The sequence below is a fragment of the Saccopteryx bilineata genome, chromosome 6, assembly GCF_036850765.1.
Source record: "Saccopteryx bilineata isolate mSacBil1 chromosome 6, mSacBil1_pri_phased_curated, whole genome shotgun sequence".
Lineage (NCBI taxonomy): Eukaryota > Metazoa > Chordata > Mammalia > Chiroptera > Emballonuridae > Saccopteryx > Saccopteryx bilineata.
Window position 1 is genome coordinate 190,260,220 of NC_089495.1, and position 72,089 is coordinate 190,332,308.

Here is a 72,089-nt window from a genome sequence, read left to right on the forward strand (position 1 = left end):
TGTCATGTTCCCGATGATAGTTCTAACCTCTCTATTTTAAGTAACACTTTAAACCACTGGACTGTGAAGCCTTCTCTTGCTGCTCTACTTTTTTCCATAGCCTTCTGACATTTTATAATATACTTGATTGTTATATCTATTCTTCATTGCCTGAACACCTGCCCTTCAATTAGGACATAAGTTTCATCAGGAGGTATCCCAAACACCTAGCACACACTGGTACATAATAGAGGCTCAACAAAACATTTATCAGTGAATCAATGAGTAGTGATTAAGAGTTTGGGTTGTATGTTCAATTCCCAGCTCTGCCACTTATTAGCTGTGCGACCTGGAAATCAAGTTGCTTTTTGTACTTCAGTCTCCTCATCTGTAAAAGGAGGGAACTATAATTATCTATATCAGGTGTCCCCAAACTACGGCCAGTGGGCCACATGCAGCCCCGAGGCCATTTATCCCGCCCCCACCGCACTTCCAGAAGGGGCACCTCTATTATTGGTGGTCAGTGAGAGGAGCACTGTGTGTGGCAGCCCTCCAATGGTCTGAGGGACAGTGAACTGGTCCCCTGTGTAAAAAGTTTGGGGACCCCTGAATAGGACCATTGTGAGGATTACCTTAGTCAACACATGCAAAGAGCTGGTGAGGTTTCTGGCAAAAAGTAAATGTTAAGCAAATGCTAACTGCAATTATTGTTTTATAGCATCATTACTTGATTTTTTAAAGCATTTATTTATTTATTATTATTATTATTATTATTATTATTATTATTTTTAGAGAGACAGAGAGTCAGAGAGAGGGATAGATAGGAACAGACAAACAGGAACAGAGATGAGAAGCATCAATCATCAGTTTTTCGTTGCGACACCTTAGTTGTTCATTGATTGCTTTCTCATATGTGCCTTGACCGTGGGCCTTCAGCAGACCGAGTAACCCCTTGCTCAAGCCACCAACCTTGGGTCCAAGCTGGTGAGCTTTGCTCAAACCAGATGAGCCCGCGCTCAAGCTGGCAACCTCGGGGTCTCGAACCTGGGTCCTCCGCATCCCAGTCCAATGCTCTATCCACTGTGCCACCACCTGGTCAGGCCATTACTTGATTTTAACAATAGCTGGATATTTAGTTGCTTTCCATTTTTCATAGTTTTATAGAAAAGTACAGCCCTGGCCGGTTGGCTCAGCGGTAGAGCGTCAGCCTAGCGCGCGGAGGACCCGGGTTCGATTCCCAGCCAGGGCACACAGGAGAAGCGCCCATTTGCTTCTCCACCCCTCCGCCGCGCTTTCCTCTCTGTCTCTCTCTTCCCCTCCCGCAGCCAAGGCTCCATTGGAGCAAAGATGGCCCGGGCGCTGGGGATGGCTCTGTGGCCTCTGCCTCAGGCGCTAGAGTGGCTCTGGTCGCAACATGGCGACGCCCAGGATGGGCAGAGCATCGCCCCCTGGTGGGCAGAGCGTCGCCCCTGGTGGGCGTGCCAGGTGGATCCCGGTCGGGCGCATGCGGGAGTCTGTCTGACTGTCTCTCCCTGTTTCCAGCTTCAGAAAAATGGAAAAAAAAAAAAAAGAAAAGTACAATGAGCTTCCCTATAGCAAGACCTTTGCATATACCCTTGATTACTCCTTTAAGGAAAACAGTATTTGTGGTGGCTTTTTATTCACTTCTCAACCATAAACTTCTCTCCCCAATCAAGCTACTTCTCTTGTTGCATAAACTTTGTTTTTGCTTTTTCTAACACCAGCGTGGCTAATGTTACATAAGTTAAACAAATAGCCCTCAAGCAATAGTTTTTGAATAAACAAATATATAAATGAATGGAAAGGGTACTTTATTTTCCTAGTATAAGCTGAGGTATTAATAAACTGTGACATTAGTATTTCATAAATGGCACATGTTGGGCACCTGTGGCAGAGACTGCTCTTGTCCCCATGTAACCATTCTCCTGTTCTTCTCTAAAAATTAAAACGCTGATTGATGGCAGGACACATTGCTGTCTGGAATAAGCCACATTTCCTAGCCTCCCTTGCAGCTAGATGTTATGTGACTGTGCTCTGGCCAATGAAACATAAACAAAAGTGTGACGTGTAGCTTCCGAGTAATGGACTTGGGGAAGGCACGGGGTCTTTGCTATGAGGTAGATACTGACATGGCAGCCGGAGCCCCTCTGGTGGGAATTACAATTTGGTGATAAGAGAATGGCTAGATAGAATGAGCTCAGTTCTAACAATCGTGGAGCGTTCCTTGGTGGTCTAGTGGTTAGGATTCGGCACTCTCTAATAATCGTGGAATTACAGTGTTGGCACTCCACTGTGTACTTGAGAGAAATAAACTCATCTCCTTGTTTAAACCACTGTTAATTTGAGTTCTCTATGCTGCACAGCCAGAACTAACCCTAACTTCATTCAGGACTCAAGAAATACTTCTTGAATGAATGAGCAAACAGTATGTACACACAGTTTCCTAGGTTTAAGTCATAAACTAAGTTCTGAACCTTATACCTTCCCAAACCTGTTTCCAGTCTCTGGCATCTCTATAAGGTGATATATATGTAGCATGCATTTGTATACAAAGGTCCCTCCATTCGGGCTAAACAAAGACATTTAATAGTCTTAGAAAGCAAAAAAATCTTGTGTCTCTAATTTGACTTAACAATTCAGTGAGGTCATCCAGAACAAAAGCTCTTCATATCCTCCATTTTCTCTTTTTTAGCATTTTACTGGTGTCTCACCTCATGGTCCCAAGATGGTTGCCATCACACCAATATCATATTCTCATACAGCAAAGGGAGGTGGAATAAGGAGCAAAGGTGCTTTTTTTCTACTGTGGTTCCCTCTTTTTGTCAGGAAGGAAAGTCCTTTCAGAGGCCTCTAGCTGATATCTATCTCATTGGCCAGAACTGGGCCTCATGACCTCCTCAAGGATAATCATTGACTAAAGGTGACAGAATTGCTCTGACTGATACAGACCAGCTAGTCCTTAGAGAATAGTCCATGGAATCCTGGGGTCTCTAAGACCCCCTGAGTCAAGGGGTTGCAAGGTCAAAACAATTTTCATCATAATGCTAAAAAGTTATTGGCCTATTTTGACTGTGTGGACATTTGCATTAATGGTACCAAAGCAAGGGGGGAAGGTAAAATCTCTGGTGCCCCACTCCAGTGACAGCAGGTCAGCAAATTGCTATTGGTCATCTTACTCTTTACTACCAGGCACTCTGTTTAAAAATGTTTTTACTGATAAAACAGTAAGTTTACTTTTTTTTTTCAGTGAGAGGAGGAGAGGCAGAGACAGACTCCTGCATGTGCCCCAGCTGGGATCCACCCAGGAAGGCCACTAGGGGGTGATGCTCTGCCCATCTGGGGCATTGCTCTGTTACTCAGCAACTGAGCTCTTCCTAGCGCCTGAGGCAGAGGCCATGGAGCCATCCTCAGCAAGCACCTGGGGCCAACTCACTCCAATTGAAATATGGCTGCAGGAGAGGAAGAGAGAGAGAGAGAAGTGAGAGGAGGAGGGGTGGAGAAGCAGATGGGTGCCTCTCCTGTGTGCCCTGATCCGGAATCAAACCCAGGACATCCACATGCTGGGCCAACACTCTACTACTGAGCCAACCAGCCAGGGCCTAAAATTTATTATTCCAATAAGCATCACCGTTGAGTGCACATCATTTTCAATCTTGGATGTGATGAAACAGGAAGTGCCCGCTGAGAAAGCACGGCAGCTGCTGCAGTGCAGTGATTGATGGAGGGAGGTGCTCGTGTGAGTTGTGAACTGAACTAGTGCCTTTTTCATGGAACACCGTTTTTATATCCAAGTACAACTGACAAACTATGGCTTTGGAAACTTGGGTATTTGGCAGACTTTTTGCTGGAAAATGATTGGAGTAAACATATCATTTCAAGGACAACAATACACAGTATTTGTTGCCAATGGTAACATTTGAGCTTTCAAGCAAAAATAAGAATTTTGAAAAATTATATTTACCACCATGACCTTGACAGTGTCACAGTACTCAATACTTTTCTAATGAAATCATTGGTGATATCAACAACTGTAACTTTTGTTTTTAGATCTTTTTCTTTTTTCCTCCCCCCCCCCGAAGTAAGAAGGGGGGAGGGAGACAGACTCCCGCATGTGCTCAACTGGGATCCACCCAGCATGCCCACGAGGGGATGATACTCTGCTCATCTGGGGCATTGCTCCGTTGCAACCAGAGCCATCCCAGCACCTGAGGTGGAGGCCATGGAGCAATCCTCAGCGCCCGGGCCAACTTTTGCTCCAGTGGAGCCTTGGCTGCAGGAGGGGAAGAGAGAGATAGAGAGAAAGGAGAAGGGGAAGATTGGAGAAGCAGATAGGTGCTTCCCTTGCGTGCCCTGGCTGGGAATTGAACCTGGGACTTCCACACACCAGGCCGATGCTCTACCACTGAGCCAACCAGCCAGGGCCTGTTTTGGGAATTTTTTTTTTTATGAAATGTGCCAATATCAGAAAGATCTGTATAACTCAATAAGCTAGTATTTTTCATTTGCCCAATGCATGTTATTTTAAAAAGTAATAATAAAAGTCATGCATGGGTAAAAGATCTATTCAGAGTCCAAGACAGAGCAATAGATTCTGATGTAACAGACAATGTATAAAGTCCAGAGATAGGAGGTCAGGAGCTATATACAACTAACCTTTTTTAAAAAAACTGCCACTTGTCAAGTTTGGGTGAAGTTTCAAGTTAGAATCTCCACAACTATTTGAAAAGGCTATTAAAATACTTCTGTCTTGCCCTGGCCAGGTAGCTTAGTGGATTAGAGCATCATCCTGATATGCCAGGGTTGTGGGTTTGATCCCCAATCAGGGTACATACAAGAATTGACCAATGAATGCATAAATGAATGAAACAATAAATCAACATTTCTTTCCTCCTCTTTCTCTCTCTCACATCAGTAAATTTTTAAAAATTGAAAATACTCCTTTATTTTCCAAACATATATCTATGAGAGCCAATTTTTTCTTCATACTTCAACCAAAGCAACACATCACAAGATACTGAATGCAGATGCAGACATGAGAATGTTGCTGTCTTTTACTAAAGCCTGACAATGATGAGATTTACAAAAATTGTAAAAGACTTGAATATTCTTCTTCTCATGAAAAGTGTTTCTGTTTTAATTTTGGAAAATATTGTTCCACACATAATTCATAAAATTGTTTTTTGGTTTTTAAATATGGAGTGAGATTATTGTTGTTACTCGAAATGAATTAACCAGATATTTTACAATATTCTCAGTTTTCCTTTCTAAGTGGGCATTTTGAGATCATCTGTTTGAGAACTGCTAGTTGAGGTGAATCCAGAAGGTTGGCACCACCTGGTCTGCACAACATCAGGGCCTCGTTAGAAGGAATGAGAGGAAATAGCTGTTTGGGAGGTGAGAACGTCGCCACACCTTCTAAGAATTCAGGTTGTACACATGGCCTGAGTATAGTCACGTACCTGTGTCTATTTTGTTGTTGTTATTTGAGTATATGATATGATATTAAACTTAGAGTTTCTTCGTGGCATTGAGCTTCACGTTAAGTCACTTCTGGCGTGAGTTGTACATCCTTCTGCAGTGTCTTCACCTGTAACTACACAGGAGCCTCACTATCCTAATCTGTAAAATGGGATAATGGGCCACTCTTTTCATTTTGCAGATTCCGTCTCTGGTGGGTCAGCAATGAGGCATGTGAGCGCCCACCACCGTGCCTTGTGCTGTTGACTCTCTCTCTCTCTCTCTTTCTCTCTCTCTCTTACACCAGTGGTCCCCAACTTTTTGGGGGCCATGGACCGGTTTAATGTTAGAAAATATTTTCACAGACCAGCCTTTAGGGGTGGGACGGATAAAAGTAGATGTGACCGAGACAAGCGTCAAGAGTGAGTCTTAGATGGATGTAACAGAGGGAATCTGGTCATTTTTTTAAAAATAAAACATCGTTCAGACTTAAATATAAATAAAATGGAAATAATGTAAGTTATTTATTCTTTCTCTGTGGACCAATACCAAATGGCTCACGGACCGGTACCGGTTCGCGGCCCAGGGGTTGGGGACCACTGTCTTACACAAATATAGCTAGCAAAATATATATGACTGTGTGTTTCTATGAGTATATTTCACTCCTGACCTGATATCCTATCATGAAGGAAATAGATCCCGTAAAGAAACAGATTTAGACAGCCGGTTTCCCACTACCTTTTATGGGTTTATTGTATTGTCCCAACCAGGATTAAAACTGATTATTTTCAAAGAGGCCTGAGGGCATGGAATTTCCTTTTCAGTTAATAAAAACAAAAAACAAAAACATTCTGGAACTAAATAGTGTGGAAGGTTGCACAACATATATGTGCTATCCTGCTTCCAAAAATTAGAGGATATTTCAAAATGAATATGAAGTGATATAAAAAAGAAGCATTTGTTTTTTTTTTATTAAACAAGAACATCAGAAAAGCAGACAACAAGTCAAAGAAAGTTGTTCAATTATGCAAATGAGACACAAAACCAACTTTTATTTCATTGGTGAAAATGCACTCTACAAAAGGCTGAAAGTACTGGAGTATCTGCACGTTCCCTGATCCCCTAATTTTTGTGAGCAGTGTATATATGCCCCTGGATTCTATACTTAAAAATAGTTAAAATAGTAAATTTTACGTTGTATGTATTATACCACAGCAAGAGCTATAAAGAGGCCCAAGGGACCTGCCAGTCCCTCTCAGGGACACTTGGGGGAGGGCAGGAGAATTCCCGACTCTCTCAGATCTCTCGGGAGAGTGAGTCCTCTATCTGCTGGCCCCGGGGCCCCACGCCGGGATTTGCTTCCTCTAGGGCTGACCTGTGTGTGCATCTGCCTGTCCCAGCTCTTCCTTTCCTCCTGATCTTACAAATAAACCAAAAAAAAAAAGAGAGTCTTATCCAAAGAGATCTATCTGCCTGTGACTTTTACCAGAATGAAACTCCTTCCCTGGAACACATCGTGACCACCACCTTCTGAAGCCACACCAAGAAGTGTGTTCACAGATCGCACGTCTTCATTCGTCCTAATTTCAAGAGAGGAGGGTGCCTTGTTGGAACGCTTTCGACATCCAGATGCACCCGAGATCTGTTCTTCAAAGACCTGCCTGTCGTTCACTTACTGTACTTGTGTTATCAGAGACCCCATAAACTAAAGTGATTTCCTCTGCTGTTGTTGTCCACGCCCCTGGAGAGAATGACACTTAATCACCTCGAATTCCCTTCTGTCTGTGATCCCCTCTGAGAAAGCCATAAATACGTTCAGTTCTGTTGACATTCACACCAGAACGAGCACAGTTCCGAGTCACGCGGTTCCCTTTCTTATTTTATTACTAAACAGAAAGAAAAACAGCAGCTAGGCTCTCCTGCCAAAGCAGGGCAGCCTGGTGTGTTTCTCCTCTCTCCCCCAGGGGAAGGGAAGGGTCCCTTTACACCATGGCCAAAGCCAAAGGCTTCCAGAAGCACTGATACTTCCAAGAGCATCACCAACGCCATGCAGTAAAAACACTTAGAGCCCAGTCTGCCCACCAGGGAAGGGGCGTTCTGAGAGGCGTTAATGAACAGAGCCGCTGCCCCCCCCCCCTTACTCCTCGGAAAATATCAACAACATTCCTGTCCACTGTAATCAAATACTTACGCAAAAGGCTGTGGAATGCGCAATAATTTGTCAGGCGGCCTTTTAGTGGAGTCCGCAGGAGCCAACTCGGGCAGGGCCCCCTTGACCCTGAGAGAGTGTGCCCTTTAACCTTACTGAGGGCTTCACTCTGACCAGATGGCCGAACTATCAAAGGGTTTTATGAGTAAAAACTGTTTTCTCAACTTGCAAGTTGTATATTTCTTCCCATGTTAATGTGAACTATCTTACCCGGAGGCTTTAAATCGAAAGCACAAGAAGTGTCCCGGAGCTGGGCCCTCAGCCTCCCAGCCTTGTGTGTGAGCCCCTGGGCTCTGGCTGTTTGTAGAGAAAACAGCTGACACCCAGATGAGGACAATTTCAGCTAAATATTTAAAAGAGCCATCAAGAAAAGAATGATTGATTGATTTTTTTTTTTTTTTTTTTTTGGTTCCCGCCATGATCTTTTATCAAGCCGCAGGCAAACTTGCCTTCTTTGTAAATTCAAACTATACCTTCCTCTCCCTCCCTCCATCCTTCCCGGTGTTTCTACCTTTCTGGGAAGGCTTGCGTGATGAATGAAGATCCATCAGATCCCACTGCTCCAGGAATCCCAAGTAGAAATGAATGGATGTTGTCTCTCCTGGTAGAATTTCAAGGTAGATTTGTAGTTCATTTTGTCAATTCTTGGGAAGTTCCTAAGACATGGTTAGGATGAGTTTGACTCTGCGGGTACTGATTGAGTATAAACCGGGAAGCACATACTATTCCAGCGCCATGCGGACGGCTTGGCCAAGAGAGCGGGGACTCCTGCCAGGAAGGTGCTTGTGTGTGTTTTAGTGCCGATAAAAACAACCAAGAAACAGCACCCAAAATGGCAGGTGGTGATGACGAGACCAGACGAGGTAATGGGATGGGGGCTGAGTACTTCGTGAACGGGTGACGCTCAGGTTCATAGTCAGAAAAGGCCTCGTGGAGACGATGATAAAGCAAAGATCAGAGCGAGAAGAAGGACCCAGCCTTAGGAAGAGATAGGCAACACTGTCCATTCAAAATATAATGCAAGCCGCTTATGTTGCGTTGAATTTTCTAGTAAAAGGTAAAAAGAACCAGGTGGAAATAATTTAAAGATACTTTATATTTTATGCTAATGATATATTTTATATGATTTGTACCATAATTTTAATTTAGTTTTAGTTTTTAAAACTTTTCATTTTATATTTATTTTTATTAATCGGTTATATTTTAAATTTATATAATAATGTATATTTTGTTGTTTTTAACCTCCTATGTTCAGTTTTCTAGTAGCCAGATTATAAAAGGTTTAAAAAAATGAGACAAGTTTTTTTTTTTGCTATAAATTTTTTTATTGATTTTAGTTTATTATGTTTACATAGATTCTAGTGTTGCCCCGAATGCATCCCCCCTCCCCCGTATTCCCCTCAACATCTCCCTTGCCCCCCTGAGACAAGTTTTAATGGTGTATTTTTTTTAAAAGGTTTTATTTATTAATTTGAGAGAGGAGAGAGAGAGAGAGAAGGGAGAGGAGCAGGAAGCATCAACTCCCATACATGCCTTGATAGGGTAAGCCCAGGGTTTTGAACCTGCAACCTCAGCTTTCCAGATCGACGACACTTTATCCACTGCGCCACCACAGGTCAGGCTTAATGGTGTATTTTATTTTTATTTAGCTCAGTGTAACATTATCATTTCAAAATAATTTTTGAAAAATGTAACATATTTTTACTTTTTTTTCATACTGAGTCTTTGCAACTTAGTGTATATTTTATACCAATAGCGTATCTCAATTTGGACACTAATTTTTCACAAAGATTTGATCTGTCTTTCACAATTGAAAAGGTAGATTCATATTGTCAAATTGTACCAAATATACTTAAAAGTGTTGTAATAGGCCTGACCTGTGGTGGCGCAGTGGATAAAGCGTCGACCTGGAAATGCTGAGGTCGCCGGTTTGAAACCCTGGGCTTGCCTCGTCAAGGCACATATGGGAGTTGATGCTTCCAGCTCCTCCCCCCGTCTCTCTCTCCTTTCTCTCTCTTTCTCTCTCTCTCCCCCCCCCCTTTCTCTCCTCTCTAAAAATGAATAAATAAAAATTTAAAAAAAGTGTTGTAATAACTGAATGAAGTATTGGCTTTGCAGTTTTAATTTAAATCACAGTGAAGTAGCATTAGAAATTCAGTTCCTCAGACTCAGGGCCACATTTCAAGTGCCAGGTGGCCACTTGGGCACATGGTGCTCAGGTCTGAGAAGAACATAGAGCCACATAAGGATCAGCTCGAGCCAGGACCAGTTAGCACAAGGTCTGGGGGGCTGGAATGGGTGTATCCTATGAGCAGAAAGCCACTGAGGCAGGGAAAAGAGGCAGGGACAGGCTTCTGCCAGGTCACGCTGGGTCTCAAGGCTGGGTAAAGGAGCTCGAATATATTATATGCGACTTGTCTGTGCTCAAATGGAAAGCGGGGCCCAGAGTAGGAATGGGATAGAGCAGTGGTCCCCAACCTTTTTTGGGCCACGGACCAGTTTAATGTCAGAAAATATTTTCACGGACCAGCCTTTAGGGTGGGACGGATAAATGCACAAAATAAAGTTATGTGACCGGCGTAAAAACTGTGGTATTTTTAAATATAATTGTCGAACTTACGAGACAAGCATCAAGAGTGAGTCTTAGACAGATGTAACAGAGGGAATCTGGGTCATTTAAAAAAAAAAAATGCCTGACCAGGCGGTGGCGCAGTGGATAGAGCGTCGGACTGAGATGCAGAGGACCCGGGTTCGAGGCCCCGAGGTCGCCAGCTTGAGTGCGGGCTCATCTGGTTTGAGGAAATGCCCACCAGCTTGAACCCAAGGTCGCTGGCTCCAGCAAGGAGTTACTTGGTCTGCTGAAGGCCCGCGGTCAAGGCACATATGAGAGGGCAATCAATGAACAACTAAGGTGTTGCAATGCTCAATGAAAAACTAATGATTGATGCTTCTCATCTCTCTCCATTCCTGTCTGTCTGTCCCTGTCTATCCCTCTCTCTGACTCACTCTCTCTCTGTAAAAAATAAATAAATAAAATTAAAAAATAAAAAATAAAACATTGTTCAGATTTAAATATAAATAAAACAGAAATAATGTAAGTTATTTATTCTTTCTCTGCAGACCAGTACCAAATGACCCACGGACTGGTACCAGTCCCTGGCCCGGGGGTTGGGGACCACTGGGATAGAGTACTATATCGACTTCTGGCACCACTGCACATGTCCACACCACAGAGTGTAGGAACACATACTCACGATTGTGATAAGGTCATAAGGAGGCTCACAGCATTGCTGGAATAGCAAAATACTGCCAGCAGCCTTGGTATGCACCGGTCAGAGGAAGGATAAATAGAACGTGATACGTTCTTCAGAGGGAATACAATCCCATGGTTGAAAAGAATCATATGTATCCACACATCTCAAAAACAAAGTAAGTGGAACAAAAAACTATTTATGTAAAAGAAAATAACTTACAACACTTAAAGATACAGATGCATAGATACCCATACAGCATACATACAGGATATTTAAGTTTTGTAATGCAGGCCGGAAGGAAACTGTAACAATAGTTTTAGGGAAAGTTTTAAGGAAAGATACAGTGGGCTCAGCCTTGTCAATAATATTTTATTTTTTTACTTAAAAAAAAAACATGTGAGAGATGGCAACACTGACTATATTTGTGACCTTGGCAGTGGGTATGTAAATGTTTGTTATACTAAATTTCGTATTTTTCAGTCGATTTGAATATTCTTCAATTTAAAAAAAAATCTGTTCTTAGAGAAAACCTCGCCACCCCCCAGTCCTCATATACTGTTGTTGGTCCCTGCTTCCAGTGCTGACCATGTCTTGCAATTACGGAGTACAGAGCTATTATTACATACTGTGTTTACTTATAACCTTTTCGGGAGGAGGGGGGAGTTGCTTGCCTGGTTCAGCAATGACTGAGGCTGACAATCAAGAGGATGTTTAACTCTTTCATCACTGGCATCAAGCCACCTTTTTTTTCTTTTTTTTTTTTTTCTCATGGCTTCAGGAATTTGAAGCCTCGCATGTACCTGTCATCAAATATTTGGAGCACGGAAGGTCAAGCATGTTCCATGTTGAGCAGAAACATAAGTAAACATTCAGAAGTTGGCAGAACTGTTCTCCTTTGTTGCAAAGAAATAAATTCCTCTTTTCTGATTTCTGCAGCTAGGACCATCGCTATGGGCTGCCTGTCTGTGTCCCCACTCCCTCAATCATATGCTGAAACCCTACTCCCCGCTGTGATGGTGTTTGGAAGTGGGGCCTTTAGGAGGTCATCAGGTCATGAGGGAGGAGCCCCGTGATGGAATTAGTGCCCTGATGGGAAGAGATGCCAGGGAGTTTGCTGCCTCTCTCTCTGCTCTCCACCAGGTGGGGTCGCAATGAGCAGGTGGCCACGTGCAAACCAGGAAGAGACTCACCAGACACCAGGTCTGCTGGCACCCTGGTTTTGCATGGTCCAGCCTCCAGAACAGTGAGAAAGAAGTGTCTGTAAGCCACCCAGCCTGGTATCTTGCCATAGCAGCTTAAGCTGACCAGGTAACTACTTATATAGCCTTTCTATAAGCCCATCACTAGCTATGTGGACCATAGTACCCAATTTCCCCAAACCTTACCTTCTTCATCTGTCTCAGGGGGATAATAATAATCTTCCTCACAAAACCAGTGTGGCCCTGGCCAGATGGCTCAGTTGGTAGGAGCATCATCCCGAAGTGCAGAGGTTGCCGGTTCAATCCCCGGTCAGGGCACATACAGGAACAGCTCAATGTTCCTGTCTCTCTCCCCCTTCCTCTCTTGCTAAAATCAATAAAGAAAATTTTTAAAGTAAATAAATAAATAATGCAATATTTCAGATCTTAGGAAAAGGAAAAAATAGAATGGGGGAAAAGTTAGAAAGTAAACATTCAGATAATTATTTTTATTTTTTATTTATTTATTTTTAAAAATTTTTTTGTATTTTTCTGAAGCTGGATACAGGGAGAGACAGTCAGACAGACTCCTGCATGCGCCCTACCGAGATCCACCCGGCACTCCCACCAGGCGGCAACGCTCTGCCCACCAGGGGGCGATGCTCTGCCCCTCCGGGGCGTCGCTCTGTCAGGACCAGAGCCACTCTAGCGCCTGGGGCAGAGGCCAAGGAGCCATCCCCAGCGCCCGGGCCATCTTTGCTCCAATGGAGCCTCGCTGCGGGAGGGGAAGAGAGACAGAGAGGAAGGAGAGGGGGGCGGGGGTGGAGAAGCAAATGGGCGCTTCTCCTGTGTGCCCTGGCCCGGAATCGAACCCGGGACTTCTGCACGCCAGGCCGACACTCTACCACTGAGCCAACCGGCCAGGGTAGGCTCTATTTTTTATATACCACTTCCATTTTTTCTTTTAGAGAGGGAGAAAAACAGAAACATTAATCTGTTCTTGTATGTGCCCTGACCAGGGATCAAACCGGCAACCTTTAAATATAGGGAAATTCTTGCATATTTAAAAGTAGAGTTTGGGCCTGACCTGTGGTGGCGCAGTGGATAAAGCGTCGACCTGGAAATGCTGAGGTTGCTGGTTCGAAACCCTGGGCTTGCCTGGTCAAGGCACATATGGGAGTTGATGCTTCCAGCTCCTCCCCACCTTCTCTCTCTGTCTCTCTCTCTCCCTTTCTCTCTCCTCTCTAAAATGAATTTTAAAAATAATAATAAAATTAAAAATTAAAAAAAGGTAGAGTTTGGGCCTTGGCCAGTTGGCTCAGTGGTAGAGCATCGGCCTGTTATGTGGATGTCCTGGGTTTGATTCCTGGTCAGAGTACACAGGAGAAGCACTCATCTGCTTCTCCACCAGTCCCGCTCTCACTTCTCTCTCTCTCTCTCTCTCTCTCTCTCTCTCTACCTCTCCTGCATCAATTGGAGTGAGTTGGCCCCAGGTGCTGAGGATGGCTCTATGGCCTCCACCTCAAGCACTAAGAAGAGTTCAATTTTTGAGCAGGCTAGCAACGCCCCAGATGGCAGAGCTGGCTGGATCCTGGTCAGGACACATGTGGGAGTCTGTCTCTCTGCCTCCCCTCCTCTCACTGAATAATAAACAAACAAACAAACAATAGAGTTTGGCTTCCAAGTGGAAGCCTGTCATTACAGCTGTTAATCCATCAGCCTTGCTGATCTATCCATGTTTGTCCAGCAAATGTTGCTGGCTTCCCTGAGATCTGACTCTAAACATAAGGAATCTGAGAACCAGTGCACAGTGGCTTCTTAGTAACAGCTGTCACTTATCCAGAGTTCCATCCTGGCCTTTGATTCTGGGGCCAGCTCTGGATCTAATGTCCCCAGACTGCACGACGAGCAGCTTTAGGGGTCAAACAAAATTCCAAGGTGCTGGAACCCGTTAGAAGGGTGAAGAAAACACACGTGTGAAGGGACAGGGAAGAGGCCTTTATAAAAGTCATCCTCCAAGACCCAAACACCAGCCCCCTGCCCAGGTCACCCTGAGAGAGGACAGGGCCAACATCAGGGGTGTACAGCTGCCCCCACCCAGCTCACACCCCACTGCTGCCAGATTAGGCGCTTTTGTGTGTTACTGTCCTCCTAGGAGATAGCAGCTATTGTCATTTGAGGGGCGTTGTCTTTTGGACTCTGAAGGTAATTAAGCTTGGAGCCAGGGTATCTTAGCCTTGTGACTCAGAACTAGAAGACAGCTGCATAAGAATATCACGTGTATAGCTTTCATGTGGAATTTCATTATGACAGAGGCCATTGACAACTTTAAAAAATTAAACAAATGTACATCGAGAGTCTCCTAGGGACAGTTGTATGTTATCTTGACTAATTCCCCTATTTGAGCCCTAGCAGCCGACATAGAGCCCCCCACAGACCACCCCATTAAGGTGTCTTTTTGTTTTTGGTATGAGAAAAACATTCTCACACCATCCTTCTCAACTCCCTCAAAACTCAACTCCAGCCCAGAGAGCCTATTCGTTCATTCAACTATTATTTTACTTCCTCAACTTCCCCACCCCCTCCTACCTCTACCAGCACGCTCTACCCCCTTCCATAAACTCCAATAGCTTGAAACACAAGAGACACCAACTCCAGTGACCTCAGGGCCCAGGTACAGATCAGAAATTTATACAGCAGACCAGGGGACAGTCTGGTGGCCAGGAAAGCCTATGTATGTCCAGGGGCCACGTGTCTCCAGCCCCTCCAGCTATGTGTCCCTTGCTTTTTCCAGTGTGCCCCAGCTGAAATCCAAAGTTACCAAGTCTTTAGTTTCAAGAAAGCCAGAAGCTCAAATTTGATGTGACTTTTGCCAACCTTTCTAACTCCATCATATAGATTAGACAGACTCCAGCTGCGAGCCAGAAGTTACCTGCAGACCAGTTGCAATCCTTTTTCGTGCCTCTGTTTCTTCATCATTAAAATGGGGACAGGGAAGCTCTGGCCAGATTGCTCGATTGGTTAGAGCATTTTCCAGAAGTACAGAGGTTGCTGGTTCAATCCCAGGTCAGGGCACATAGAGGAACAGATTGAGGTTCCTCTCTCTCTCTCTCTCTCTCTCTCTCTCTCTCTCTCTTTCTCTCTCTCTCCTCCCTCTCCCTTCATCTCTCATTAAAATCAATTTTTAAAAAAAACCAAAATGGGGACAAGGAGAGTTACGGTACTGTGAGATGTGACTGAGTTACTATTTGTAAGGTACTTTTGAGCCCTGTTTGCATTGTTGTTGATTTTAAAATAGCAATAAGCTAATTAGATAGAGAACCCTAAGCAAGCTGAGTCATTGACTGCATGCCCCTCCCTCCACAAACCCTGCAGTGTTGACGGACTGAATCTTTCAACTTTCAACTGTTTGTAGGCATGTTGACACAGCCTCGGTGCCGGCCTGTGAGCTCAATGGGGCCTCGCTCCAGAACCGTGCAGAGCCATCCAAGTCCGCAGTTCACATAAAAAGATGCAAAGAGCAAAATCTTTTCTAGCCCAGGGACATTCCTAAGTGTGCACGGAGGGTCGCATTAAAAAAAGAAGAAGCAAAAAGAAGTGCTCTGGCCCTGGCCGGTTGGCTCAGCGGTAGAGCGTCGGCCTAGCGTGCGGAGGACCCGGGTTTGATTCCCGGCCAGGGCACATAGGAGAAGCGCCCATTTGCTTCTCCACCCCTCCGCCGCGCCTTCCTCTCTGTCTCTCTCTTCCCCTCCCGCAGCCAAGGCTCCATTGGAGCAAAGATGGCCCGGGCGCTGGGGATGGCTCTGTGGCCTCTGCCTCAGGCGCTAGAGTGGCTCTGGTTGCAACATGGCGACGCCCAGGATGGGCAGAGCATCGCCCCCTGGTGGGCAGAGCATCGCCCCATGGTGGGCATGCCGGGTGGATCCCAGTCGGGCGCATGCGGGAGTCTGTCTGACTGTGTCTCCCTATTTCCAGCTTCAGAAAAATGCAAAAAAAAAAAAAAAAAAAAAAAAAGAAGTGCTCTGCCCGATAGAGTCCGCGTGCTGATCCACACTATGCATTCAGTCCCTTGTTTCAGTGTTTCATTTAACGACCCAAAACCAGAGTACTGACCGTTGGCTCCATCACAGGGTCTGCTGGCTGTTTTCTGTTGCTGGCGCTAGAAATCAGAAGTGAATGAAGTCAGGTTCAGAAAGGCCTGGGAACCTCACTTTCAGTTCACTGGAAAAGGGGAGCAGATATCCCCAAGACGTCGTTATTGTCGGATGACAACCTGCACATCACCTTGATATAGTGCAGTGGTAGTCACCCTGGTCCCTCCCGCCCACTAGTGGGCGTTCCAGCTTTCATGGTGGGCTGTAGTGGAGCAACCCAAGTATAGATGAAAAGATAGATTTAACTATAGTAAGTTGTTTTATAAAGATTTATTCTGTCAAACTTAGCGAAAATCCGACATAAAGTACTTGATAAGTAATTATTATTATATGCTTTAACTGGTTGTAACTCTGCTTTATAAATTTTATAAAGTAAAGTTACTTCCCTACTTTATCAATCACCATTACTGTGGAACTGGTGGGCGGTTAGAAAATTTTACTACTAACAGAGATACAGAAGTGGGCGGTAGGTATAAAAAGGTTGACTACCCCTGACATAGTGTCTTGGGTTGAACTATGGGGAAGCAGATGATTTGAAAGTTCACATCGGGCCCGGTGGTGCCCCGGGGGAAATAAATAAACCTGAACCTGGCAACTGAGCCATCGCTTAGCTGGGCACTGGCTGCCCATCTCCGGGCACAAGGGGAGGCTGGGGGCTTCATTCGCTGACTAAGCCACCTCCCCACGCTGAAATCTGGAGGCTTCTCACTCAGGGTCCAGGCAGTTGTCACACTGAAGGTGTGACCCAGCTGGACCATGCAGATCCGAGGAGAGAAATCAAGCACATGGCCAAGGCTACCCCCGTCTCCTTTTTTGCCTGAAAACCATATAATGTGACATTCCCAAGTCTATGTTTTCTTTAAATTTCTGAAATTAGCCACACAAGTGGTTCAGTTGTTTCGTGCACCTTCCTCGGAGCCCACTTATCTAATTCAATAAGATCTGGAATTCTTAAAATATACAAATAGCAATTGTATACTTATTCAAACCAAACGGCCAAATTCTGTCCCCTCCCCCCTTACCTAATGGTAGTCCTTGAGAAATGTGTCCAACAGATATTGTGTGTGTGTGTGTGTGTGTGGAGTTTTTGTTAAAAAAAATTTTTTTTAAGGCACAGAGGATAAATTAGCAATAGAAATTTAATGAACTTCCTGAACTATGCACACTTTTAGGCCTTATTATTTAATATTCTTTCTTTGTGTGTGTTTGCAACTAACTGATAAAAAAAATCAGTCACAGGCATGTCAGTCAGATGGGGTAGGGTGGGACCTTAATACATATTTATCCTCATCGGCTAACACACCCTGAGAAAACAAACAGCAAAGGATACAGCTTTTCATGAGTTATCAGCCTTCCCAAGCATCTGCCCCCCACCCCAAATAAAGCACTCCAAGTCAATGAGGCCTTCTGGTGATTCATATAATTCTCTCTAAACAACAGCAAAAGCACCCATTAAGGACCATAATAGATTAAACTTGGTGTATAATCAACTAACAATTTAACTTTTGTGTCATTAGCCATTTATTGAGCTTTTGGTTAAGAAAGTTGTTTTCCAAAAGAATTTAGCAAGGGGTCTGTACTTAGCATTCAGTAGCATTATCGTTATGAAAAGCATTCTCTAAACCTAAGGGGGGAAAAATTGACCAGCCTAAGATACCTTTAAAATAATGTATCAATGAAAAGTTCAGCTTATTTAACTGATAAAAATGAGTAGAAAATTTATATAACTTCCACTTTAAAAAAACAACAACAGGGTAGTATAGTCTCATTACAGCCTGACCAAGCGGTAGCACAGTGGATAGAGCATTGGACTAGGATGCAGAGGACCCAGGTTCGAAACCCTGAGGTCACCAGCTTGAGTACAGGCTCTTCTGGTTTGAGCACAGCTCACCAGCTTGAACCCAAGGTCGTGGGCTTGAGCCCAAGGTCGCTGGCTTGAGCAAGGGACCACTCGGTCTGCTGGAGCCCCCTGGTCAAGGCACATAAGAGAAAGCAATCAATGAACAACTAAGGAGCCGCAAGGAGGAATTGATGCTTCTCATCTCTCTCCCTTCCTGCCCGTCCCTATCTGTCCCTCTCTCTGACTCTCTCTCTGTCTCTGTCAAAAAAAAGAAAAAAAAGGCACATTACAGACGTCACCTGTGAAGGCACAGTGGATAAAGCATCAACTTGGAACACTGAAGCCTCCAGTTTAAAACCCTGAGGCACATATGGGAGTTGATGCTTCCTGCTCCTGTCCCCCTTCTTTCTCTCCTCTCTAAAATGAATAAATATAATCTTTAAAAAATGAATAAAAAAATTAAAATGCACATTGCAACATCTGGATAGGGATTGGCCTGGCGAGGTGGGGATGGGGGACAGGGACCCTGCAAACATAAGAAGACTGACCTCTTCTCCAAGTCACAGCCACCAGCTGTCTGGTTGTAAGTCCGGATGAGAGGCCAGTGAGAGCTGCAATTGCTTGCCTTGCTTGGCTGCTCTTGAAGTCTAGCCAAAGCACATGTCCCTCACCAGTCACTAGACAAGGCACATGTTTCTGTGGTTATCCCCATATTGAAGAATCGAGGATGGGTTAGGAGTCTCCTAGAGCCACTGTAGGCCCTGAGTGTCCTCGGGGTGACTGGGTCTGTCACCACAGTTAAGCAGGGAGGTCATCCCTTTACCTCCCTGCTAGCAGCCAGAAAGGTATTCAGGAAAAAGTCCTCCCTGCGTCCCCAGCTTCCCAGGTGCCCTTCCCAGAGGTCACCAGGGGAACCCCTACTATGCAGGGGCTTTATTTAAAGGGCATGCAATCCTACACAAAATACCCTATTTAAATGCTCCCAATAGGCTCTAATTACATATAATTTGGGTTTTCCCTTCGGGGTTTCTTCTAATACTTGAAATGTTACTTTTAGCAGGACCTGCACCACATAAAGTAGCATATCCTTTGGCCAACAAAAGCTGACCGTTGAATTCTGAATAATGTGATGCCTTACAAGTGCTCCTTGCCCTGCCTCCAAAGTTTCCGTGTGCACAAAGTGTTCACACCCACTCCAGGCTGCTCTGATGCTCTGCAGACCCCATGGGAGGAGGTCTTACAGGAGGTAAGGCTAATTGATTCTCTCTGAGACCCAGAGTCAACAGCTCCTGGGCCAGATGCCTCTCCCCCTGGGGGAGTCCATCGGAACACTACACAGTCTATATTGTGACATGACTTTTGTTTCTTGGATTTCTTCCCTCCCACGGCTTCCCAGAGAACTGAGAATAAGTCCCTGTGATGTGGAATGGCCACGATTACAGGCCCCCACTCAGCTCCCGCCTCCCTCCCTCCTTGAACACCCCAGGCAGGTGCCCAGAGCCGGGGCTGTGTCCGCTTGATCCCCCTGCCAGAACGCCACTCCCCCACGTTCTTGCATAATCTCATCATTCAGGTGTCAGTGTCCAGCTCGCCTCTTTGGAGGGCCTCCTGGGCCACCATTGCTGATCTCCCCCTTAGTCATTCACCCACTCAGTTACTTTTCTCCCAAGTACTTACTGCTTTTACTTCATCACAGACGCTGTGATTGGTCCCAGTCTGTCTATTTCAGGGGTCCCCAAACTATGGCCCGGCCCGTGGGCCACATGCGGCCCCCTGAGGCCAGTTATCCGGCCCCTGCCGCACTTCCGGAAGGGGCACCTCTTTCATTGGTGGTCAGTGAGAGGAGCATAGTTTCCATTGAAATACTGGTCAGTTTGTTGATTTAAATTTACTTGTTCTTTATTTTAAATATTGTATTTGTTCCCGTTTTGTTTTTTACTTTAAAATAAGATATGTGCAGTGTGCATAGGGATTTGTTCATAGTTTTTTTTTTATAGTCCAGCCCTCCAACGGTCTGAGGGAAAGTAAACTGGCCCCCTGTATAAAAAGTTTGGGGACCCCTGGTCTATTTCTTGATCTGTTCGTTCTCAGGTGTATCATCCACATTTCCGACTAGTCAGTGAACTCGACCTGTGTCCATCAAGTCCACACTACCATCCCCAGCAACTAACCGCACAGCAGTTACCAACACACACTGTCCAAGAATGGAACATACTGACCCTTTGTCTTTGACAAACATATAAAATTATCCTTACTTGGTGATTTGGAATAGCTTTATATGGTAGGGGATGGGGGAGAGGACAAAGCCTCCAATAATACTTATGCAATATTCCATATAAAGTGACAGGAAAAGTCACCAGCTCTTGGATTCCATCTTCACTTCTGCCTCTTGTCAGAGGGAGAAACTTGGACACTCCCCCAGAGCCTTGATTTCTTCCTATGTAGAAAGCAGGCATCAGAACATCATTGCAGGATTGGAGGACAAATTAAAAACTAAAATCAGGTTTTAAAAATGCACCATCTGACCCTGGCAGGTTGGCTCAGTGGTAGAGCATTGGTCTGGCGTGTGGAAGTCCTGGGTTCAATTCCCACTAAGGGTACACAGGAGAAGCACCCATCTGCTTCTCCTCCCTTCCCCCTCCCCCTTTCCTCTGTCTCTCTCTTCCCCTCATGCAGCCAAGGCTCCATTGGAGCAAGGTTGGCCCCGGCACTGAAGATGGCTCCATGGCCTCCACCTCAGGCGCTAGAATGGCTCTGGTTGCAGCAGAGCAACACCCCAGATGGGCTGAGCATCGCCCCCTGGTGGACATGGCAGGTGGATCCCGGTTGGGCGCATGTGGGAGTCTATCTGTCTGCCTCCCCTCTTCTCACTTCAGAAAAATACAAAAAAATGCACTGTCTGATAGTAGACAGGTGACCACGTGACGTGTGTTTCTAGAGATGAATGGTGATCACACTGTATTTATAGCATGACTCATCATTTGAAAGGATTTGATTTATTCTTCCATTTTCTTTCCTTTTTTTTTTTTTAAGAGTTCAAAAAATCCTGATTTATTTATTTATTTATTGGTATTTTTTTGTATTTTTCTGAAGTTGGAAACAGGGAGGCAGTCAGACAGACTCCCACATGCGCCCGACCGGGATCCACTCGGCATGCCCACCAGGGGGCGATGTTCTGCCAATCTAGGGCGTCGCTCTGCTGCAACCAGAGCCACTCTAGCGCCTGAGGCAGAGGCCATAGAGCCATCCTCAGTGCCCGGACAAACTTTGCTCCAATGGAGCCTTGGCTGCGGGAGGGGAAGAGAGAGACAGAGAGGAAGGAGAGGGGGAGGGGTGGAGAAGCAGATGGGCACTTCTCCTGTGTGCCCTGGCCGGGTATCGAACCCAGGACTCCTATACGCCAGGCCAATGCTCTACCACTGAGCAAACCAGACAGAGCCAAAAAAATCCTGATTTAAAAAAATTTTTTTTTTTCTCTTTTCCAAGTGAGAAGAGGGGAGATAGACCGACTCCTGCATGTGCCCAGACCAGAATCCACCCAGCAACCCCTTTCTGGGGCCCATGCTCACAATGGAGCTATTTTTAGCTCCTGAAGCAGAAGCTCCAGAGAGCCATCCTCAGCACCCGGGGCTGTTGTGCTGGAACCAATCCAGCTATGGCTCAGGGAACAGGAGAGAGAAAGAGAGAAGAAGGAGGGGGAGAGTTGGGGAAGCAGATGGGCGCTTCTCCGGTGTGCCCTTAGTGGGAACTGAACCCAGGACATCCACATGCTGGGCCAATGCTCTACCACTGAGCCAACCAGCCAGGGCCATCTTCTGTTTCCTTATTAATTAATCTGTACTTGCCCCTGAAACGTAAGCTTCCACTTCCTTAGCATTTCTGTAGTAGCCCTACCTGATAGGCTTGTCTTGAAAAGAATGTCATGCTACGTGTCAAGTTCTTGGAGTGGTGTGCGGAACTATGGAGCCCTTCACGAGTGAGTGGTAATGATTCTTGTTTCTATCATTTTGTGAATTTGTACTTTTGATGCTATAATTTCTATCAGGAGGGAATGACAAGCATCTGTATTTGACTGTTTGGGGCCGCAAATTGTGTTTTAATTGCAGGGATAGGATATATGGCATCAAGAGTGAACGAGTGGCCACCATTGCTTAAAACCAGCGGAATCTATGTATAGTCATGGGGGAGGCAATCAGCTTGGAGAAACTTCAAAGAATGCAAAATCAAATGTTCAAAGAGACCCTGTTTGTTTTTTATTAGAAAGCATAATATTTTGACTGAGAACCCTTATTCCGGGTCTATCTTCTGTTCAATGTGTTGAATAAACAGGAGAGGGAAGGGCAGGAGAATAATGCAAAACATTATCAATGGGAGAGGGCAGAAGTAAAAAGTGAATGGGACTGCCTGCTTTAGAGAAATTCCTTTTCATCCCACTTTGGTAGACAAGTTTTAGAAATCTAAGTTTGAAGCTGGAGGGTCATTTTCAACATTGTCCCGTAAGATGTGGATCCTCGGTATCATATTGGAATTAGGTCAAGCAAAGGAAACAACTGAGTCTCTTGGGCAGGTCTACCAAGGAGATTTGTGCTGTTGGCTAGGCTTTATATACAAAGTATCCATGTCAGTATGTTAATGTGTTGCAGTGGTAGCTCCTGGAATGACATCTGTCCTCTCTGTCAAGTGATAGATATTAAGCATCCAGATGCTGACTCCAGAAAGGGTTTAAAAACTAAGTCTAGGCCCTGGCCCGTTGGCTCAGTGGTAGAGCGTCGGCCTGGCGTGCAAGGGGTCCCGGGTTCGATTCCCGGCCAGGGCACACAGGAGAAGTGCCCATCTGCTTCTCCACCCCTCCCCCTCTCCTTCCTCTCTGTCTCTCTCTTCCCCTCCCGCAGCCAAGGCTCCATTGGAGCAAAGATGGCCCGGGCGCTGGGGATGGCTTCCTTGGCTTCTGCCCCAGGCACTAGAGTGGCTCTGGTCGCAACAGAGCGACGCCCCGGAGGGGCAGAGCATCGCCCCCTGGTGGGCAGAGCGTCGCCCCCTGGTGGGCGTGCCGGGTGGATCCCGGTCGGGCACATGCAGGAGTCTGTCTGACTGTCTCTCCCCATTTCCAGCTTCGGAAAAATACAAAAAACAAAAAACAAAACTAAGTCTAGAGCCTATAGACAGATGTCCACGCACCGAAACAGAGGCCGGTGATCGTACGTAACAAACCAACAGCGATAGTGCGTCTCAGAAAGACAGGGACTGCGTTAAGTCAGGAGCTTTGAACTCTGTCTCTGAAGTATGAATGTTCTTCCAGTACAAATTGAAATGCATGATTTTAAAATAGGACAATCTTGCTAAAAATGTAAAAAAGGAATAAAAGCAGTAGTAGTTTCTAAAAAAAAAAAAGTTCAGCCAAGCCCCCTGGTTTAATGCTAATGCGACTACGTTTATGTTTATTGTACAACAACATAATAACAGCAACCTCCGCGTCTTTCTCTTTTTTCGTTGAATTTAGAATTGAAATTTGAACATGCGGCAATTTTTTAACTCTCATGTGCATTTGAAACCTTATTCATAACATCATTCCTCCTGAACCACCCTTCCCCCTCCAAAAAAAATAAACCAAAAGAAGTCCCTGGGTTTTTTGACAAGGCCCAACAGGCATCATTAGAGTCAAAATGAACAGGCAAAGCTGCTTAGCCCTGTAACTGCTACCAACCCCTGACTCAGGGCACTTCCAGTTTGTCGCTGGATTTCCCTAAAAAGTCTTATCAGATCAACAATGATTTCTGTCAAAACCCAGAAAAATCCCCTGCCTCCTTTCCCGAATGAGGGTGTCAGTCCCTGTGCGTCGAGATCCTAAAGCTCCGGCCGTGACTGGCAGGGGGAGTCATGGTGCGTCTGAAGGGATAAGGGAAGATAAAGTGTATCAAAGGGACCCTTGACACACGGGATGCTATGCAGGCCTGTCTCCCCGAGAGCATCTCTGGCTTGACTGACAGGGGATTAATCCATGGGAGGCCGATAAACAATGGTCCAAGTGGGCTTGAGGCCGAACACCTGGACCTGAGGTTGGACGCCGTGGTGGGGGCTGCTCCATACTGCGAGGGAGCACAGCCCTCCGCGCGCGCGCGCGCACACACACCCACCACACACACACACACACACACACACACCCCCACACCATCCCTCACACTCCTCGCAGGGCCTCTGGCCTGCCACCCTTTTTTCTTGGATACACATGTTTGAAAAATAGGTTGTGATTTTGGTTAGTTTGTTTTTCTTTCATGTTGGGGGGAGGGGGGGCAGAGGAGCAGAAGAGATTAGAAATTCACCTGCTGTGAGTTCTTACAGAAAACGGTTTCCAGCCTGACCAGGCGCGGGCGCAGTGGATAGAGCATTGGACTGGGATGTGGAAGGACCCAGGTTTGAGACCCCGAGGTCGCCAGCTTGAACGTGGGCTCATCTGGCTTGAGCAAAAGCTCACCAGCTTGGACCCAGGATCGCTGGCTCCAGCAAGGGGTTGCTCTGTCTGCTGAAGGCCCGCAGTCAAGGCACATATGAGAAAGCAATCAATGAACAACTAAGAAGTCGCAACGCGCAACGAAAAACTAATGATTGATGCTTCTCATCTCTCTCCATTCCTGTCTGTCCCTGTCTATCCCTCTGACTCTCTCTCTGTCTCTGTAAAAAAAAAAAAAGAAAGAAAGAAAAAGAAAACGGTTTCCTACGACCATCCCCAGTACATTGGGCAGACCGTGTCAGGATCCTGGCTGGAGCAAATCAAGAGGAAAGTAGACATCTTTGAGATGATGCAGGTTCCGGTGGGCTGCGTCTGTCTGGGAACCAGCAGGGAATCGTGGCTTGTTTGGTTAGAAGTGATGGCATTCTGTGTGTGTGTGTGTGGGAGGGGGTTCCCAGAACAAATTGTTTGGTATTTGTATACATGAATACTTAAGTATGTAGGGTGAAATGACATGAATTCTAAGATAACCTTTAAACTACACAATGGGATGGGGGGAGGAAGCTGTGTAGCCAGATCTTAATAATGATTGAATCTGGGTAATGGGTTCATCGTACCATTCACTTCACTTTTGGGTATGCTTGAACATTTTAGCCTAAATAATAATGATTAATAATAATAATAATAATAAGCTTTTCAAAATGTTCCAAAGAGTGGCAGTGGCAGTTGGCAGTGTGAAAACTGGCCAAGTCCTGTGTCAGCGGGCTGTGTCCGCAGAATCAGGCACATGTTCTTGTCTCCCCTGCATTGGTGAGGTGCAGAGAACCGGCCTTCTGAACACGATGGCCGGCACCATTGGTGGCGAGCAGAAATGGAATAAACTGAGATGCTTTTATTTCTTGAGTTGCACTGTGTCGTGAGTAATACCAGCTCTCTCTCTTACTGAATGCTTGCTCTGCATGCATGATCTCATTTCATCCTTACAAGAGCTCAGAGAGGTTAAATTACTTTCTCAAGGTCACCCAGCTCATCAGTGGTAGATCCAGAGTTCAAACTGAAGGCAACCAAATTTTAGATTCGATGCCCTGACTGGTGCCCACTTTCTAACAAGAGAGAACAGAAAAGAAAGAGGAAATTTACAAGCCATGCTGCCCTGTGCTTCTTTGGAAACATGATCATTGTTTAAGAGTAGTCAGTTGGCTCCAAATGACCCATTTGGATCTTTATTAAAAAAAAAACTCCAGGCCCTGGCCGGTTGGCTCAGCGGTAGAGCGTCGGCCTGGCGTGCAGGGGACCCGGGTTCGATTCCTGGCCAGGGCACATAGGAGAAGCGCCCATTTGCTTCTCCACCCACCCCCTCCTTCCTCTCTGTCTCTTTTCCCCTCCCGCAGCCAAGGCTCCATTGGAGCAAAGATGGCCCGGGCGCTGGGGATGGCTCCTTGGACTCTGCCCCAGGTGCTAGAGTGGCTCTGGTCGCAGCAGAGCGACGCCCCGGAGGGGCAAAGCATCGCCCCCTGGTGGGCAGAGCATCGCCCCTGGTGGGCGTGCCGGGTGGATCCCGGTAGGGCGCATGCGGGAGTCTGACTGTCTCTCCCCATTTCCAGCTTCAGAAAAATACAAAAAAAAAAAAAAAAAAAAAACTCCGTTAAACTTTGTTCACTGATTCAGTCTTTATCTAAGAATTTTAAATTTCGTTCATTGTGAATTTTTCCCTAGCTTCCGAGCTTCATGAGTATGACCTCATTTAATCCTCAACGACCCTGTGAGATAACCGTTACTCCCATTTCACACAGGAGGAAACTGAGATGCACAAGGTGCTTACCCACAACCTCCTAGCGAGACGGGGGCGGGAGGGGGGGCAGAGCAAAACATTGCATTCAAATAGCATTTATTATTTTGAGGGCTGAGTTTTTTGGCGCCCCCTTAAATTTTCTGCCTCACCTTCGTCCCAGGCCTGTTTGCTTGATGGCTAATGACTTGTTTTAAAGGTCTTTAAGAGTAAATAAATTGAGCAGCTGGGCTGGGGCTTTGGCCCTCGCCAGCCATGTATTTCTGCTGAGTCGAGACCATGCCCTGTTTGCCTTCATGCCCCTGACTGTTAGTTAGCACATGGAAAGGTCTATGGTAAGTGTTGAGCTAAAGCTAAGTCTCTGGTAGCTGGGATCCTTCCTCCTGTTCAGAGAGATTTCCGGCAGATGATGATAATAGTCAAAAGATGACAGTGATGGATGAAAACCAAAAGATAGGTCATGGATTACATGGCTTTTCAACTCATTAGAAAAGAAAGACTGACATTTTAAACACCAACAGCCCTAGAAAACGGTATTTCTAAGCAGATCTTAGACATAGGGGGAAAAGCACAAGTAGAAAGTTTGCCCAGTAAGTGTCAGTTATTGTCACTGGGTGACGAAAAGAACACACTGGCTAAAAGTCTTGAAGAAGCAGCAGAAATAATGAAAGAAAAGCACATCATTAATAATAATTTCAACAACAATGGCGATCATTTATCCTTTTAAAAATCAGAGAAATTCCAGGCTGTAGCAAGAGAACACTGTGTCTGTTTGAGAAATGGAATGAGATTTTTTTTTCAACTTTAAGTCCAAGAGACTGTGTCTAACAACAAGCATAATCATAATTCATTGTATAATTCATGATATATTACAAGTCACTGAGCTAAACACTTTATGTTCATTAACTCATTTAATCCTGTGATTATATTTCAATAAATTTGGAGATTCGCCCAAAAAGCCTTGGAGCTAGAAAGAGGCAGAGTAGAGATTTGAACCAAAGCTCCTTAATGTCCATCACAACCATTTTAAACCAGGGAAAGAAAATTAAGTCTGTTGTAAAATTTTTCTAACGGTGCCCCAAATTCCTCATTGTTTGTCTGAAGCTGATGCCCTTCTTTTGGCTTCTCCTGAGCCTTGACTTGTTAGCAGGCAGATCTTCCCGGCTGATCTGAAACTTGAAACAGCTTCCAAGCGCAAGTTTTCTGGGAGAGGCACAGCTGACCCTTTCAGAAGGACCCCAGCATTTCCCGCTTCATTCTGGGTCTTTTCATTCTCCCCAGAAGATAATTAAACATTATCCTCCTGACCCTAAACCAACCTGTCAAGTAAAATAATAAAAGGGAATCAGTTGCCCACACATGTGGTTCCAACCTATGGCCCATGGAACACATCCCAGCAAGTGGCTCCAGGGAACATTTTGGGGGGATAGTTTCAGAGAGGAATTTCCTTCAATGAGTATCAAAGCAGAAGGGTAAGGGACAATCATTGGACCTTTCTTAGCAAAGTACAGTCATCAGGGGAGAGAAATACAGCTAACATAGACGGTAAGTTTTCCCCTAAACTGTGGAAACATAAATTGTATAGTCGCCCTATAAGACCATGTGAGGTTAGGCACATGCTACCAAATTTCATCATCCCAGGTGCCCACTTCACGGTTTTCCATCTCTGATATTAGGCCTGCGTCTCAGAATCAAAGGTATGTCACACGTTAATTAGAATAAGTTTTTTTTTTCTCAGTGGTAGAGAAGGTTAATTACACAACTTACAGTCTGTGGCATCTTGGATTCAGTGAAACCATGGGTTAGAAAATTAGTCATCTGTGTGGCTCTCCCTAAAAAAACCCAGTTTATAACCACATAATTAATTTCAGGAGCTTAAACTTTAATTAATTAATTAATTTTTTTTTTTTTTTAATTTTTTTTTTTTCTGAAGCTGGAAACGGGGAGAGACAGACAGACTCCCGCATGCGCCCGACAGGGATCCACCCAGCACGCCCACCAGGGGGCGACGCTCTGCCACCAGGGGGCGATGCTCTGCCCCTCTGGGGCATCGCTCTGTTGCTACCAGAGCCACTCCAGCGCCTGGGGCAGAGGCCAAGGAGCCATCCCCAGCGCCCCGGCCATCTTTGCTCCAATGGAGCCTCGGCTGCTGGAGGGGAAGAGAGAGACAGAGAGGAAGGAGAGGGGGAGGGGTGGAGAAGCAGATGGGCGCTTCTCCTGTGTGCCCTGGCCGGGAATCGAACCCAGGACTTCTGCACGCCAGGCCGACGCTCTACCACTGAGCCAACCGGCCAGGGCCAGGAGCTTAAACTTTAGCATGGACCTTGGCTCCTCATCGTGAAAAACAAAGGTTGTGAAGCCAAAAACATACAAACAATTCAAAATCAAAATAGACTTGTGGATTGCAGCCTCAAATTGCTTATTAAAGAAGTACAGCCTCATGGTTTTGTTAATTTCCTGCCCTCTCCTTCGGCCCTCCGTCATTTTTCATCAGCTGAATATTTGGTTGTGAGACGAGGGTTTTTCATATCGGCCTGCAAAAAGTTTTGTTCCCATTCAGGGCCAGGAGATGCGTGCATAATGGCTCGCATGAATCTTGTGTATCAATAAAGAGACCCTTGAACTCCGCCTGCAGGGAACAAAGGGTTTCCGAGATGCACCCGAGTAGCAGATGTTGAGTTATCTGAAGGGTCAGAATGCCAATTAGATATTGAACATGGCAGGAGGAGGGTGGAGTTTCCCAAACAAATGAACGATGAATGGGAACAGTCCCCGAGTTTAGGCTCAGGTCCTGCTGTTCTTTTGTACAATGATTTGTGGCAAATTTGTTTTGTCACTGAGGCATAGTTCCCCCTGGGTCTTAAAGTGATTTTGTAATCACAGAAGTTTGGGGGTGTGTTTTTTTTCTTCTTCCTTTCAATGTCCTTTTTTTGTAATCAGAACTGGCTATCAGTATATTACCTTAAAAAATAAATTTGAACAGCCGCGTGTTCTCTAGGTGGGAGACGTACAAGGAAGAGTAATCCTCACACAGCCCGTCTTATTCTATGGGGAAAACAGAAGCAGAAGTAATCAAGAGGGAGAGAGTCATTCAAGTTAAAAATATATATATATTTTGGAGTAGAAATTGCAACAAATTCAGATCGGTTTTTTTTTAGACTTAATTTTTTTTTAAGATAAAAGTTTATCATTTGGTCTAGCAGTTTGCAGATTGCACTGATATTTCCATTTTACAGGCTAAGGATATCAGTGTAACGCCAAGCCTGCAAAACAAGAAAAACTGTGGGAAACGTGAGATACAAAATGCCTCCATAGTTAATTACGTATTTATATTGGTGTTACCATCATAAATCATTCTTGGAGAAACAAAACCAAGTAGTGTTCTGTTTAAATAATTTCATTTGGTTCCTGAAATACGTCTGGCTCTCTTTCCCCCAGAAACCACCCACATTTAGTAAAATTATATCACTGAGCAGACGCTACCCTGCGCGCGCTCTCTCTCTCTCTCTCTCTCTCCCTCCCTCTCCTGACTCCTGGCGTGTACTGGACCATGGAATACCAAAGCCGCACCAGCAGAAAAGGAAATTGGGATTGCATTGATTTAAATCAGGCAGTGCTGTGACCAACTTATTTAGTTCTCTCTTGACCCTTGGAGGTCAGATTTGACTATTTATGCGATCTGCTAATGCTTTACTATTTTTCATTGCTCTGCCTGTTAACAATCCTGACCTACAGCCTTTCCAGCCCGCGGGGTCGTTATATTAAACCATTGCTAATTACTCCTCGAAACATATGCTCCCGTTTTAAAATGTCATTTGACCAGAAGCCCAACCAAAAAACCCCTACGTTGGTCTCATGAATTAAAACAAAAATGTAAGCATCTGAATATTTCTGAGACATCATCGTCAGATTTGAGTGATAAGTGGGAAACAGCCCGTCTTATTCTAATTATGAACTTGGAAGTTGCTTAGAATGAAAACTATCGCTAAAAAGTGAATGTTAAGGGCAGCAAACATTCTCATTTAATCATATTATTAACTAGGCTGCTTTAACATTCCTGCAGAGAATGTGCTTTTGTCCCTGCTAAGACCTTAAATGCAAGGGTATTCTGTAAGTTTTTCTTTCTTCATTGGTTCACCCTAAAATATGAGGACAGGTTGTGTGTTGACATCATATTAGGTCTTGGGATACACAAGTGGGCAAGATGGCCAGAATTCTCTGAAAACTGGCCTCTTCGTGAGCTGCTTTGGAAACGCTCAGTTGTTAGAGGACAAATGAAAGACGAACAGATGTTCACATTTTTGGTGTTTGCTGTGAAGACAAACAAATATAAAGTTCTAGGTCAGGGAACATGGTTTACTGCTCAGCATTTCTTTCAGATTATATTTGAGACGTTAAAAAAACTCTTTGACCGTCCATGAAATAAAAGGTGATTTATTTTAGATTAAAATAGCAAAAGAATGCATTAAAATATTTCCATTAAAGTAATAAGAATGTTTTACAATTTAATATTAATAGTATTATCATAAACTATGCAATTGAAACATAAAAAAAACTTTTCACTGTTCACAATATAAAAAATAAGTAATTTAAAGAGAGAGAAGGGGGGCAGAGAGAGAGAGAGAAAGAAACAAACATTGCTTTGTTGTTCCACTTATTTAGGCATTCATTGGTTGGCCCCTGTATGTGCCCTGACCAGGCATCTAACCCACAACCTTGGCATATCGAGATGATGCTCTACCCAGCCAGGACCATAAATAATTTATTTTAGATCAAAAGAACAAGAGACAAAGGGCATGTTAAAGTAATGATTCAACTAAGATAATTATTATTAATAATTTAATAATATAAATCATTTTATTTTGTATGTGTGTGTGTGTGACAGAGAGAGAGAGAGACAGCTAGGGACAGACTAGCAGAAAGGGAGAGAGATGAGAAGCATCAATTCTTTGTAGCAACACCTTAGTTGTTCAGTGATTGCTTTCCCATATGTGCCTTGACCAGGGGGCTACAGCAAAGTGAAAGTTTAGGTTTTATCCACAGTGTCACTTTTGGGAATCTAGCCTATAGGAATACCTACATGTGTACAAAGTTATATGTATAAGATGCTCATTATGGCATGATTCATTAAAGCACCCCACCCACCCAAAGAAGCCAATAGATACCTGGAGGAAGAACATTCCAGAAAGGGAGAGTGCAGGTGCAAAGGCTTGTAGATTGGAGTTCAGCGCTGAATGAAAAAAAGATATACAGAAACATGTACATGGTGTCTATTTTTGACAAGGAAAAAGAGATTAAACAGAGGAGATAGACCAACAAATGTCCACAGGTAGAAAAAAATGAGAGGCCCTGGCCGGTTGGCTCAGTGGTAGAGCGTTGGCCCTGCGTGTGGATGTTCTGGGTTTGATTCCCCGTCAGGGCACACAGGAAAAACGACCATCTAATTCTCCACCCCTCCCCCTCTCGTTTTGCTCTATCTCTCTCTTCCTCTCCCACAGCCATGGCTCCTCTGAAGCAAGTTGGCCCCAGGCTCTGAGGATGGCTCTATGGCCTCACCTTAGGCTGCAGAGCAATGGAGCAGCAGCCCCAGATGGGCAGAGCATCACCCCGTAAGGGGCTAGCCGGGTGGATCCCCATCAGGGCGCATGCAGGAGTCTGTCTCTCTGCCTCCTTGCTTCTCACTTAAGAAAAATAAATAAGTTAAGCAAGTAAGTAAGTAAATAAGTAAGTAAGTAATATAAAAAGATGAGAATACACCAAAGTGTTCATAAAGTTTACCCCAGGGCATGGGACTGAGGAGAAGTCTCCCAGGTTTTCCATTATAAAATGGCTGTCCTGTTTCTATTTTTCCAGTCAGCATGTATTACTGGTAATTTAGGAGACAAAATAAATCTTAAGAATGCTGGAAGATAAATAGCCTTATGTTTTCTTGAAAGAGTCTAGAATAGGGTTTCTTAACAGGCACACTATTGACATTTGGGGCTGAATAATTCCAGGGATGGGGGGACCCCTCCTGTGCATTGTGGAAGGTTTAGCAGTATCCTTGGCTTCTACCTTCTAGAATCCAAGGGTACACGCCAGGTTGTAGCAACTGGGAATGTCTGGAAACATTGCCATATGTCCCCTGGGGATCAAAACACCCCCACAAACCCCACCACCTCTGAGATCCTCTGGTCTAGGAAAAAGCTTAGACTTTGAGGGCAGCCGCCTAGGTTCAAGGCCCAGCTCTGTCCCTTGTACGCTGTGGAACCTATTACTTTTCCCTCCTGTGCCTCAGTTTCCTCATCTGTGAAATAGGAATAATCATATTGTCTTCCTGGGCTTCCCTATAAGGGTCAAAAGAGCCAGTCCATATAATGCGCATAGGTGTGGCTCCTGAAAATACTGGATAAATGCTATCTTTGATGTCATTCCGTGTCCCCTGCCACCTGAGACTTCTTCAGCAAGACAGACCAGAGCTTCACTGCGTTCACCCTCAGGGTCCCTGCTCAGCAGCCCTTTGTGGCTGGTGAGCTGGGCTCTGTCCCTGTGAGTGGGAAACCCAGACAGGAGAGGAAAAGGAAAAGAGTGGCTCAAATGCTTTGTTCAGCCTGGGAGCCACCCTCCTTAATGCTTCCTGCGCCTTTTGTTTAAGGGGAAAGTAAGATTTCTTCTCTAAATGAAAGTGTAGCTCAATACAGTTTTCTTCCCACAAGTGATTCCAAAACCTGCCTGTATGAGTCTTTTCTAAGAGGTCATTGACCAAGAAATCATTCCGGCCACCTCACCCCCGCTGCATGCACACAGGCAGACACATGCACGTGTACACATGCGCGCGCGCGCGCACACACACACACACACACACACACACTCGCTCGTTTATTTTCCCTAAAGCAAACTGCATTCCCCTATGGAGCCGACTCATCCCCTACCCCCATCTGGTCCACATTTCACTTTGGTGGAAATTAGAAACCAGACTATATTTTCTTTCATTTGGGACTGCCCTTTATTTCCTTAGTTGTTGTTTTTATTCAACATGGCTTTTTGTTTGTTTTTTAACTTTTACTGTCCTCATCAATGCTTTCCTTAATTATAAATAAATATATTTTATGCTCATAAACATAGTTTAGATTTCATTTGTATTTATAATATATTATCATTTGTATGTGTAATAAATTAAGTAGAGGTCTATACTCATAAAATATTCATATTTCACAAATAATGTTTATCTTATTTAAATACATAAGTATAAAATGTTCTATGTTATATATTATATACTAGATAATGTGTATGAGGATATATATACTTAAAATTATGTATATATTTGCCCTGGCCAGTTGGCTCAGTGGTAGAGCGTCGGCCTGGAGTGCAGAAATCCCGGGTTCGATTCCCGGCCAGGGCACACAGGAGAAGCGCCCATCTGCTTCCCCACCCCTCCCCCTCTCCTTCCTCTCTGTCTCTCTCTTCCTCTCCCGCAGCGAGGCTCCATTGGAGCAAAGATGGCCTGGGCGCTGGGGATGGCTCCTTGGCCTCTGCCCCAGGCGCTAGAGTGGCTCTGGTCACCGCAGAGCGACGCCCCGGAGGGGCAGAGCATCGCCCCCTGGTGGGCAGAGCTTTGCCCCTGGTGGGTGTGCCGGGTGGATCCCGGTCGGGCGCATGCGGGAGTCTGACTGTCTCTCTCTGTTTCCAGCTTCAGAAAAATACAAAAAAAAAATTATGTATATATTTGAAGCAGTGGTTCTTAACCAGGGACAATTTTTGTCCCCAGGCTCCCCAGGGGACATTTGTCAATGTCTGGAGGACATTGTTGCTTGTCATAATGAAGATCCTATTGTCTATACTGTTCACAAAAATTAAGGGATATTTCAAAGTGAATATGAGGCAATAAAAAAAAGAAGCATTTGATTTTTTTTATTTATTTAATTTGGGGGAGTATTTTTCCAAAGTGAGAAGCTGGAGGAGGCAGAGAGACAGACTGACTCCCGCATGCACCCCACCGGGATCCACCTAGCATGCCCACTGGGGGGCGATGCTCAGCCCCTCTGGAGTCTGGCTCTGCTGCTACTGGAGACTTTCTAGCACCTGAGGCGGAGGCCATAGAGCCATCCTCAGTTCCCAGGCCAACTTTGCTCCAATGGAGCCTTGGCTGAGGGAGGGGAAGAGAGAGATAGAGAGAAAGGAGAGGGGGAAGAAGGGTGGAGAAGCAGATCGGCGCTTCTCCTGTGTGTCCTCGCCAGAAATCGAACCCAGGACCTCCACACTCCAGGCCAATGCTCTACCGCTGAGCCATCCAGTCAGGGCCTGATTTTTTTTATTTAAACAAGAACATCAGAAAAGCAAACAACAAGTCAAAGAAAGTTGTTCAATTTTACAAATGAGATGCAAAACCAACTTTTGTTTCATTGGTGAAAATGCACTCTACAAAAGGCTGAAAGTACTGGAGTATCTGCATGTTCCCAGATCCCCTAATTTTTGTGAGCATAGAGACCAGAAATACCGCTAAACATCCTACAGTGCTCAGCACAACCCCCACCACAGAGAATTATCTGAACTAAAATGTCAATGCTACTGAGATCAAGCAATCCTGCTTTCAACCAATTAATATCAGGTGGCCATTAAGCTAATATCTAACATTTGCTGAGTGCCAAGTGGTTTACATACATCATCTCTTTTTGACCCTTTTAACAACCCTTCCATCATTCCCATTTTGCGGTTGAAGAGACTAAGGCAGACAGAGTTATGGAACCTCACCCGAGACCGTACAGCTAGTGAAAGACAGAGAGGCAGGTCTGACCCGAGGCCCATCCGAATCCAGAAGCCACAACCTCACCTGCTGTGCTTCATGGCTGTGGAAGCCTGCCTTGGGCGTGCTGTCAGGCACAAAGTGGCAAGCATACAAATCAGTAAGTACAGTTCCATTTCTAGAAAAGATAAAAAACCACAGCAGGAGTATACGTGGCATGCTTTAGCCACTGGTCCTATCTAGGTGGCCTCTGTTTTAGAGAGGTGTTCTCAGACAAACAGACACACCCACACGTACAGACACCCACCCACCCACCCCCATCCTTGGTCTCCCCATGGCAGCATCTCATTGCACGTGGTCCATTGTCTACAGAGCACTGACTGCATCCTGTCATTTCGTGTTGCCTGGTGAGGTCCTCTGATTGCTCTCTTCCTCCCTCGCTGTACCGTTGCCTTCCTGAGAGCTGCTCCTGCCCCTGTTTCTTCCCTCTGTCGAGTTTGTCAGTTCGGCGTGAAGCCAGCGTGTAAAGGGCTCTCGGTAAATATTTGCCACATGGGTGCTTGGGGTAAGATTACCGGAAACCTTCCTCCCCTTCCTAGGTGAGAGAGAACAATACCGTCCGAGTTCAGTTACATCAAATGTATGCTTTTGTTTTTAAACACACATTAGAGGCCATCTAGATAATGATATACGGCGCAGCCTACCCACGTAAACTTGGAGGGAAAGATTGAACGCATGGGAGGCATATTGTTGTATTTGAAGGGGGAGAGGCTAGAAAGTGAGGGGTTGCCTATGTGTGTGGTTGTGCAGGGGGTATGGGAGGCATTTGTGTGTGTGATGATGTGTGTGACTGCGTGTAAATGTAGAGAAAATAAAGTAAGGAATGGGACTTCTGAGAGGTGAAACTATGGGTGATTTCTACTGTCCTTTTTTTTTCTTCTTACTAACCTTCTTTTAGATCCTCTACAGTGAGTATGCCATTCATTCTGTAACGAGTCAGTCTGTAAGGTGCCACGCACATTCCTAAAAATCGCTGTGCTTTCCCAAAGTGCACGGTCAAGACCACAGGGCTGTTGGGAAAATCTCATCAGTGACCCATTAAAGAAAAGATAGAACCTAGTAAAAACAGTAGCATAGTTTTACACATACTGAATTGTTAAGTATACAGGGTGGGGCAAAAGTCGGTTTACAGTTTTTCATATGGAAAATAATACAATAATTATAAATAACAATACAAGAATAAACTTTTGCATACTCACAACTGTAAACCGACTTTTTTTTTTTTACAACTTTTTTTTTTTTTTTATTCATTTTAGAGAGGAGAGGGAGAGAGAGAGAGAGAGAGGAGAGACAGATAGAAGGGGGGAGGAGCTGGAAGCATCAACTCCCGTATGTGCCTTGACCAGGCAAGCCCAGGGTTTTGAACTGGCGACCTCAGCATTTCCAGGTCGATGCTTTATCCACTGCACCACCACAGGCAGGCTGTAAACCGACTTTTGCCCCACCCTGTATATATACTACAGTAAGTAGCACTTGACCTTGAGGAAGACCTCAAGTTCGCTGTGGATGTGGGCACTGGAAGGGTGGGAGCCAGGAGTTACTGTGCCGTGGCAGAGGAGGGTTTTCAGACACCAGGTGGGTGTGGCTCAGAACATCTGGGGAACGGAGGTAGCTGGAAGGAATTTAGGGGTGTGTGTGTGTGTGTGTGTGTGTGGTGTATCCCTACATGTCCTGTTCACCTGGGTGCAGTTTTCAGCATTCACCTGTGTTTCTTGCAAAGGAAACTGCTCATAAGAAAATGCAAAATCCACCTTATGTTTGAATTGCATCCTAATGTATCAACCACATTGGAACAAATTTGTATTTTCAGAACAAAGCTTTCAGGCAGACCTAACTGTATGAAGGGGGAAAGGGAATTGCAAGTCATTGATGTACAGTATTTCTGGATTATAACTTGACTTTTGTAGTTTTCTAGTTATTGTTGAAGTTTTACAGGAAATAGTAGGCAGGTTACGTAAGTTTTAAAATGGTAATAGCAGCCTGACCAGGTGGTGGACGCAGTGGATAGAGCTTCAGACTGGGACCGGAGGACCCAGGTTCAAAACCCTGAGGTCACCAGCTTGAGTGCAAGCTCACCAGTTTGAGCATGGGGTCGCTAGCTTGAGTGTGGGATCATAGACATGACCCCATGGTCTCTGGCCTGAGCCCTGAGCCCAAGGTCACTGGCTTGAACAAGGGGCCACTCACTCTGCTGGAGCCCCCCTCCCGCCCACCGCCCCGCTCCCAGTCAAGACACATATGAGAAAGCAATCAGTGAACAACTAAGGAGCTGCAGTGAAGAATTGATGCTTCTCATCTCTCCCCCTTCTTGTCTGTCTGTCCCTATCTGTCCCTCTCTTTATCTCTCTCTTTCTGTCTCTGTCACAAAAAGAAAAAGGTAATAGTAAACATCTATACAGCAGCTACTGTGGCTTTTCACATACATAATCTTACTTAATCCACCCCAGAACCTCTGAGGAAGGAACCACACTGAGGAACCCAAGGCACAGAGAGGTTAAGCAAATTGCCCAAAGTCACACAGCTGTCACATGCCTGAGCTGAGATCCAAACCCAGGTCTTCTGTGGCCCAAGATTATATCTACTCATTCTCCTGTATTACGTTTGAGTCAGACATGGTACTAGTAGCCACGTTTAAGCAGCAAGCACAGGAGAAAGGCTAAAGGATGTGGTAGCTTCAGGAGGCGTGGCTTGAATGTGAGCAACTGTTCCAGGTCATGGCCAGCAGCCTGCCAGGAATACCGGTGGATATGCAGCCATCATCGCGACCCTCATGGACATGTCCAGTTCAACACAAAAATTCTTAGATGATGGACCAGAAATCATATTAACACCAAGATTTGTACACTAGAGCCCTGGCTGGGTGGCTCAGTGAATAAAGTGTGATCCCAGCACACCAAGGTCATGGGTTCAATCCCTGGTCAGAGCACATACGAGAAGCAACCAGTGAGTACACTACTAAATGGAACAACTAAGTGGAAAAACAAGTTGATGCTTTTCTCTTTCTCTCTCCCTTCCTCTGTCTCTCTCTCTCTCTCTCTCTCTCTCTTTCTCTCTTTCGAATCAATGGGAAAAAATTTTTAACTATATATTTTTTAAAGATTTTGCAGAGCAGAGAAGGCAAGTGGCAGACCACTTTGCTGTTCAAAGCAGTACTTTACCTTCCACTGACTTAAATAAATGCCACCGGTGACTACATTTCTCAGGTCATTGGGTTTGCTGGCCACACCAAGGATCTGAATCGTCTCAGAGGTGGTCGGTCTGACATAGTGTGAAGGGTGTAAGCCCTACACATGCCTGGGGTCCAACCCTACCTTCACCACTTGTTTGCTGTGTGACTTGGGCAAGACACTTTACCTCTCTGTGTCTTCATCTTCATCTATAAAATAGAGAATAGTAAGTGAGTGATTGTGCAGATGCCACAGGTTAATCTGTATAAGGGCTTAGGTCAGTGCTGGCCACAGTGAGTTCCTAATAACTGTTAGCAAATGGAATGATTATTGCCACCCATGATGGCCCAACATCGCTCATAATTAAAATTTTCTGATCAGAAATAGAATTTATTCTAGTATAATGCCATTATATCTCAGTTCTCCTTACATAGTTGCAGAACATAGTCCAGCCAGTGATCTGCCAACTTTAAGTCATGTACCCCAGCAGTTATGACATCCCTCAATGTGGGTACATTGACTTATTTATAAACTCTCTATTTAAAACCCTACCGCTGCAAACGCTATGGCAGCTCTCATCTCACTCAGAGGGAAAAACCAAAGTGCTTATAGTAGCCACAAGAGCCCACTCCGAATGAGCTAGCTTCCTATTACTTCTCTGACCTCATTTCAAAATTCATTCTGCTCCAGCCAACCCTGGCCTCCCTGCTTCTTTGCACACGTCACTCTCGCTCCCACCTCAGGACCTTTGCACTGGCTGTTCAAATCTCTGCCTAGAAGCTTCTTCCCCCAAATTTCTGAAGGCTCTCTTCCTTATGCCCTTCAAGTCTTTGCACAAATGTCTAGGTATTTGACACCAACCCCTAGATAAAATTACAACAACTTTTATTCATGTCCACACCCCTATCTCATTTCTCTTTTTTGCTATGATAACTTATACCTTCTAATATATTATGTAATTTAATTACTTAATTTATTATTTATTGCCTTTCCTTCCCAGCTAGGATGTAACCTTCATGAGGGCAGGGAGTTGTGTTGTACTCACCAGGTAGCTCAGCCGCAGAAGTGTACCTGGTACCAGAGTAGGTTCTTAATTAAATTCCTGTCAAGGTAAACAATCATTCAAATAGCTGAACAAATGAAGTAATGTTTTCTTTCTTTTCTTTTCCAAGTTGAGAGGAGGGGAGATAGACACACTCCATATGCACCCTGACCAGGATCCAACTGGTACCCCCTGTCTGGGGCTTACGCTCTGCCTATCTGGGGCCATGTTTGCAGCTGAGCTATTTTTTTAGCACCTGAGGTGGAGGCTCCATTAGCCATCCTCAGTGCTCGGGGCCTATGCACTCAAACCAAAAGCCATGGCTGCGGGAGAGGAAGAGAGAGAGAGGGAAGGGGAAGGGGTGGAGAAGCAGATTGTCATTTCTCCTGTGTGCCCTGACCAGGAGTTAAACCCAGGACATCCACATGCCGGGCCAACACTCTACCATTGAGCCAACTGGCTAGGGCTGAATGTCTTCTTTACTCACATAAAACTTTGGGCTAAATTTAAAAACACAACTGTAAAGCCAGTATTCACGGCCATCATCACAGCCGCCTGGCCCATGCAGGTTCACATTGGATTCGGACAGATGGTAATGAAACAACAGGGCCACGAACTAGTGGGCCATTAGCTTTAATCCTAGCTTGCACCTAGCGGGCAAGTAAAAACACACACTGGACTCCAAAACCCACTCATTCAGTGCTCACAAAGCTACTGACTTATCCGAGTTTCCTAGAATCAAAGGTTTCTAGCTCATCAGACTTATTCACCTCTGTTCCCCATCTCCTTCTTTCTCTCTACACAAACTCTGCAGAAACTGGCTTCTCACTCAGCACTCCACCATCTTGGCTGCTTCTCCTGGCCTCCTCCACGTGGCCTTTCTCTGCTCTCTAATGCTAATCTCAGGAACCGAGAGAGAACAAGCTCCCGGTCTGTCCCATTTTATAGTGTAGAAATCAAAACCTTAATCCAATGTACAAATAAGGAAGTCTCTGATACAAAATCACTTATCTGAGGCATAATGGGATTGTACCACCCACTTCAAAAAGGGTAGGAAAGGCTTAGTCCTAAAACTAAGCCTTAGGCTATAAGAATCCTGCCTGTTTACAGCCTGTCCCCCATACCCAATGCAAACTATAAGCAAGGAAACATATATATCATATTTAAAACTTATTTGACCAACAACAACTTTGTTTGGTTAGAAACTTCTCGTTGGCCCTCAAGATCCTGTCTCTTCCATGTAATAGAATTTTCAGCTGGGCTGAAAATTTCCAGCCAGAGGAAAAAAACTGTATTCCCAAGCCTCCCTGTACTTTCAAGCCTCCTTAGTCATGAGACTAAGTTCTGGCCAATAGGATGTAAATAGAAGGCCAAGTGTCCAGTGTGTGGTTTTGCTCCCTTCTCTGTCCCCTCCTCTGTCTTGCTGCGCAGAACTTGGCTACTGCCATCTCAGCCCTGAGGTCATGAGTCTTCAAAGCAGTGAAGAAGAGAGAAGGGACACTTGGGTCCAAGGAGTTTAGAGAGCCATAGACCACCTACCTAGCTTTTAATGGAAAGAAAATAAACTGCTGTCTTATTTAAGGCACTGGGTTTTTTTTGGAGGGGGGGGGTAGAGTTTTTGGTGTCCCTCTCAGTCATAAGTACATAATACACTTCTTTTAACCTAGAATAAAAATCAGGCTTCTGTTGAACCTCAGTGTACAACTGGCAAGCTTTTCCCACACCCCCCATCCAGCATAGCAGTCCCTTTTAGCTGGCCACACTGCTGAGCCACCAATTTCTAATGTTTCTGGAATCTGAGCCGTGTGTACTCCCTATGTTATCACACATAATATGGTATCATGCCCTGGCCAGGTGGTTCAGTGGATAAAACAACATCCCAGTGCACCGAGGTCCTGGGTTCAATTCCCGATCAGGGCATGTATGAGAAACAATGAGTGAGTGCACAACTAAACAGAATAACAATGTCCCTTTCTCTCTCTCTCTCTCTCTCTCTCTCTCTCTTTCACTCTCTCTTCCCCTCTCTCAAATCAATGGAAAAATTTAAAAATATATTATCATGACTTTAATCAAGGAAGTATATTTTCACTTGACTATTAGTCACATTGCCTCAAGGTCATCAGAAATAGCCACGAGTGCTTAGCTAGTATTGCATCCTTCTGTCTATCCTTCCCTCTATGGACTGGTTTAAAATTAGATCAGCTAGCCTGACCAGGCGGTGGCACAGTGGATAGAGCGTCGGACTGGGATGCGGAGGACCCAGGTTCGAGACCCCGAGGTTGCCAGCTTGAGCACGGGCTCATCTGGCTTGAGCAAAGCTCACCAGCTTGGACCCAAGGTCGCTGGCTTAAGCAAGGGTTACTCGGTCTGCTGAAGGCCTGTGGTCAAGGCACATATGAGAAAGCAATCAATGAACAACTAAGGTGTCACAACAAAAAACTGATGATTGATGCTTCTCATCTTTCTCCGTTCCTGTCTGTCTGTCTGTCCCCATCTGTCCCTCTCTCTGACTCTATCTCTGTCTCTGTAAAAAAAACAAAATAAAATGAATAAAATCTGTTACTTTAAAAATAAATAAATAAAATAAAATAAAATTAGATCAGCTAGATCTAGGCAGACACTGGGTCTTGCTTTCATTAGTTTCTGCATTTCTTTTCAAAAAGGAATCAGTTTCCAAGGCAGGGGAAGGAAATAAATACTATTTACTGGGTTTTACTACTGAAATGACATAATTTACATAACTGCAAAATTATAGCCTCGAATTCCTAGTAGCAATTACGATGCAAAAAAACAAGACACAATTTTGCTCTTAAACCAACAGCCAAAAATAAAGAGTGGAAAATGTTGGTGAACCTCACATAAAATTTCAAAACTAATTTAATCTCATTTGCCTAGAGCAGGGGAGCAAAAAAGGCATTCTTTGGCCCTAAGATTGAGATAAAGCAGAACCTCCCAGACAGTAAATTCAATTCTAAAAGCCCCAAAGCAGGAGAATAGATATGGAAGGAACCCAAAAACTCACAGGAATGAGGTTGCAAATGAACTTTTTAAGCCTAGTGACAGATAAGATCTTTCCCCCAAACAACAACAAAGCTAATTAGTGATTCTTATTTTGTCCAACCCTTTGTTCTCTTGGACACCTCTGGGGTTTTGTGACCTTCGCCTTTGCAATAACACTCAGAGACCACAAGTTAATTTAGATGAGTTAATTGCTATCAAACTTGAGTCCAAAAAAAAAAAAAGTGAAGTTGTGGACCTGGCCAGTTGGCTCAGTGGTAAAGCGTCGGTCCGGTGTGTGGAAGTCCCAGGTTTGATTCCTGGCCAGGGCACATGGGAGAAGTGCCCATCTGCTTCTCCACCCTTCCCCTTCTTTCTATCTCTCTCTTCCTCTCCCACAGCCAAGGCTCCATTGGAGCAAAGTTGGCCTGAGCACTGAGGATGGCTCCATGGCCTCCGCCTCAGGCGCTAGAATGGCTCCTGTTGCAACAGAGCAACACCCAGATGGGCAGAGCATCATCACCCTCTAGCAGGCATGCCAGGTGGATCCTGGTCGGGCACACACGGAGTCTATCTCTCTGCCTCCTTGCTTCTCACTTCAGAAAAAAAAAAAAATTTAAGTGAAGTTGTTCTTCATTTGATACATATGACGAAAGGGTTGGATTTGCGAACCATCTTAATGCCCATCCCCATGGAATATGCTTTGAGGAACTTCGGCCGAGTCAGTTTCCCAGAATGAGGAATGGTTTCGAGGGGATGGTTTGGAGATGATTTTAGCTCCTATGCTAGATAATTCCCGGACATGGCATTCAGTAAGGAAAGGGTTCAACGCCCTGGCCGGTTGGCTCAGCGGTAGAGCGTCGGCCTAGCGTGCGGAGGACCCGGGTTCGATTCCCGGCCAGGGCACACAGGAGAAGCGCCCATTTGCTTCTCCACCCCTCCGCCGCGCTTTCCTCTCTGTCTCTCTCTTCCCCTCCCGCAGCCAAGGCTCCATTGGAGCAAAGATGGCCCGGGCGCTGGGGATGGCTCTGTGGCCTCTGCCTCAGGCGCTAGAGTGGCTCTGGTCGCCAACATGGCGACGCCCCGGAGGGGCAGAGCATCGCCCCCTGGTGGGCAGAGCGTCGCCCCCTGGTGGGCGTGCCAGGTGGATCCCGGTCGGGCGCATGCGGGAGTCTGTCTGACTGTCTCTCCCTGTTTCCAGCTTCAGAAAAATGAAAAAAAAAAAAAAAAAAGAAAGGGTTCACCTTCAATCTGACTGATTACAGTAAGGAGAACTCTCGTTTGGTCCTAATAGATTCTGAAAGCCTTTCCACACTTACTAGTTGCTCCTGTTCAACAAAGAGGCAGCCAGCCTCAGGGGCTGAATGTTAGCAGGTTACAGAGTAGCAACAAGAATTTAACTTTAAACAGATTTATGTGTGCCATTACTTCCTCTTCATGATAACTAATATGAAGTTCTCCATTGGTGATAGTGATATACACAGATTCCTTTTAAAATACATTTGGGTGAGTTAAAAAAAAAACAATAACCCAGAAGTTAAATTGTTTTGCATGCACTGAGTAAAATATGGAGTTACTGCAATGTGGCAAAAACAGTGACCGTGCTCCACAAATGATGACCACTGGGAACACTACCAGCGTCGCCTGCGGTCCTTTAATATCTTAGGAGAGAACTCTAGAACTGCGGTCAGCAAACTATGGCCTGTCACCTGTTTTGTATGAAAAATGAGTTCAGAACGGTATTTCCATTTGTTAAATGGTTGGGGGAAAAAAATCAAAAGAAGCATAACATTTCTTGACACATAAAATTCCTATGAAATGTAAATGTCAGGGTCCGTAAATAAGCTGTGTTTGATGCACAGCCACAAGCAGCACATGATGGTTCTCTGCAGCACGGCTGCTTCCTAGCGCAGCGGTGGAGTGGACACCCAGACGGTGGAAGTGGCCTGCCAGTGGGCACATCCCCAGCCACTGGCGAAGCTGTGGTTTGCCCACCTGTTGCGATTCACCCAGGGAAAGGAAAATAATGGCCCTCTTAGACCTGTAAGACTATTAACACATTATTTTATTTAAGGTGTTATACTTTGCAAAACCCTTTCCCCATTTATAAGCTCATACATCTGTTGCTCCCCAAAATGCTCGGGGTGGACCATGTTGGTTTTACTACCTGGCTTTCAACCTGCTTCTAAAGAGAGGAACAGGGTGGCCCTGGCCGGTTGGCTCAGTCGGGAGCGTTGTCCCGAAACACCAAGGTTGTGAGTTTGATCCCTGGTCAAGGCACATATGACAAGTGACCAATGCATGCACAACTAAGTGAAACAACAAGTGAATGCTTCCCTCTCTCTTTTCCTCTCTCTCTCTAAAAGCAATCAATAAAAAAAAAATTAAAGAGTGGAACAAGGTGAGGAAGTTCCCAGCATGCTCCACACTGAGTAGCTAATGAATTAAATAATATGTTAGCTTTAGTCTTATGTTGTTCATTTAATTTATTGTAAATATACTACATGTTCATAGAAGAATATTAGAAATATATAGAAAAGCAAAATGGATAAATTACCTGAAATCCTACCACTCAGCCATAATAATTTAATATTTTAATGCACATACATAGAAGTATTTTTTTAATATATATTTTTTTACTTTTAGTGAGAGGAAGGGAGGCAGAGACAGACCCCCACATGCACCCCATCTGGGATCCACCCGGCAAGCCCACTAAGGGGCATTGCTCTGCCCATCTGGGGGCCCTTGCTCCATTGCAACCAGAGCCATTTTAGCACCTGAGGTGGAGGCCATGGAGCGCCAACTCACTCTAATCGAGCCTTGGCTGCAGGAGGGGAGGAGAAGAGAGAGAGAGAGAAGTGAGAGGTGGGGTGGAAAAGCAAATGGTCACTTCTCCTGTGTGCCCTGACCGGGAATTGAACCTGGCACAGCCACAAGTAGACTGATGCTCTACCACTGAGCCAACCGGCCAGGGCCACATAGAAGTATTTATTTAAGCAGTGATCCATGATACTAAAAATACTATAAAAATATAAAAATAGTATAAAAGATCATAGTTTTCTCTGAACACTGATGAGCACTCATGAGTGTGACTTTTAACCTTGAGGTTCTAAAGTATGGTAAGCTCAACTCAGGATGCCTATTAATAAATAAAATAAAATAATTCTTGCCCTGGCTGGTTAGCTCAATTGGTTAGAGCAGTGGTCCCCAACCCCCAGGCCGCGGGCCACGGACCGGTACTGGTCCATGGGCCATTTGGTACCAGTCCACAGAGAAAGAATAAATAACTTACATTATTTCTGTTTTATTTATATTTAAGTCTGAATGATGTTTTATTTTTTAAAAATGACCAGATTCCCTCTGTTACATCCGTCTAAGACAGGGGTCCCCAAACTTTTTACACAGGGGGCCAGTTTACTGTCCCTCAGACTGTTTGGAGGGCCGGATTATAAAAAAAACTATGAACAAATCCTTATGCACACTGCACATATCTTATTTTAAAGTAAAAAAATAAAACAGGAACAAATACAATATTTAAAATAAAGAACAAGTAAATTTAAATCAACAAACTGACCAGTATTTCAATGGGAACTATGCTCCTCTCACTGACCACCAATGAAAGAGGTGCCCCTTTCGGAAGTGCGGCGGGGGCCGGATAAATGGCCTCAGGGGGCCGCATGCGGCCCGTGGACCGTAGTTTGGGGACCCCTGGTCTAAGACTCACTCTTGATGCTTGTCTCGGTCACGTGATACATTTATTCGTCCCACCCTAAAGGCCTGTCCGTGAAAATATTTTCTGACATTAAACCAATCCGTGGCCCAAAAAAGGTTGGGGTCCACTGGGTTAGAGCATCATCCCATTATGACAAGGTTGCAGGTTCAATCCCTGTTAGGGCACATGCAAGAACCAACCAATGAATACATAAATAAGTGGAACAACAAATCAATGTTTCTCTCTCCTCTTCTCTCTCTCTAAAAATCAATAAATAAACTAAAAAAAAATTTTTTTAAATTCTTTTCTGGTTTAGTTCAACTGGATGTTAAGGTCCTTAATTATGTCTGACAAACCTGCCTGGTTTTTAACTTTAATGTCACCTGGTTGGTGAAATACATGCTCACATGGAAAGATAACATTGTGTTCACCTGAATTAATCAGACTTTCCTCTCCAGACCTACTTTTTAGATTGTACTCTTATTTGCATCATTAAAAGGTTACTTATAAGCTGGAAAAACTGGTTTGAGCTGGTTCAGATGTGTAACAAATGGTCATTTAGAAAGCATTCTTCTTGCTTCTAATATGGAGCAGCACTTGGCAAGCTAGTGCATGAGTTAGAGTTTTTAGAAAATATTTAATCAAGCCTGACCTGTGGTGGCACAGAGGATAAGGCATCGACCTGGAATGCTCACGTCCCTGGTTCGAAACCCAGGGCTTTCCCTGTCATGGCACATATGAGAAGCAACTACTATGATTGATGCTTCTCACTCTTCCCCCAACCTCTCTCTCTCTCTCTCTCTCTCAAATCAATAAATAAAATCTAAAATTAAAAAAATCTAATTGATAAATATAAGTTGATTGTAATTGTTTAAGAAAAAGGTATTAAAATAATATGAAAATTTTACAATATAAGCATAATTTAAAATTTTTATTAAAGCTGTATTATCTTCTACAAGTAAAATATACAGAAGTATCATTTTAAAAAAAATGGCAAGATACGGGACCAATAACAATATAATTTTCTATTTTTTAAATTATAATATAAACTAACAACAGGCCAATTAAATTTAACTGAATATGAAACAGTTCTGGTTTTGTATATTTATATATAGTCTTTTTTCTTAAGTGTATATGATTCAATTAGAATCACAAAATCCTATAATTATGTTTATCACTTTTTCACTTAATGTTTTTCCCTGATATGGAAAATCTCATACTCATTATAGAAAAACTGAAAAATAAAGAATGTTATAAACTTATGAGAATAATTAAAATTATTACATTATCAGATATTTCTATTAACATTTTGGGGGATATTTCTTTCTAATGTTTGTTATGTAGAACATTAAATATACATATATACAAAATATATATAATTTAATCTAGCTCTAAAAGTGGTTGCTACAATATATATTTATATACAACAAACATTAGAATATATTTATTATATTTTACATTCTCATTATGCAAATAAAATATATTTGTATATACACAAATATCTTTTTTCTCTGCTTCTAATTATAATTACTTTCCCATGTTACTCCAAAGTCTTAATTCTCCTCGGCAGAAGTGAACTTGATTTTACTGAATATTAAACATACCCAAGCTCGCCTGGCCTGTGGTGGCGCAGTGGATAAAGTGTCGACCTGGAACGCTGAGGTCGCCAGTTCGAAACCTGTACTTGTCTGGTCAAGGCACATGTGGGAGTTGATGCTTCCTGCTCCTCCCCCCTTTCTCTCTCTCTGTCTCTGTCTCTCTCTCTCTCTCTCTCTCTCTGTCTCTCCCTCTTTCTCTCCTCTCTAAAATGAATAAATAAAAATTAATTAAACATACCCAAGCTCATTTCATCATTGTCCCATTGTTGGGACATTGAAGTTTCCTTTAAATTAGGGTAGCTGGTAAGAAAATACAGGCTTTAAAAAATGTAAAGTCTATAGAAATGCTTATAACAAGAGTAAAAATGTACATATTTGCAGGTGATAAGAGCAGTGGCTAGAGGGAAGTAGAGATAACAGACTTTGGGATTAAGCTATTTGTTCCTGTTCCACTTCCATTTAATAAATCAGTGTTAATTTCCTGTATTTTGGGACTTGTGAGTTAATCAATAAAAAAATTCTTTCTTCTTCCTCCAAATCATGACAGATTCTACCAGAATTTACTGCGATTCTAAACACTGACTTCTGATCTACAGGACATTTCAATGATGCATCATTCTATTTGTTGTAACTTAATAATAATAGTTATAGAGCAGCTGGTACGGACTTTTTGTCATCTCATCCAGGGGTCAGCAAACTTTGTACAGAGAGTAAATATTTTAGGTTTTGCAAGCCATACAGTCTCTTTGGCAACTACTCAACCTGCCCTTTAGGTTTAAAGTAACCAAAGCCAAAGTATAAATGGGCGTATCTATGTGCCAACAAGACTGAAATATGAATTTTATATAATTTTCATGTGTTTCAAAATATTATTCTTCTCTTGATTCCCCCCCTCCCCCCAGATATTTAACAATGTAAAAACCATTCTTAGCTCACCGATGTACCAAAATGGATGGCAGAACATATTTGGCCCACCGGTCATCGTTTGCCCAGTTTGGTTCTAATTTGATCTTCTCAACAAACCTATGAAATAGGAAATACTTTTGTGGCTAAGGAAACTGAGGCTCAGAAAGTGTCGATGACAAGGCCAGGATTTAAACCCAGCCTGCTGATGGGAGAGCTTTTCCGCCTCTTCAGAGCTGGGGAGTTGGGAACAATCACATGGAAACCTCAGTCTTCTCGTCTGTAAAACAATATCTTTCCATCTGGCTGCTGGGAGAATTTTATGTAACAAAGCATATTCTTGGCAATACTAAGAAATAAAAAAAAAATGTTATCAAACATTATCTTATGTTGCAATTCCTTCCATACAGAGAAGTAGTTTAGAACAGTGGCTAAATGTATGGACTCTGGAATTAGACTGAATTCAAATCCTGTCCCTATCAGGACCTTAAGCAATGTATGTTAGGTCTCCTACCTTGTTTCTTATCTGTAAATGTGAGTGGTGTCTGGTACTGTGCAAGCCATCTTTATTTTGTTAGTTTATAATGGAATCACTGCATCCTTGATGTAGCTGATGGTCAAGATGGACATTATCCTGTCCCAGTCACTAGTTCAGGGGTCGGGAACCTATGGCTCACGAGCCAGATGAGGCTTTCTTGATGGCTGCATCTGGCTCGCAGACAAATCTTTAATTAAAAAAAATAACGTTAAAAATATAAAACATTGTCATGTATTACAATCCATTCATTTCCTACCACTCATGTTCATGGTTGCAGGTGGCTGGAGCCAATCACATCTGTCCTCTGGGACAACACCAAATTTTTATTGGATAATGTCTAACGTACACAGATCATTGTGAGGTCAGGAGGTAAACTTCCCTCCTTTTAATCAAGTAGTCAGCTAGCTAATTGCAGAAACCCTTTTGACAAAGAAGATGGCTAAAAGAAAAAAGATGAGGAGTATTGTACTTTTCAGCAGGAATGGACAGAGGAACTCACCTTTGTGGAGAGAGCAGGTTCTGCAGTGTGTCTAATTTGCAATGATAAAATTGCATCGATGAAATGGTCAAATATAAAGCGGCACTTTGACACATGCCATACTACATTTGCATCAAAATATCCAGCGGGGGACAGCAGGAAGAAAACATGTTAAGAGCTACTGTGCAGAGTGCAAGCTAGTCAGCAGCAACTCCGTGTTTGGACCCAACAAGGTGACTGAAATTTGGCTAGCTTTGCTGTTGCTTTAGCAATTGTGAGAAACGGAAAACCATTCACAGATGGGGAGTATGCCAAAACATTCATGCTTGATGTTGCCAATGAACTTTTTGATGACTTTTCGGATAAAGACAAGATAATCAAATGAATAAAAGACATGCCTTTGTCGGAAGAACTGTTCACGATCGTACCATCATGATGGCAAATCAAATTGAGGCAACACAAGTGAAGGACATAAATGCAGCACCATTCTTTTCTCTCCCTTTGAATGAGCCAACAAACATAAGCCATTTATCCCAGTTCAGCATGATTGCAAGGTATGCTGTCGGCGACACACTACATGAGGAAAGTCTTGCTGTTTTGCCTATGAAAGAGACAACAAGAGGGGAGGATTTATTCAAGTCTTTCACTGAGTTCACTAAAGAAAAAATCTGATGGATAAACTTATTTCTGTGTGTACTGATGGTGCTCCGTGCATGGTGGGGAAAAACAGAGGATTCATAGAGCTTCTTCGTGAACATGAAAAGAGACCCATCCTAAGTTTTCACTGCATCCTACATCAGGAGGCGCTTTGTGCACCAGATGTGTGACAAGCAGCTTGGTGAGGTGATGTCGCTGGTCATTCAGGTGGTCAACTTTATTGTTGCCCGAGCTTTAAATGATGGCCAGTTTAAAACACTGCTGGATGAAGTTGGGAATAATTGTCCTGGTCTGCTTCTGCACAGCAATGTGCGTTGGTTGTCAAGAGGGAAGGTGCTCAGCCGTTTCACGGCTTGTCTGAGTGAAATCCGGACTTTACTTGAAATGAAAAACGTCGAGCATCCTGAGTTAGCTAACACTGAGTGGCTCCTGAAGTCCTACTATCTCGTGGACATGACTGAACATCTGAACCAGCTCAATGTGAAAATGCAAGGCATTGGAAATACAGTCTTATCCCTTCAACAAGCAGTGTTTGCATTTGAAAACAAGCTGGGACTCTTCATCACTGACATTGAAACAGGTCCTTGACTACACTTTGAAAAGCTAGGAGAGTTTAAAGATGCATGCACAGAGGATGACGTCAGAGTAATGGCGGGGTAGGAAGCGATACCGATAAATCTCCCCCAAAACTCAACAAGATCTTCAACCAGAAACAGAAAAACCTATACTTGGAGCTTCCAAATGCTTCGCAATACACCCAAAGGTATGATTGAGTGAAAAATTGGCTAAATATATAACCAAACCCCGAAGGAAAAAGGGAGTAAGAAATGCTCCGCCTTCCTCACTAACCTAAACAGGGCGGCTTTCTCTGGTAACTGTGAATATAGAAACTGAGGCGGGCAAAGGGGGTGAATAGATCCAGGCCGCCGCGGCACAAACGGCCGAACCAGGCTGTGGCACACAGATCCAAGCCGAGGAAAATCTGATCCTGTGGCAACCCGGGCAATACAAGCTAACACTCGCGCCAAACCCAAACAAAGAAAGACAAGCAGAGCGGCCATTTTACCCGGTCTCCTGGTCGGTGCACAGTTAGTGGGCGAAAATTTCTTCCTAGGCCCCGAGAGTGGGTGCCCGTGTTACCCCACAGAGAGGCAGGGTCAGAGGCCTTTCTGTGGGCCGAGGACAGAGTCTCTGGGCAGCCCCAGTGCCCTGGGAAAGCCACGCACGGGAGGGAGTGAGAACTACTTCCAACGGTGGAGATTTTCCGTGCTGGTGAGGGTTTCACTCAGAGGGAACCGCGGCCGGCCTCATATCCTGGTGTGCGCGCGCAGATAAGGAGTGAGCGATTCCTCCGAGTGCCTCCGCAGTGCGCGCCCGTGTTATCGCAGAGAGGGGCAGAGTCAGGGGCCTTTGTGTGGGCCAAAGCGGAATCTCGGGCCGCCCCAGCGCCTTGCAAAAGCCACGCACGGGGACGGAGCGAGACTCAATTCCAACGCTGCAACTTTTCCCTGCGGTTGGGGGTTTCACTCAGAGCGTGAGACTGCTGGCTGGATATCCTGGTCGCAGACAGTGAATGAGAGTTTCCTCCAAGCGCCCCCCAGAAGTGGGCGCCCGCTTGTGTTACCGGACAGAGTGGCAGAGCCAGTGGTCTTTGAGTGGGCGGAAAGCCCGCCTGATTATGCTAGCAGCTCTGACTGACTGAGCCTTACCCAGAGCCCTGTGCTGAGTGGAAATAGAGTGGGGAGTTGCCAGCTCTTTGAGCCTCTTACTATCCAGGCAGAGGCAGCAGCAACCCCATAGCTGGATTATCAGGCTACTAATTGAGGAAGGAAAGACTAGGAGAAAGGCTCCAGGAACACGGACTCTCTCACTGTCGGAGCCTATAAATGCTAATGAGCCTCGACTCCCACGAGACTAAAGCACAATACATGACATTGCCATAGAGACTTATCAACTGCAAGCCTCTACCTGAGCGTGCCAAAGGGGCAGAACCCGGGGTACAGAGTCACCGACCAGGAAGAGGGAGAGAAAAGAAAAAGCAAGAAGATAACCTCTCAAAATCAAGAATAATCTGCAGACTTTATAACCTATCACATTTTATTATATTTGTTCGTTTGTTTCTCTTTTCTTCATTCTTGATACTTTTTTTTCTTCCTCCAATTTGGCCGATTAACTCTCTACTGGTCTTACTCTCTCCTCTCCTTGAACTACACTACCCATAAGTGTTACATCTCCCATTATCTTTTCTCTTCTCTTCCTTTCTCTCTATGAGGGTTGCACTCCAAAACCCTTAACTCTCTCTCTCTCTCCTTTCTTTTTTCTTCTTTTAGTGGTTCCCTCTTTTTTTTCTCTCTCTCTCTTTCTTTTCTCCCTCTATATTAGTTTCTTCCTTTCTCCTTTACATCTCCTCTCATTCAAACCTCAATAACAAACAAATTATCTTATCTGGGACTCAAACCTATGTTTGTGGCATTTTGGGGGGTTTTTACTTCACCTTTTTAACTCACTAGCAGTGCTCCCATCCCTGGCTCTCCATATTATCTAGTTCTTGTTCCACTAAATACAATAGTAAGTTTTTAATTTGTCCCCCCATTTTTCCGTTTTCCTCTTATTCCTCTCATCATAACTCTTAGACAACCAACACCTAAAAGCAAATCATTTTAGTCTTGACCCAAATTTTTTCCTTATTTGCTTTTTGTGGGTCCATACGCTCTTTTTTTTTTCTTTTTTCTTTTTTTTCTTTTTTTTCCTTTTTTTTTTTTTTTTTTCTTTTTTTCTTTTTTGCCCCTTTATTACTTTTCCCCAATTCAGGCCCTCCATCACAGGCATTGTTTGTTATAACTCACAGTCCACCACAAGATTTTCTCAAGAAAGAGGGGAGAGGAGAGGAGAGGAAAAAAGGAGGGGGGGAATAATTTCATTTTTTAAAAAATTTTTATTTTATTTTATTTTTCTTTATTTCATTATTAAATTTTTTTTTAAAAAAACAACTCTTTTCGATTTTTTATTTTTTTTATTTTTTTTAACTTTTTATTCTTTATTAAATCTCATTAATACTATCAACAAAACCACCCTCAGATGCCATTAAGGAAGAGAAAATCGAATATCATGGATACAAAAGAAAGAGAGGTAACACAGCTAGATGAGGAAAAATCTATGGAGAAAAAATTTAATATATTGGAAACCTTGGAGCTAAATGACAGAGAATTCAAGATAGAAATCCTAAAAATCCTCCGAGATATACAAGAAAACACAGAAAGGCAATATAGGGAGCTCAGAAAACAACTCAATGAACACAAAGAATATATGTCCAAGGAAATTGAAACTATAAAAACAAATCAAACAGAGATGAAAAACTCAATTCACGAGCTGAAAAACGAAGTAACAAGCTTAGCTAATAGAACAGGTCAGATAGAAGAGAGGATTAGTGAAATAGAAGACAAGCAACTTGAGGCACAACAGAGAGAAGAAAAAAGAGACTCAAAAATTAAAAAAAATGAGATAGCCCTACAAGAATTATCTGACTCCATCAAAAAGAATAACATAAGAATAATAGGTATACAGAGGGAGAAGAGAGAGAAAATGGAATGGAGAACATACTCAAACAAATAATAGATGAGAACTTCCCAAGCCTGTGGAAAGAACTAAAGCCTCAAGTTCAAGAAGCAAACAGAACTCCGAGTTTTCTTAACCCCAACAAACCTACTCCAAGGCATATCATAATGAAATTGACACAAACCAACAGCAAAGAAAAAATTCTCAAGGCAGCCAGGGAAAAGAAGAATACAACATATAAAGGAAGGCCCATTAGATTATCATCAGATTTCTCAGCAGAAACTCTACAAGCTAGAAGAGAGTGGACCCCAATATTTAAAGTCCTGAAAGAGAGGAACTTTCAGCCACGAATACTATACCCATCAAAGCTATCCTTCAAATACGAAGGAGAAATAAAAACATTCACAGATACAGAAAAGATGAGGGAATTTATCATCAGAAAACCCCCACTCCAGGAATTACTAAAGGGGGTTCTCCAATCAGATACAAAGAACAAAAAAAAACAGAGCCACAAGTAAAAGCTCCAAGAAGAACACAATAAAACCAAATTTAAACTGTGACAACAACAAAAAGAAAGAGGGGGAGAAGATGGAGATTAACAGTAGCAAAGGACGATGGAGTGCAAAAGTACTCACAAAATAGTTCACTACAATGAACAGGGTAGGGACCCTTTTCATTACTCAAAGGTAACCACCATTGAAAAAACCACCACAGAAGCACATGAGATAAAAAAGATAGCAACAGAGGAAAGATGTATGGAATACAACCAAATAAAAACAAAAGATAGAAAAACGAAAGAGAAGGATCAAACAAGACACAAAACTAACAGAAAGCAAGATATAAAATGGCAATAGGGAACTCACAAGTATCAATAATTACACTAAATGTAAATGGATTAAACTCACCAATAAAAAGGCACAGAGTAGCAGAATGGATTAAAAAAGAAAATCCAACTGTATGCTGCCTACAGGAAACTCATCTAAGTAACAAGGATAAAAACAAATTCAAAGTGAAAGGCTGGAAAACAATACTCCAAGCAAATAACATCCAAAAAAAAGCAGGTGTAGCAATACTCATATCGGATAATGCTGACTACAAGACAGGAAAAGTACTCAGAGACAAAAATGGCCATTTCATAATGGCTAAGGGGACACTGAATCAAGAAGACATAACAATTCTTAATATATATGCACCAAACCAAGGAGCACCAAAATATATAAGACAGCTACTTATTGATCTTAAAACAAAAACTGACAAAAATACAATCATACTTGGAGACCTCAATACACCGCTGACGGCTCTAGATCGGTCATCCAAACAGAGAATCAACAAAGACATAGTGGCCTTAAACAAAACACTAGAGCACCTGGATATGATAGACATCTACAGGACATTTCATCCCAAAGTGACTGAGTATACATTTTTCTCCAGTGTACATGGATCATTCTCAAGAATTGACCATATGTTGGGCCACAAAAACAACATCAGCAAATTCAGAAAAATTGAAGTTGTACCAAGCATATTTTCTGATCATAAAGCCTTGAAACTAGAATTCAACTGCAAAAAAGAGGAAAAAAATCCCACAAAAATGTGGAAACTAAACAACATACTTTTAAAAAATGAATGGGTCAAAGAAGAAATAAGTGCAGAGATCAAAAGATATATACAGACTAATGAAAATGACAATACGACATATCAGAATCTATGGGATGCAGCAAAAGCAGTGATAAGAGGGAAGTTCATATCGCTTCAGGCATATATGAACAAACAAGAGAGAGCCCAAGTGAACCACTTAACTTCCCACCTTAAGGAACTAGAAAAAGAAGAACAAAGACAACCCAAAACCAGCCGAAGAAAGGAAATAATAAAAATCAGAGCAGAAATAAATGAATTAGAGAACAGAAAAACTATAGAAAAAATTAATAGAACAAGGAGCTGGTTCTTTGAAAAGATCAACAAAATTGACAAACCCTTGGCAAGACTTACCAAGGAAAAAAGAGAAAGAACTCATATAAACAAAATCCAAAATGAAAGAGGAGAAATCACCACGGACACTGTAGATATACAAAGAATTATTGTAGAATACTATGAAAAACTTTATGCCACTAAATTCAACAACCTAGAAGAAATGGATAAATTCCTAGAAAAATACAACCTTCCTAGACTGAGTCAAGAAGAAGCAGAAAGCCTAAACAGACCTATCAGTAGAGAAGAAATAGAAAAAACCATTAAAAACCTCCCCAAAAATAAAAGTCCAGGCCCTGACGGCTATACCAGCGAATTTTATCAAACATTCAAAGAAGACTTGGTTCCTATTCTACTCAAAGTCTTCCAAAAAATTGAAGAAGAAGCAATACTTCCAAACACATTTTATGAGGCCAACATAACCCTCATACCAAAACCAGGCAAGGATGGCACAAAAAAAGAAAACTACAGACCAATATCTCTAATGAATACAGATGCTAAAATACTAAACAAAATACTAGCAAATCGAATACAACAACATATTAAAAAAATAATACATCATGATCAAGTGGGATTCATCCCAGAATCTCAAGGATGGTTCAACATATGTAAAACGGTTAATGTAATACACCATATCAACAAAACAAAGAACAAAAACCACATGATATTATCAATAGATGCAGAAAAGGCTTTCGATAAAATACAACACAATTTTATGTTTAAGACTCTCAACAAAATGGGTATAGAAGGAAAATATCTCAACATGATAAAGGCCATATATGATAAACCATCAGCTAACATCATATTAAATGGCATTAAACTGAAGGCTTTCCCCCTTAAATCAGGAACAAGACAGGGTTGTCCACTCTCTCCACTCTTATTTAATGTGGTACTAGAGGTTCTCGCCACAGCAATCAGACAAGACAAAGAAATAAAAGGCATCCATATCGGAAAAGAAGAAGTAAAGGTATCACTTTTTGCAGATGATATGATCCTATACATCGAAAACCCCAAAGAATCCACAAAAAGACTACTAGAAACAATAAGCCAATACAGTAAGGTCGCAGGATACAAAATTAACATACAGAAGTCAATAGCCTTTCTATATGCCAACAATGAAACAACTGAGAAGGAACTCAAAAGAATAATCCCCTTCACGGTTGCAACAAAAAAAATAAAATACTTAGGAATAAACATAACAAAGAATGTAAAGGACTTATATAATGAAAACTATAAACCATTGTTAAGGGAAATCGAAAAAGATATAATGAGATGGAAGAATATACCTTGTTCTTGGCTAGGAAGAATAAATATAATCAAGATGGCTATATTACCCAAAGCAATATACAAATTTAATGCAATTCCCATCAAACTTCCAATGACGTTTTTTAAAGAAATAGAGCAAAAAATCATCAGATTTATATGGAACTATAAAAAACCCCGAATAGCCAAAGCAATCCTAAAGAAAAAGAATGAAGCTGGGGGCATAACAATACCTGACTTCAAACTCTATTATAGGGCCACGACAATCAAAACAGCATGGTATTGGCAGAAAAATAGACACTCAGACCAATGGAACAGAATAGAAAGTCCAGAAATAAAACCACATATATATAGTCAAATAATTTTTGATAAAGGGGCCAACAACACACAATGGAGAAAAGAAAGCCTCTTCAATAAATGGTGCTGGGAAAACTGGAAAGCCACATGCAAAAGAATGAAACTGGACTACAGTCTCTCTCCCTGTACAAAAATTAACTCAAAATGGATCAAAGATCTAAACATAAGACCTGAAACAATTAAGTACATAGAAGAAGACATAGGTACTCAACTCATGGACCTGGGTTTTAAAGAGCATTTTATGAATTTGACTCCAATGGCAAGAGAAGTGAAGGCAAAAATTAATGAATGGGACTACATCAGACTAAGAAGTTTTTGCTCAGCAAGAGAAACTGATAACAAAATAAACAGAAAGCCAACTAAATGGGAAATGATATTTTCAAACAACAGCTCAGATAAGGGCCTAATATCCAAAATATACAAAGAACTCATAAAACTCAACAACAAACAAACAAACAATCCAATAAAAAAATGGGAAGAGGATATGAATAGACACTTCTCCCAGGAAGAAATACAAATGGCCAACAGATATATGAAAAGATGCTCATCTTCTTTAGCTATTAGAGAAATGCAAATCAAAACGGCAATGAGATACCACCTCACACCTGTTCGATTAGCTGTTATTAGCAAGTCAGGTAATAGCAAATGTTGGAGAGGCTGTGGAGAAAAAGGAACTCTCATACACTGTTGGTGGGAATGTAAAGTAGTACAACCATTATGGAAGAAAGTATGGTGGTTCCTCAAAAAACTGCAAATAAAACTACCTTATGACCCAGCAATCCCTCTACTGGGTATATATCCCCAAAACTCAGAAACATTGATACGTAAAGACACATGCAGCCCCATGTTTATTGCAGCATTGTTCACAGTGGCCAGGACATGGAAACAACCAAAAAGCCCATCAATAGATGACTGGATAAAGAAGATGTGGCACATATACACTATGGAATACTACTCAGCCATAAGAAATGATGACATCGGAACATTTACAGCAAAATGGTGGGATCTTGATAACATGATACGAAGCGAAATAAGTAAATCAGAAAAAACCAGGAACTGTATTATTCCATACGTAGGTGGGACATAATACTGAAACTAAGAGACATTGACAAGAGTGTGGTGGTTACGGGGGGGAGGGGGGAATGGGAGAGGGATAGGGGGTGGGGAGGGGCACAAAGAAAACAAGATAGAAGGTGACAGAGGACAATCTGACTTTGGGTGGTGGGTATGCAACATAATTGAACGACAAGATAACCTGGACTTGTTATCTTTGAATATATGTATCCTGATTTATTGATGTCACCCCATTAAAAAAATAAAATTATAAAAAAAAAAAAAAAGATGCATGCACAGCAAGTAACCCTGCTCAACATCTTGATCTCCAGCAGGTAGTGGGCTTTACTTCTAATCTCCTGCAGTCGTTCAAAGCGCGCTTTGGAGAATTTCATGAGTGCACTTGTCTTTTTAAGTTCATCACCCATCCACATGAGTGTGCAGTGGACAGCGCCGACCTGAGTTACATCCCCGGTGTCTCCATCAGAGATTTTCAGCTATAAGCTGCTGACCTGAAGGCCTCAGACATATGGGTGAATAAGTTCAAGTCACTGAATGAGGATTTGGAAAGACTTGCATGACAGCAAGCAGAGTTGGCGAGCAAACACAAGTAGGGAGAAATGAAAAAACTTCAACCCGCGGACCAGCTGATTGTCAAAACTTGGAACGCGCTTCCCGTCACATACCACACACTGCAGCGTGTGAGTATTGCTGTACTGACAATGTTTGGCTCTAGGTATGCATGTGAGCAGTCTTTCTCACATCTAAAGAACGTTAAGACCAACCTATGATCACGTTTAATGGATGGAAGTCTCAACATCTGCATTAAAGCTTTTAACCTCACCAAGTATCAACCAGACTACAAAGCCATCAGCAAAACCATGCAGCACCAGAAGTCACATTAATGGTAAGAAGTACTTTATTCATCATTGGTTAGCAACAGCATAAGAACATTATTAAAAAGAATGCAGAGACTTATTGTACTTTAAAAGTGTTGGTCTTAATAAAATGCACACATTTACTTGTATTTAGTGTTAAACATATTGTATGGCTCTCACGGAATTACATTTTAAAATATGTGGCATTCATGGCTCTCTCAGCCAAAAAGGTTCCCGACCCCTGCTCTAGTTCATGTCCACTAAATGCTTAGAATTAGAAGAAATTGGGCAAATAACTTGTCCAATGGGTCTCTCAGAATTGTGGGTCTCTCAGAGCAGTAGAATTTCCCAAGAAAATGTGTTTATTTTCTCACAGTTGTGGAGAACAAAAGTCCAAACTCAAGGTGATGGCAGGGGATGCTTCCTTTGAAGGCTCTGGTGGAAATCCCTCCTGCCTCTTTCAGCTCACTGGTGGCTCCAGGTGTTCCTTGGCTTGTGGTTGCCTCACTGCAATCTCTGCTCCCAACTTCACGTGGCCTTTCTCTCTGAAGACTTTAGTCATTGGATTTAGGACCCACCCCAATAATCCAGGATCATTTTAGCTCAAGATGGTTAAATGTATTGCATATGTCACGACCCTTTTTATAAATTGGGTCATAGTCACAGGTACTGGGGATTAGGACACGGACCTATTTTCTGGGCACCACAATTCAACTTGCTGTAGTTTTATATAGCTTGTTGGTACAGGGGCTAGAAATAAGGCTTAAGTATTCTGACTGCCAGTATTATTACTTAACCTCTCTAAATCTCAATTTCCTCATCTGTAAAATTCTAACAAAGTGATCCACTTCATTGGGTTGATAGCAACCCAGTTTGTGATTCTAGTTTTACACAAGAAAAGTACTTTTCACAATGCCTGGCTGATAACCAGAGCTCTAGAAATATTAGCTATCGCCATCATAATCATTATCATCCATTTTATCATCATTAGTTCTTTCTTCGATTAAATAAACATAATATCCCTCAGGAAAGATTGCCTCAAGCTACAAACTACATGATAACACCAACAATTCCATTCTTTGTCTTACGATTATTATTTCTTCCTGTGGAGGGTGGTGCAGGATATGGGGTTCCCCTCGGAAAGAAAAGTAAAATGGCATCACAAAAAAACAGACTGTGTACTTTTCTCTTCATTTCCTGCAAACCAGCTTTACCACTTATCAGCTGTGTGACCTTAGGAAAGTTGTTGAGCTTCTCTGAGCCTAAGTCTTCCCATCCATGCAATAGAGATAACACTGTATCTGTCTTCCACACCTCCGCTGGGTTAGTGGGTGGAATTGGGGCGCTGCTGTTTGTAAGAAATTTAGCAGAGGTTGGTCAACATGTGCTTTCAACAGGCATGATTCTTTACGCTTTAAACATCAGTGCACTCAATTAGAGGGAAAGGAACTCAAGTTATATCTTAGAAAAAAAAATACTATTTTTATAGGAAAATAGAGAGCTGAATAAGTCATTGTTGGCTAGTTTTATGAGTCTTTCTTGGGAAGGCAGAGGGGGGATTGCTTTTATTATTCTCTTTACTGTGACTATAGATTTAACTTGGACTCAGAATTCTGCAAAAAGCCTATCCTTAAAGTCACCTCCAGTGCACTCCTGCTGAGCCTGCAAAGAGCTGTGTCACCAAGGTCCCCGCTCCGAGTTTTTTCACAGAAACTGGTATATGATTTATACCCTAGCCTTGGGGCTGTTATCTCAGAATCTCTGTGTGTTATTTAAAAATCATCTTGTCTGCGTCATCTCTGAGTAAACAAATTGTTGAGACACTAATAACCTCCTGAAACTCAAACAAAGAGTCCTTGTGCAAGTAACAGAAAAATACAACATTTCCTCCGGGCTGGTGAAAGGTAGCCATTCAGGTTGGGTCAGCCTAAAACATCTTTAGTGTCCTCACCCCTTTCCTCAAGTTGGTCAGATTCCTCAGCTGTATCGGGAGGGCTGTAGACAGAAGACACTTTTGCAAAGTCCTGTCTTTTGGACTTTGATTATCTGGCATCAAAACTAGATACCATCTTCCTTAAATGGAGTGTCACCCCGATTAATTTAATTTAAAAAAATAGGCCCTGGCCGGTTGGCTCAGTGGTAGAGCATCGGCCTGGCATGCGGGGGACCCGGGTGTGGTTCCCGGACAGGGCACATAGGAGAAGCGCCCATTTGCTTCTCCACCCCCCCTCCTTCCTCTCTGTCTCTCTCTTCCCCTCCCGCAGCCAAGGCTCCATTGGAGCAAAGATGGCCCGGGCACTGGGGATGGCTCCTTGGCCTCTGCCCCAGGCGCTAGAATGGCTCTGGTTGCGGCAGAGCGACGCCCCAGAGGGGCAGAGCATCGCCCCCTGGTGGGCAGAGCATCGCCCCTGGTGGGCATGCCGGGTGGATCCTGGCTGGCGCATGCGGTAGTCTGTCTGACTGTCTCTCCCCGTTTCCAGCTTCAGAAAAATACCCAAAAAAAACCAAAAAAAAAAAACCTAAAAAAAATAATTTTTAAAAAGGAACATTAAGCCCTGGCCCTGTTCATCTTATTCTTAAATCCTTCACTGTGTGTCTTTTGGTTTGTTGTTTGACCTCTCTGCGCCTCCATTTCCTCTATGGTGGCCACCATCCTATAAGGGTATGGTGAACATCACATTATTTAATCCATGTAAGAAGTATCTAACACAGTGCCTGGCAACAGTAAATATTTGCATCACATGAACATTTATAGGAAGATGCAACCACAGGTGTTGGGATAATTCACAAAAGAGAATAATGTACATGGCAGAAGTGACTCCACGGGCTAGACTGGAGCCTGTGACACTGCTGTCCCTTCCAGCAGCCTCGGTTCCAGGTGCCAGCATCTCCCCTCCAGGTAGCCAGGTGTTTAAAGATGCACTCATCACAGAGCTGCGCCCTCCACATGTACCCTATAGGTCACTGATCACAATTCAAACATTTCTGCCACATTTTAATATCTCTGAAATCAGAACATATCTGTCATCAATGGTGTTCACCGTTTAATTGAAAGCATTTTCTCTTCTATAGCTGATACATAAAATAATGATATGATATATTCAGCTGCCATCTGGAATGCCGTCTCTCATTCTGGGCATGGACTTGGAAGTCCATTATGTATGTGACTACCATCGTCACCATTTCAGCCTTTGCCTCGCTCATCCACTCCCTAAATACATAGTTTGCTTTTTGGAATGTATCCCTAACTCAAATTTCTCTTGTTACTAATTCAAGGCCAAACAATCAACGTCTCAGTGTTTGAGTTTTTCCGTAGGAGACATTTTTCTTCCTGCTGCCCTCACTGGGCTATCCTGAAGAAAGGTAAAGTGCTCAGGAGACACACGTGCTCTGTACACAAAACCCAAGTTCATTCAAAGACGAAGCACAACAAAAAAACCCCTAGGAAACCAGCTCAACCATCGCCTCTTTGAAGCAAGCCGTGAAAACCCAGCCTGCTCAGGCTTGTGAAGAGCAGCTGACCAACGTGAGCTTAGCTTAGTGGTCTGAAAATGGAAATGAAGAAATCAGTAAATTTCCATCGGATGGCTTTGGTGGAACTGTATTCCCCAACATCACTACCAAACTCCCCCAAAGACCATCTCTATGGACTGGAACTTTTTGAGGGATAGTCTTTTGCTGGAATGTTAGACGTAAAAAAGGGCCTTGATAGGGAAAATAAAAGGGGCCCTGGCCAGTTGGCTCAGTGGTAAAGTGTCAGCCCTGAATGTGGGTGTCCCGGTTCAATTCCTGGTCAGGGAGCAAAGGAGAAGCCACCATCTGCTTTTCCACCCCTCCTTTTTTCTCTCTCTCTCTTTCTCTCTCTCTCTCTTTCTCTCTCTCTCTCTTTCTCTCTCTCTCTCTCTCTCTCTCTCTTCTCGAACCGTAGCCATGGCTTGATTGGTTCAAGGGCATTGGCCTCGGGTGCTGAGGACAGCTCAGTGGAGCCTCTGCCGCAGGCACTAAAAATAGCTCACTTGCCAGCATGGCCACAGATGGGCAGAGCATTGAGCCCAGACGGGTTGCGGATGGCTCCCAGTCAGGGCGCATGGTCTCTTTATGTCTCCTCCTCTCACTTGGAAAAGAAGAATTAAAAAAAAATACTGCCACATGATAAAATAATACAAAAAAGGATACAAGGTAGGTAATTAAGTATCCTTTACATCCTGAGTCCCAGCAAACCAGCGTTATTCTATCACCCGCAGCTCTTGCAGGGAAATTGTATGAAATAGGTCCCTGTGCATTTGATGCTGCAACCTTCCCTTCTTTCTCACATGCCCAAGGCTCTGGGGTTAAAAAAAAAGGAGCACTTTGCTTCCTCCTCGCTGACTGGGGAACAGTAATAATAATTCCCACCAGACTTTTTCCAAAATTCAAGGACTCTTTGGGAATGCCCTTTTAAAATGTAAATCACCACATCGTTTGTGTTATCAATAGGCCTTTGGAGAAGTTCAGACCTGAGCTGTCCAGTAGAAACAGAATGTGAACCACATGTGAAATGTTAAACTTGCTGGTCGCCTTCTTTTAAAGAGGTAAAAGGAAACAGGTGAAATTAATTTCGGTAATATAGTCTATTAACCCAATATAGCTAAAATATCGTTTTAACATGTAATCAATACAAAAAAAATTATGAATTTGATATTGAGCATTCTTTTTTTTTTTCTTTTTATACCAAGTCTTTGAAATCTGCTATGTATTTTAAAAGTAAGACACAGCTCAGTCCAGACCCGCCACATTTCATGTGGTCAGCATCACGTGTTGACCGAGAGAAGTCTGCTAGTAAGATGGAGGACACTGTAGCTCAACATTTAGCGCCTGGTCGCCCCTAGGGTCAGAGCTGATGACCCCCCCGCCGAACTGGTGCCTTTGTGAGTCTACATTTACTGTGTTGGGGGTCCATTGCCTGGCTCGTGAAAAGTCGCACAGTTTGGGGGTCAGAGCAGGGAGTGGATCTGAGGAGACAGCTATCCAGAATGCAAACCTGCATAAAAGACTAGGAGTGGAGACAGATTTCAGAATTACCTACTCAGGTATGGGAGTGGAATCCACGATGCTGGGCGTCATCAGCCAGGGAGACAGGAAATAAAGCAGCTCCTTTCTTCAAGGCAAGGTACCACCCTGAGCACCTTACCTGTCTTCTCTCTTTTCATCCGCTAAGAGTTTGAACCCAGACCGGCTCCATTCGGAATGCTCGCAACCACCGAGACAAGGAAATGAGACCGAACTCTGGTAAATGCCTTCCATAAGGGTGCAGAGGAGTGAAGTAAGGCAGAGGAGAATCCAAATTGGTGTCCGTTGGTTGATTTTTATTCTCCACTGAGCCTGACCTGTGGTGCCGCAGTGGATAAAGCGTCGACCTGGAAACGCTGAGGTCGCCGGTTCGAAACCCTGGGCTTGCCTGGTCAAGGCACATATGGGAGTTGATGCTTCCAGCTCCTCCCCCCTCTCTCTCCTCTCTCTGTCTCTCTCCTCTCTAAAGTGAATAAATAAAATTTAAAAAAATTAAAAAATTATTCTCCACTGATGAGGAAACGCTGGTTTGGGATGTAGCCATCCCTAGGATGGGAAGGAGCCCCTGTCCTTTTAGGGGACCAAACCTCCTGCTTCTGCAATAAAATAACCCTCAGGAGGACGATTTTACTGAATTTGTCTTTTGATCTATTTTTTTTTCTAAAAGGAAAGTTTTTTTATCTAGAAAAGTAGAAAAAACTAATACAATGAGCATTCCTGGACTCTTCACCCATAATAAACGGCATATGAGTGTTTCATACTAGCTTTAAGACATTTCTGGGGTTCTTTTTTAATTTCAGAATTACTTTATTTCCATCTTTCTTTGCATTGACCCTGTTTCTCTTTGTACTGAATTCTTATGTTAAATGGAAGCTTATTTATTGTCAATCCTTCTCTCCTAAATACATTTAAAGCTATCTATTTTCTTTAATTTTTTTAATTTATTCATTTTAGAGAGGAAGGGGAGAGAGAGAGAGAGAGAGAGAGAGAAGGGGGAGGAGCAGGAAGCATCAACTCCCATATGTGCCTTGATCAGGCAAGCCAGGGTTTTGAACCGGCGCCCTCAGTGTTTACAGGTTGATGCTTTATCCACTGCGCCACCACAGGTCAGGCCTAAAGCTATCTATTTTCCTTATTTCACATCAGATATATCCCCCATTTTTTAAAAAATGGCAATTTCTGCTTATATACATGCATGCATAATTATGTAATCTTCATAAACCCATCAACATGATTCTTTTTCTATCACGGTCATTTTTTTTTTTTTTTCAGAAACAGAGAGAGAGTCAGAGAGAGGGATAGATAGGGACAGACAGGAATGGAGAGATGAGAAGCATCAATCATTAGTTTTTCGTTGCGCGTTGCGACTTCTTAGTTGTTCATTGATTGCTTTCTCATATGTGCCTTGACCGTGGGCCTTCAGCAGACTGAGTAACTCCTTGCTGGAGCCAGCGACCCTGGGTCCAAGCTGGTGAGCTTTTGCTCAATCCAGATGAGCCCGTGCTCAAGCTGGCGACCTCGGGGTCTCAAACCTGGGTCCTTCCACATCCCAGTCCAACGCTCTATCCACTGCGCCACTGCCTGGTCAGGCTCTATCACGGTCATTTTTAAGATTTTATTTATTCATTCTAGAGAGTGGGGGAGAGAGAGAGAGATATGAGGGGAGAAGCAGGACACATCATCTCCCATATATGCCTTGAGTTTCGAACCGGCGACCTCAGTGTTCTAGGTCGATGCTTTTTCCACTGCACCACCACATGTCAGGCATGGTCGTTTTAATTTCCTTTTTTTTTTCTTGATTTCTGCCCACTTCTCCTCCCCCTCCCCCTTGTAATACTCCTGACTCTCGTATAAACCTGGTTTCACATTTGAATTGGTTTCATTCCATATTTTTACCCAGGTTCAAGTAATCCGAGGCAGGAACGGTTTATCAGTTTGTTTTACCAGAATGGGGCAGGACTTTACACTGCAGTAACTTAGTCTTGTCGCGTGACAATACTTAATGGAAATTCCTTCAATACAGTTTTATTTCATTTTGCTTAATGCCTATGTATAATATTCCATGGTGTGAATGTGACAATACTTATTCCTTTTGTTTCCGGTATTTTGCTACCATTAACAATGATGCATTACCCATCTTTGAGCATTAAAAAAAAAAATCTCAGGTACCGTTGGAGCAGAAGGCTGCTGACTGGCCCCCCCCATGGCAGGTGTGCTGGGCACCTCAGCGTGTGCGGTCTGCTCGCTAAGCTGCCTTCCAGCATCTGCACAATACGAGGGTCAGTCTGGAGAAGGACCAGGGGCCCTCCCTGCTGATTGAATCTTTTATCACCAAATCATTCATTCATTCGTGCACTGACCCAGCACAAACTGAGTACCTGGGGTATGCAGGTTCAGACCTACGCACCATTACTTGACCTCGAAGAGGGCAGAAGAGGCTCCATCTCTCAGGGGGTGGATGTCCTGGTGGGGAAAAGCAGATGCTACACACAGAAGTAAATGATATCAACTCCACATGCAGAAGAGGGCTAGGAGTTCCAAGATGCTTGAGAAGATCTCTCTTGAATAGATGACATTTACAATAAGATAAGACTTAGGGGATCAAGTGATTCTCGCAATGTAAACTGTGTATTTCAATGTGTCCGTAGTTCTTTTTGGGCTTTGACACTCAAGCAAGGACACTTTTTTTTTTTTTTAATATTTTATTTATTGATTTTTTTTTTTTTTTAGAGAGAGGGGAGAGAGAGAGAGAGAAAGGGGAGGAGCAGGAAGCATCAACTCCCATATGTGCCTTGACCAGGCAAGCCCAGGTTTCGAACCGGCAACCTCAGTGTTCCAGGTTGACGCTTTATCCCACTGCGCCACCACAGGTCAGGCCAAGCAAGGACACTTTTACAATCGGTGTAGTTTGTAGACCTTCAGAGTCTGATCCTGTAAATGGAAGGCAAAGCCAGAGTAATCCCATTTTTTTGAAAACTCAACAGATTTGCCATGACTTTATTAGAGGATCGGCAGGAAGCAGGGTTGAGCCCCTAGCGACAGTGAAAGAACCAGGGAGGAAGGTAAATGGGGTTTGAATTGTAAAGATTGGCCACCCTTTCCTTCAAAAAGTTATGCCTTTCAAAATCCTAAACTGCAAAGAGAGAAATCCCACAGGAACGCCTCACCCGGATCCCCAGGAAGCATCCAAGGACTATTTCTAGGGCTTGAGTCATTTGATGTGCAGTAAATATGTAAAAACAGCAGGGGCTTGCCCGGAAACCCAGCGGAAAGAAAAATCTAGAATTGCAAATGGAACATTCCCACCCTGTGACAAAAATTATGCTGATGGCGCTGAAAGCTCAAAACAAGAGCAGAAATAACTTGATAGTGGAATGAATATCTGAGAAGTACAACGAACGCCCCGGGATAATAACACCCACCTCAAAGAGATATCTCCGAGGTTAAAAAGAAGACCCTTGTCAGGTCTAGCACTGAGCAACCTTGCGTGTCCCCTCGACCCCCCGCAGCAAATTCCTGCTCCAGCCTTTCCAGTGTGTCCGGGAGATCCCTGTGGCTGCCGTGCACGTCATCTGGGTGGTAGCTAGTCGGCTCATCCCAGGTGGCGTATTGTAAGTTTGCCCTGACAACTTGGAAAAACCAACAGAGCGGTGCAGATCTTTTCGATTGCGTCTGCCTCTGCATCTGCTCTCAAGCCTGCACATTTGTGATGATCTCTGTTAAACTGGGGAAAAGGTCCCAGCGCGGAGACGCGGCACGGGTTTGATCGACAGGTTCTGTTTGTTTCGCCACCTTCATCTGCCCGACGACGTTGCTAACTAACAACAGCTAGAAGTGACATAAACGCGCTTTCTTTTTGAAAGCACTCATCTGATTTTCCCCATCAATGGGCTTAATCTCATGCTTATGGAACATTTCTTTTGAGGCCCAGTTAGGGTGGCCCCCGAACAAAACTTTAACTGCTGTGTTGTGAAAATAGCCCCAAGTGCTACTGGGTTTGTTCTGTTTACACAACTGTAAAGAGGTGGGGAAAGTCGTTTCATTTAAATGTCCTCATTAAAATATATATACGCACTATTTTAATACACGTGTATATTATTATGTATTAAAATATGTATGTAAATATGTATTAAATATATATATTTGTATACATGGACAAAGGGCTTGCTTCAAGTGATACATTGAGATAATATGAAAGTTTTGCATGAGTATTGGCCCTGACATCCTTCCAAAGACCAATTTCTGTAGCCCCATTTGAAACACTTATTGGATATTTTTGCCGGTCTGAGAGGGATACAGGCGCTTTACTTAAAAGTGTGGAACAGGGATGCATAAAGAAGAAATACACCAACGCTTGTCCAAACACTCCTAAATTCCAGCGTTAGCGTTGAGGTGTGCTTCCTTCCAGCCCTTTCCCCGTGACCTGCAATAACCATTCGAAACCTTTAGCCCTGCTCCTCTATTTACCATTCCTACTGATGTTCTGTCTACTCGTGTTCACAAGCTCCGCTCGAATGACTGTCTTAGAAAAACCCAAAATGTTTCTGAGGGAAGGAGGGTGGGGGGAGGAGAGAGGAAGAGAGGAACAGATAATTTAGAAAAGCAACTACAAAAGAAAGAGTATCATTTTTGCTTTATAATTGATCATCTGCTCCCCCCCACCCCCCATCCCCCAGACCCTTCTCCCTACTTTCCACCTTCCCGAGGCACTTCACACTTTGTACCTGGGATGAAAAGGGAGGAAATTTACAGCCCTTGGTGAAAATGTTCAGGGTCAAATTATATACTCTTACGGTGAAGAGGAGTGAGGGAGTGTGGTGTTAATTCCTAAGCAGGCTTTAGTCCTGGCTGACTCGCTGACGTCATGATAATACAATTTTGTATGTTAAACAACAGATGTCAAACAGAAGAAAGAGACGGGGTCTTTGCTTTTCTTCTCCTGTGGACCTTGCTCCCCCAAAGCAGCCATTTTTTTTCAGTTGCCATGACAGTGGTAATAGGAGTTTATCATTTTCCCATGCCTGCTGCATGCTAATGTAGAATCAATTCCCCAAACGTTATCTGGTTAGGGAAGAAAGGGTCCAAATCACACTCTGCAATTGTTCTGGGGACAGAGAGGCTACTTTTGCCCTTGGCTCTCCCTACCACCCTCAGCTCCCAGTTGATGGGGCAAGTTACAGAAAACAGTAGTTTTATTTGCCTGTCTATTAACATATCAGTTACAATCTGCCACGGAACAGCTGATGCTATATGCACAAATTGACAAGCCTGGCTGACCATGTCTTCTTCTGAAAAGTTGTAAAGAACCAGGATCATTCTAGATAGTAACTGTATGTGATGTCTATAAGTCATATGAGTATTAAATATGTAATAATTCTACACTTTCATCCTGAACACTAGTTTTTAAAACATCCAACCTGATTGGGTACCTGAAACCTTGTACAACTATGCTAACCAGTGTCACACCAATAAATTCAATTAAAAAGAGAAAAATAAAATATCCCACCTATTTTACACATTGAGTAGAGGAAGAAACCTTTTTTGAGAATTACTAAAACTAAGAAAAATCATAATAACTTTGTAAGAAGAGCAGTGTCTTTCAGTGAACAAAGGGGATGCAGAAATTTTTTAAAAATCATCTTTGGAAGGACTCCTGAGAATGAAAGACATTTATTCTTTAAAAAATATATATATATGGTGGACAGGCTGTTAAATGTGGATACACAGTTGTTTATTATGTTATTCTTGGTACTTTTCTATATGTTTGAAATAGTTATAATTCCTAAAAACTTACGAATCAAAGTCTTTCTGTTTGGCCTTTAATTAATTAATTGTGTTTAAGTCATAGCCAAATGAGGAAAACGGGGGGGGGGGTAGAAGCAGCATTGTATCAGGGCAGATGCAAAATTAACCCCCAAAGTGATTTATAGCACACTTAGGTTTATTTCCCTCTTAATTTCTAACAGAATGTGCTGGTGGTTGTCAGCTGATGTTTGCTTTTTTTTTTTCTCTTCCTAATCCCTTAAGAAAAAAATCCTTGCATCAATTGAGCATCAGAATGATGACTTCAATTGTTGATAGAATTTATTCTCCGGAATTGAAAATCCAGTTGCTTTTATATGCATTGTCCTTATTTTTTCAGCATCTGGCCCATTTTATTCCTTTTTTGTTATTTTGAGTTGTTCTTTTATCATTATCTGCAGGAAGCAGCATTAGCATGCAGCAGATAAGACCAGGGTCCAGATGTGCATATCAAAGGATGAACAGCGACTTATTAAGAAAAACTTTTCTTTTTAAGCCCAGCTTCTGTTCAAAGGAATAATAAAGCCTATGGCGTTAGTGACAAACTGGTAATTCAATGCCTTGTCACCGCTGTGCATTGGAATGGGAGGAGGGGGGTTAAAAAAAAAAAAGGCAGGTCAAAGAAATTGGTAAGGTCCACACTTTTAGAAAGCTGAAAAGACAGAACTAGTAATAAAGTTAGTCTTCTCCAGACCTATGCATTTATATCCTGCTGTGTTCAGTCACTGTCTTCTGGGGTGGAATAAAGAGCCACAAATCGGCTGGCCGGCAGTTACAATGAAGGATGAAATTTGAATCACAAAATTATTTTTTAGAAGAGTGAAACAGGTCTACATAGACAGCATCTGATTTCAGTGCCATTGATCTGAACTTCTTCTGCATGGGAAGATATGCTTAGGAACACCCCAGGCGTGCATATGTGTACAAGACCCCTGCACTCTACTGGTCTGTAATGTAAACCTGAAAGACCCTTTCACTGCTTCCCTGCTTCTCCTGGGGGTCATCCTCCCTCCCTCTGGTGGGAGTGTCTCCGTATGGCTTCTATGAATTTGCAAGCAGAAATGCACCGAGCTACATATACCCACAGGGGCTCAAGGGCACAGATCTACGGACATATTATTAATATATATTTAGAGTTATTGTTTTTTAAATAAGGGATCTGTGCCGTGTGTCTGCTTCCCTTCATCTCCCTTAGTCAGCTTTGCCAGCCTTTCTAACTTGGCACCATGAGTCGGCTCATTCTTTCTCATTGACACATAGTGGTCCATGACTTCAGTGTACCTTGAAGTCGGTATACACTTCCTTTTTGGTGGCCATCTAAGTTTCTTTCTGTTTTTTCCTATGGCAAACAACAATGCAATAAATACCACATATATATTTTTTTGCCTGTCCCCTGCTCTTTTTTTTTTCTTAAGATTTTATTTATTGATTTGAGAGAGAGAGAGAGAAAGAGAAAGAGAGAGAGAGAGAAAGGGAGGGAGGAAGAAGGGGGAGCATCAACTCATTATAGTTGCTTCTCGTATATGCCTTGACCAGGCAAGGCCAGGGTTTCGAACCAGTGACCTCAGCATTCCAGGTTGACACTCTATCCGCTGTGCCACCACAGGTCAGGCTCTGCTCTTTTTGAGCAGGACTTGTTTTCATTTTCTCTGTTGTCTAAAAAAAAGATGACTTTTCATACTTGGGGAAATTTATGCACCTATATATATGCTTACATCTAAAATTCATTAGAAGTCAGTCTCTCACTTCCTCTTAGGCTTAAGATTTCAGATATCCGCGATATGTCGGGCAATTGGGAGAGCATTTAGCTTCACTTTTGTTCTTGTCTTTTTAAGCTCTATAGCTGACTCAAAAATAACCTTGACTCTAGTCATTTTTATACATGCATCTTTATGAAAGTTAGCTGAGTCTTCAATCTGTTTGTGTGGCCGTCATTAGAGTTTTAAAAGATATTACTTGCTCTC

General features: G+C 43.4%; 1 non-coding gene across 1 annotated transcript; it reads left to right on the plus strand.

The window, feature by feature from the left end:
* Nucleotides 1–33,634: 33,634 nt before the first annotated feature.
* On the plus strand, nt 33,635–33,710 carry TRNAS-GGA (transfer RNA serine (anticodon GGA)). Its single transcript has one exon. It is a non-coding gene; the product is annotated as a tRNA-Ser (tRNA).
* Nucleotides 33,711–72,089: the final 38,379 nt, after the last annotated feature.